At 42.3% G+C, this 72,089-nt stretch overlaps 1 long non-coding RNA gene across 1 annotated transcript; it reads right to left on the bottom strand.

The window, feature by feature from the left end:
* Nucleotides 1–21,742: 21,742 nt before the first annotated feature.
* On the bottom strand, nucleotides 21,743–65,996 carry LOC122933702. Its single transcript, XR_006388534.1, has 3 exons — nucleotides 65,945–65,996; nucleotides 24,492–24,547; nucleotides 21,743–21,794 (listed from the first exon to the last, which is right to left on the bottom strand). It is a non-coding gene; the product is annotated as an uncharacterized LOC122933702 (long non-coding RNA).
* Nucleotides 65,997–72,089: the final 6,093 nt, after the last annotated feature.

Raw genomic sequence — 72,089 nt, 5'->3', positions numbered from 1 at the left:
CTCATCACATGGTCCATCACCATGGCGATGGACCATGTGACGGACCATGTGATGAACGCAGTGATGTCACCAAAGGTCCTTTTCTCCCTGGTCCTCAAAGAAGAAGAACGAAGACAAGCCGGGCTGCGCGAACAAGTGGATGAGGTAAGTTACATTTATTTTATTTTTTTAACCGCTCCATCCCTAATTTACTAAGCTTTCTGTATTAAGAATTCTATTATTTTCTCTTATAACCATGTTATAAGGGAAAATATCAAAATCTACAGAATACCTAACCCAAACCCAAACTTCAGTGAAGAAGTCTGGGTTTGGGTCTGGGTACCACATTCAGTTTTTTCTCATGCGCGTGCAAAATGCATTGCACTCACACAAAAGAATGCAACACAATTGCATACAAAACTCACCCCACTCGCAGGCAAAATCGCACGATTTCCCCGTGATGCACCCGCATCCTATCCGGCCCTCAGACGCTACGCCCGTGTGAAAGAGGCCTAAAGGAAATGCGTCACAAAATGTTTTCCTGCTAGTTAAAACCAGAGAGCACATCTGTTCTAATCTGTTTTTATTTTCTTATTGCAGATTTGTTTATTCTGTTTCCTGAACATGATTATGGGGGTGGCCATCTTGACTGAGCTGTTACTAACAGCATTTAGAAAGCATTAAGAACATTGCTTTACAGCAGTAACATGGCCTATAAACACAATAGTTAGGAGGGGACCTCATTGACTTCTATGGGAGAATTTTCTAGGCATGCTCTGTGACCTGTGCAGATGTCATTGTACAGGGAAAGAATAGATAAACAGTGATATCACCTATTGTGAATGGTAGTTCTTGTCTTATCTATGCACAGAGCTGATATCCTTACATGCAGGATTTGAATGACAGATAGGCAGGTAACTGCAGTAAACTGATATGGACCAAGAAGTGGCATCTATTATTAGGCTTAGTGGCCAGTGTGAAAACTGCAGCTTTTTATGTTTTTTTTTTTCTTGTTTAAATATAGATAGTGACATGGGAAATAAAAAATAACGTAATCAAAAATTCTTTAAAAATATGGTAAACTTAAAAAAGTGATTTGGACAATAGGTCATTTTTTGATGACACATTTCCTTTAATGAAATAAACTCTAGTTACAAGTTATTGACTCCAAACACACCACCAAATAAATTTTTGGGGCCCATTATGGTATCAGACCCTGGGCCCACCGGAGGATCCTCAGGTACTCTGGTGGGCTAGTCCAACGCTGACTGTAACCCAAAAATCATATAAAATATCATATTAAAATATCATATTAAAAATCATATAAAAAGTGTCACATGACAACAACATGTGAACAGACCCTAAGGGTTCTTTCACACAAGTGGATGCCGTGCGGGTAATCTGCTGCGTGAAAGAGAGCCAAGCCCCGTTCCGGACAGCAGAGACACCGAGCAGTAACATTATTGATAGCGCTCCGTGCCTCTCTGTGATCTTTTTACTACAAAATTACAGTGAGATAAAATTGTCACTATGATTTTGTAGTAAAAAGGTCACAGAGAGGCACGGAGCGCTATCAGTCATGTTACTGCTCGGTGTCTCTGCTGTCCGGAACAGGGCTTGGCTCTCTTTCACGCAGCAGATTACCCGCATGGGATCCGCACGTGTGAAAGAGCCCTAAAAGTTGGTTCCTGTTTATAATCGCCGCTGACCCTGCTCCTTGGGAAGCAATGACTTTATTCCAGTCCTCTGCTTCCTATCAAACACAGACGCAGCAGCATCCTGCCGGTGCTAAGATGTAAGCAAACATGGAGTATTTTCCGTTACTGCTGAGTTTACTATACTTATAAAATTGAGGTTCCTAGAGCACATTTTCAGTAAATTGTATGAGCCCAAAACAGGATGATTTCACTTGTGGTATGTCCTCGCTTACTCCAATCAGTGATGACAGTGTCAGACTGTGTATGGGCACCAATTTGACATGATTACACCCCGTTTCCAATTCATTTATACATTTTCAGGAGGAATAACAGAAAAACAGAGCAATACTGAATTGTAAGAAACATGCTCCAACATTGATATGTTAGGAGAATACAAATTTTTACCAAAACGGAAATATTAGGAGATTTGGCTTAGTTGCCCATAGCAACCAATCAGATTCCACCTTTCCTTTTCCAGAGATGGTCTGAAAAATGAAAGATGGAATCTGATTGGTTGCTATGGAGAACTGAACCAGTTTTGATAAATCTACCCCATGGTGTTTTCTAGGTTTAGCTAAATAAAGCATTATATAATGAACACAAATGTAGCACTGTAATATACTAAGGGGGTCATTTATCAAACTGGTGTAAAGTAGAACTGGCTTAGTTGCCAATATCAACCAATCAGATGCCACCTTTCATTTTTGACAGCTTCTTTGGAAAATGAAAGGTGGAATCTGGTTGCTATTAGGGATGAGCGAATCGACTTCGGATGAAACATCCAAAGTCGATTCGCATAATACTTTGTTTGAATACTGTACGTAGCGGCGCTTCGTACAGTATTAGGCCGAATGAACACGGCCGTGAGCGGTCCGTGGTATCCCGGCCTGGCATCCTGCTGACAGCAGGACCGCACGGCATCATTGGTTGCTATGACGCCGTGCGCTTCATGCCGCCACTGCACTACAGTAATACACTGGTATGATACGAGTGTATTACTGTAGTGAAGCGGCGGCATGAAGCGCACGGCGTCATAGCAACTAATGACGCCGTGTGCGCCTGCTGTCAGCAGGATGCCAGGCCGGGATACCACGGACCGCTCACGGCCGTGTTCCACAGCCGTGTGCATTCGGCCTAATACTGTACGAAGAGCTCGTTTGCATTCGGCCTTAGAATGTATTGGCTCCTATGAGCCGAAGTTATTACTTTGCAAAGTCTCGCGAGACTTCGCATAATAACTTCATAAATTAATTTCTACTGTAAAAAACACATTTCCCGAACTCGGGTTCGGTTTCAAGGTACCACTTGGAACCGAACCCGAGTTTGGGAAATGTTTTTTTACAGTAAAAATTAATTTATGAAGTTATTATGTGTCTTCTCGCAAGACTTTGCAAAGGAATAACTTCAGCTCATAGGAGCCAATACATTCTAATACTGTACGGAGCGCTCGCTCCAGAAGGTGATTGCTATAAATGAAGTCCAGTTCTGCAGTCTTACAGCACACAATAAATGCTATAAATGCAGTCTTCCTGGTCTCTGAGAAAAATGACATTAATCTGTAAATGTCTCCAATTCATTTCAGCTGACGTAAAGCATACACTTTGTTGTATTGTCTATACAGAAAATTTTGGAAGTGTGTGTTCTCCAATATGTCTGTCCCCAGGAAGGCTTTTGGGACTATATAAGAAATATATAGTTCTAAAAGTAAAACACAAAACAAAAACAAATGCAGTATGAGAAGGTAGGAAAAAGCTTTAAGTTACTAATGTAATGAATTAATAGGAAATCATAAATTACATTAAAGGGGTTTTGCCACTTCAGCAAATAGCATTTATTATGCAGAGAAAGTTTCCATGGTTACGACCACCCTGCAGTCCGGCAGCAGTGGTCGTGCTTGCACACTATAGAAAAAAGCACCACCTGACGTGAGCTCTCACGGTCCCGGCCACCAGAGAGGCTGCCATTTTTCCTATAGTGTGCAAGCACGACCACCACTGATGGATTGCAGGGTGGTTGTAACTATGGAAACACGCAGTGTATGATGTGGAAAGGAACCAAGCCAGCAAAGAAAGCAATAAAGACAATCACAATACATTAGTAAGTGCCTTGTGTTAACTTTCTCTACATGATAAATGGATGCGGACAGCACACATATAACATTCGTGTGCTGTCCACATTTTTTGGTGGCCCCATACAAATGAATGGGTCTGCATTTGATCCGTAAAAAAAAGCAAACCGAAAATACGTTTGTGTGCATGAGACCTAAGTGTGTATACATATGTACATAGCTCTCAGTCACTGATAGTTGACCGGGGGCCGACCTTAAAGGGGTCGTCTCACTTCAGCAAATAGCATTTATCATGTAGATAAAGTGAATACAAGGCACTTACTAATGTATTGTGATTATCCATATTGCCTCCTTTGCTGGCTGGGTTCATTTTTCCATGACATCATACACACTATAAGAAAAAATCCCAGCCTCTCCGGTGGCTGGGACCGTGGGAGCTCACGTAAGCTTTCTGTGGCGTAGAAGCACAGCCATGCTGCTGGACTGCAGGGCGGTCATAACCATGGAGTCTTTCTCTGCATAATAAATGCTATTGGCTGGGGTGGCAAAATACTGTAATAAATATAGCAGTGGCCAAAAAAAACACAAAGATGCCCGCTATAAACGGGTTTGATTACAGCACGAACTGGCAATTAAAATCTATTTTCTAAATCTACATTCTCAATTGTCATAAATCTCTGGACCTTTGACCCTGTTTCCATGCACTGATAGCAGATGTACTAGCTCTGACGTGGGCTACATTTAGAAAGTAGGAATTGGAAATGACTGTACACCTGCTTTACAGGTTATGAGATGAAGTGAAGATGTCTAACGTCTATGCAGATTTTATTTTTTCTAATCTTGCCAGTATTAGGAAATTGCTGTGTTGATTTCGGCTACTTTTGCTATTTTTGCGATTCTTTTTAGAAAAAAAAAATATTATTTTTTCCCACACTACCTCTGATGATGATTCTTTCTGAAGAGGTAATTACTGTGGTGAATCTAATATTCCGCAGCTATCTATACTGAGGGTATTCACTCACAGGAGTTTGTGTCCCCAGTGGGCTTACAAAATATGTAAACTGCTGTACAAGTGCAATAGGACCCCCTAATAATGGTCTTACACAGGCCAGGGATGGTCCCAAGATCATCCAATAAAAGAAGGCCTATAGAAAAACCGGAAATGAAGTGGTGGGGTGCAGGTGAGTGTGAATTTTTCACCAGGTACAGGACCCTGTGGGGGTCTGCTAGAAAAGTCCCCAAAGCCGGACAACCCCTTTAAAGTTATGTTGTGCATATTTTGGATTACTTTTATATCATTCAACAATATAGAAATACATTTTAGGTCACATCAAGATCCATTATTATCAATTTGACAAGAGAATGTATTAGATTGAGTAGAATTGTAAATGTTATGCTTATGTTACTATCTCTGATCCTTAACATATTGACTTTGACATGTGGAACTTTCCAATAGTGACCACACCCTTCTCCACTGTTCAACTATGATCCAGTTTTAGAGCCCGAAGCTTTGAAAAGACCTATAAACAAGTGGAATATATAATGTGCACTTAAACTGGAAATGGCTTAACAAATGAGCAGTCAATAAATGGTGTGATTACCCAGATAAGGCACAAAGAAATTTCCTTCCTAGTTTTTATCTTGTTCCAAAGGCATTTTTATTGCTGCAGTGCCTGACACTTACAAAAAGTTGACTAGTCACCCTGCTGGTTTGCATCACTATAACATTAAACATGAAAAAGAGAAGGAAGAGCAGAGAGTTGTCTGAGAAGGACAAACAAAAGGTAATAGACAAGCAGGGTCAAAGTAAAGGCTATAGCCAAGGGTGTAGATAACACAGAGACAAGCCCAGGGCCGATCCTAGGGTCACAGGCGCCTGGGTGCAGAAATATTTCTGGCGCCCCCACATGGGCGTGGTTATCTTACTAACTCCTCCCCTTTACAATGTTTCTATGGCAACAACTTCAGCCCCCACCCCCTTGCAGTCTAGGGGCGGAGCCAAACCCGGAAGCACAATTGAGGGGCAGGGCCAGCCACCAGTAAGATAGGAAGGCTTCAGCCAACACACAAGCTTTGCAACAATATAGGAAGCTACAGAAAAGTCTTATAATATCCTCAGTGGATCTCAACCTCCCAATCCTCCACACCCTGTACAGGTCAGTGCCCCCGAAATTGCACTCACAGTTCTCCAGCAACTCTGGCAAATACCACCTATTCCGTACAGGGTGGGTTTACATCTGCGTTATGCCATTCCGTTATAGGTTCCGTTTCAAACGGAATATAACGGAATGGCCAGATGGAATGCAAAACGGAAACCTTTAAGGGTCCATTCACACGTCCGTTGTTTCTTTCCTGATCTGTTCCGTTTTTTGCGGAACAGATCTGGACCAGTTCTGTACCCATTCATTTTCAATGGGTCCTGAAAAAAAATCTGAAATTGAGCTGTCCGATTTTTTTCAGGACCCATTGAAAATGAATGGGTCCAGATCTGTTCCGCAAAAAACGTAACAGATCAGGAAAGAAACAACGGACGTGTGAATGGACCCTAAGAGGCATTCCGTTTTGCTCTGTCCTAATAGAAGTTTATGAGAAAGCATAACGGATCAGTCTGGGTCCCCTTATGCAAGACGGACTTTGTTTTCAGTCTTGCATAACAGGAACCAGATGGATCAGTTTTGATTCCCATAGACTTTTAAGAGGACGGAGAGCAAACGGAAAGCCTCTTGCGGAGTCTGCACTGTACGAGAGAGAGAGAGCAGTGGCTGTGAAGGGAAAAGTACCAGAGCACAATGACAGCCCCAGAGCCTCTCTGCTGCCTGACCAACCGTATGCTGCCACAGCGCCAGCCCAGCCTGCAGGACATCAGAGAGGCCTGGGGTCCACATTATAGCACCACTACATTTACTTATTATCAAAAAGCATCATACATAACCAAGCAAAAGCCAGAATATAATAAAAGACAAAAACATTAAACTACATTTATAATAAAACAATTTACTTACAAAAGAAGCGATTCAGTCGTCTGCTGTACCGTCCTCTGCTTGCTTCCACTGATTATGTGCCCTCCTTTCTGTCTCTCCTCAGTGCGCAGGCGCACTGTTATGGGGGATCTGTGGATGACAGTATGACACACTGTTATGGGGGATCTGTGGATGACAGTATGACGCACTGTTATGGGGGATCTGTGGATGACAGTATGACGCACTGTTATGGGGGATCTGTGGATGACACACTGTTATGGGGGATCTGTGGATGACAGTATGACACACTGTTATGGGGGATCTGTGGATGACAGTATGACACACTGTTATGGGGGATCTGTGGATGACACACTGTTATGGGGGATCTGTGGATGACGCACTGTTATGGGGAATCTGTGGATGACAGTATGACGCACTGTTATGGGGGATCTGTGGATGACAGTATGACGCACTGTTATGGGGGATCTGTGGATGACACACTGTTATGGGCATCAGTGGATGACGCACTGTTATGGGGGATCTGTGTATGACGCACTGTTAGGGGGCATCTGTGGATGACGCACTGTTATGGGGGATCTGTGGATGACACACTGTTATGGGCATCAGTGGATTACACACGGTTATGGGGGCATCTGTGGATGACACTGTTATGGAACTTATGGGGACATCTGTGGGTGACACACTGTTATGGGGCATCTGTGGATGACACTGTTATAGGTGGCCGGGGGGATCTGTGGATGACACACATATATGGCAGGCAGCGCAAGCATCTTGTGCTATATAAATGTGTCATCATCCACATATCACTTCTCCTCCCCCCCCCCCCCCATAACAGTGTCCCACCCTATTGTAAGACGTCCGTTCCTTTATGTAAGTGAGCTATTGAGCTTGTAAATAAACTTGTGCAAAGTATATGAGTAGTTAGTAACTACTCATATAGTTTGCAGTTTGCACAAGTTTATTTACAAGCTCAATAGCTCACTTAGGGCTCTTTCACACCTGCGTTATAGTCTTCCGGCATAGAGTTCCGTCGTCGGGGCTCTATGCCGGAAGAATACTGATCAGGATTTTCCTAATGCATTCTGAATGGACAGTCCGTCCTTCAGGATGCATCAGGATGTCTTCCGTTCCGGAACGGAACGTTTTTTGGCCGCAGCAAATAGCGCAGCATGCTGCGCTTTTTGCTCCGGCCAAAAATCCGGAACACTTGCCGCAAGGCCGGATCCGGAATGAATGCCCATTGAAAGGCATTGATCCGGATCCGGCCTTAAGCTAAACGTCGTTTCGGCGCATTGCCGGATGCGACGTTTAGCTTTTTCTCAATGGTTACCATGGCTGCCGGGACGCTAAAGTCCTGGCAGCCATGGTAAAGTGTAGTGGGGAGCGGGGAGCAGCATACTTACCGTCCGTGCGGCTCCCGGGGCGCTCCAGAGTGACGTCAGGGCGCCCCAAGCGCATGGATCACGTGATCGCATGTACACGTCATCCGTGCGCCTGGGGCGCTCTGACGTCATTCTGGAGCGCCCCGGGAGCCGCACGGATGGTAAGTATGCCGCTCCCCCGCTCCCCACTACTACTATGGCAACCAGGACTTTAATAGCGTCCTGGGTGCCATAGTAACACTGAAAGCATTTTGAAGACGGATCCGTCTTCAAATGCTTTCAGTACACTTGCGTTTTTCCGGATCCGGCGTGTAATTCCGGCAAGTGGAGTACACGCCGGATCCGGACAACGCAAGTGTGAAAGAGGCCTTACATAAGTTACTATCTTATCTAATATAATCTATCACTAATCATCACTATTCAGTATTCACTCTAACTTACTGCCTGGGACAGTCAGGAGTCAGGACTCAGTCAGGAGGACTCCAAATGTATTCTCACAGCACAACTTAGTACAAGCCAGTTGGCACTACTAGGGCGCAGGGGCGGGCACTGGCAGGCAGAAGCTGGTGGCGTGACTGGCGTGGCACTGGCAGTGCTCCAGTCCCGCTCTTCAATATTCAAAATTGGCGGCCGGCGGCAGCGTAACTGTAACGTGACGTGACGTCACTCACTAATTTACGTCGCAGTGAGCGACGTTACGCTGCCGGCCGCCGGAAGATGGGAGGCAGTCAGGCAGAGCACGGAGGCAGAGCATAGGAGGCGGACTACAGGAGGCGGACTACAGGAGGCGGTCTACAGGAGGCGGTCTACAGGAGGCGGTCTACAGGAGGCGGTCTACAGGAGGCGGTCTCAGTCACTCTCACACGTGAGTCACGTCAGTATATGTGTGTGTCTGTGTCTGTTCTTTGTGTCACAGTGGGCTGGCAGGAGGCGGAGCGGAGCAGTCACAGACAGTGACAGGGGTGTGAATTGATAGGCCATACCCGGCCGGCAGTCACGGACTCGTCACTGTCACGGCACACCCCCGGCCCCACTCGAACCCTGAGGCTGAGGCGGCCCGGCCCACCGGGCGGTCCGGAGGTGGTTAAAAAAAAAAAAAAAAAAAAAAAAAAAAAGTCCCGGCGGCTCGCTCTGCGCCTTTCGGGTGACAGCGCTGGGGTGCGGGGCACCCACTGCACCCCGTGTAGGATCGGCCCTGGACAAGCCTATCTTGATGCCTTGAGGAGAGGTTGGTCTCATCCCCATTGCTGTTGTGTAGCGAAAATGTATGCAGGACTCCTCTCTACTGAGGAACCACATTGGCCAAAATTTCAGGAAAAATGGGTGGTGGTTCTTCTATCCTTGGGTGGCATAGTGCAGTACCATAATAGGTAGCCCACTTCAGGGTCAGACTGGCTTTAGACTCTTTAGGGAAATTTCCTGGTGTGACAATGCCCAAGATCTCATTAGACAAATCTCATGTACACTTTGCTTTTTTATTTACTGTAGGTGCGGAAATTGATTAGTTGTGCAGATTTTGAAATCCCCAGAATGTCAATTGTTGTTGAGGTTTTTTTTTGTCTGGATTGCACCCTTTTCAATGGAAGAGTGAGATCTGTAAAAAATCTGCATCAAATCCTTACCAAAAGCCACCTTAAAACGCACCCAACCATGCCCATTTCTTGCAGATTTTCTGCACACAAATCCGCATCGTGTGCAGGCAGCCTAAGTATATACTGTTCAAGAGAGACCAAGTAGAGTTTGCCAAGATGCACATTGATAAACCACAGCTATAGTAACATAGTTTGTAAGGCTGGAAAAAGACACCTGTCCATCCAGTTCTGCAGTCCTGCAAGTTGATCCAGAGGAAGGCCAAAAACCCTCGTGAGATAGAAGTCAATTTTCCTCATTTTAGGGGGGGGGGGGGGGAATTCTCCTTCCCGACTCTAATCAGGCAATCAGAAAAACTCCCTGGATCAACGACCCCTCTCTAGTAGCTATAGCCTGCAATATTATTACGCTCCAGAAATACATCCAGGCCCCTCTTGAATTCCTTTATTGTACTCACCATCACCGCCTCCTCAGGCAGAGAGTTCCATAGTCTCACTGCTCTTACCGTAAAGAATCCTCTTCTATGTTTGTGTAGAAACCACTGGTCATGGGTCCTTCTAAAAACGTATTCTACAAACAATGTGTGAAAAGGAAACATTGGACCATTTTGAAGAGATCTGACTCCTGTTCAACATCTGGGGAAAGAACTAAAACTCACACATGGGTAGAAGATAAAAGATCCAGATAGTGAAGCATCGACAAACAGTAATCAAAACATCCCCTGCTGAAGCAGCAAGTGAAAGCCTGGGTTGGACGTTCATGCACTGACTTTCTATATGCTGATTTTATTCTGTGATTGTATCACTGTTTGTCAGTGCTTGTCTGAATTGGTGAAGAGGGATTCAAGGGGAGGAGACGTCAAGGTGATCTTGGTACAACGGAGTGATTTATGGTTGACGCTTTTTCCTTGGAAATGCTGATCTGCTGTGTGCCGCCCCCCCAGTGTTGATCGGGTCCTAGTGTTAGGTATGCCGAGTGATGATGTGGCCTGATAGTTTTGTGTTACTACCTGGATACTGTTGCTCCCCTGGGGTTAGGCTCCATAGCATCCAAGGAGTTGTAGTTGGTGGAATAAGTACAGTCCAGACTTAGTGAAGTTCAATGGCTTTTACTTGAATAAACTTGCAATAACCTTGTGACATCCAAACAATGCTTTTAACACTGGGGAGGGAGGGAGGGGCCACACTGGCCACCAATGCTTTTAATACTGGGGAGGGAGGGGGGTCTGGCCCCTGCTGCCTGGCAGCACTCGATCAGGGGGCTGAGATCCGCACAATTAAGGGGTTAATTGTGCGGATCACAGCCCCCTGTAAGAGATCGGGTGGTGCCAGGCAGCAGGTGGCAGTTATGTACACAGTTCTTAGTATATTCTAACATGAAGCGTCCCTATCACTATGGGAACGCCTCTGTGTTAGAATATACTGTCAGATCTGAGTTTTCACGATCTAACTCAAATCCGATGGTATATTCTAACATAGAGGCGTTCCCATGGTGGTGGGGACGCTTCAAGTTAAAATATACCATCGGATTGGAGAAAACTCCGATCCGATGGTATATCAATAGGGACTCCTGACTTTACATTGAAAGTCAATGGGGACGGATCCGTTTACAATTGCACCAATATTGTGTCAATGTAAATGGATCCGTCCCCATTGACTTACATTGTAAGTCAGGACGGATCCGTTCGGCAAGCAGCGTTTTGGTGTCCGCCTGCAGAGCGGAATGGAGGCGGAACGGAGCCAAACTGATGCATTCTGAACGGATCCGCATCCATTCAGAATGCATTAGGGCTAAACTGATCCGTTTGGGACCGCTTGTGAGAGCCTTGAAACGGATCTCACAGGCGGACCCTGAAATGCCAGTGTGAAAGTAGCCTTATAAGTGCAGGGAAAGAATAGGGAGGAATCATTTCTTGGTCATAGGGTCGTGTTTCAGTATAAAAAGAAAAATATATTTTTCGCTTTTAGGGGTGTTTTAATTTCTGTTTAATTTGTTTAGTTCCCGCTACAAGTATGTCAGGCAGAGAAGTGCCAGGCCATGCACAGAGGATTGGCAGAGGCCTAAATGTTTATGGTGGCAGTAGGGGTCACTTTGAGAGGCCTGAGCTCCCAGTGTCAGCTAGGGGTTGTGTATTGACCAGCAACCCAGCTGTTCTTGATTGGTTGACTCGATCTTCAACTTCATCGCAAGTGACAGCAGCGCCAGCATCCTGAGTCTAGAGTCTCTGATGAGCAGCTTTATTCACCTGCATAGTGAAGTAACTACTCACCAGCAGGTAGACATAGAGCAGAACCTGAACCAGCAGGTGGTGGCATACTTGGAGTGCACCCTGCCAGCCGTCATTGAAGATCCGCTGGACTACTGGGAAACCAAACTGGATTTGTGGCGCAAACTAGCAGAGCTTGCCCTGGAAAATCTGTCCTGCCCGGCCAGTAGTGTGTGGAATCAGAGCGGATGTTTAGTGCGGCGGGGGCCATAGTTACCCCAAGGAGAATTCGCCTGTCCACCCAAAATGTGGAGAGACTCACCTTGTAAAGATGAATCAGGCGTGGATCAGCCAGGATTTCCAACCACCAATTCCTGATGCATCTGACTAGATCATCCATGGTGCCACACCAACACTTTGATAAAAGAGACCGGTTTCTTCTGACTACCTGCCTCAGCTACTACACTGTTGCTGCCACCCGCCTGATGCCACACATCTGATGCCAAGTGCTCCTTCTTTCAGTCTCCTTCATCAGCAGGTACTGGTATTGCCACCCACCGCTCCACTCTGTCACCGGGTCACTTTGTGGTCTCCTGATGCAGCTGCTGCTGCCATCTCCAGATTATGTCACCTTGCCTCTCTGTGGTATCCTCCTGCTGCTGCTTCTGCCATCTCCACATTATGTCACCTTGCCACTCTGTGGTCTCCTAAGGGCTCTTTCACACTTGCGTTCTTTTGTTCCGGCATAGAGTTCCGTCGTCGGGGCTCTATGCCGGAAGAATCCTGATCAGGATTATCCCAATGCATTCTGAATGGAGTGAAATCCGTTCAGGATGCATCAGGATGTCTTCAGTTCAGGACCGGAACGTTTTTTGGCCGGAGAAAATACCGCAGCATGCTGCGCTTTTTGCTCCGGCCAAAAATCCTGAACACTTGCTGCAAGGCCGGATCCGGAATTAATGCCCAATGAAAGGCATTAATCCGGATCCGGCCTTAAGCTAAACGTTGTTTCGGCGCATTACCAGATCCGACGTTTAGCTTTTTCTGAATGGTTACCATGGCTGCCAGGAAGCTAAAGTCCTGGCAGCCATGGTAAAGTGTAGTGGGGAGCAGTATACTTACCGTCCGTGCGGCTCCCGGGGCACTTCAGAGTGACGTCAGGGCGCCCCACGCGCATGGGGCGCTCTGACGTCATTCTGGAGCGCCCCGGGAGCCGCACGGACGGTAAGTATACTGCTCCCCCGCTCCCCACTACTACTATGGCAACACGGACTTTAATAGCGTCCTGGCTGCTATAGTAACACTGAACGCATTTTGAAGACGGATCCGTCTTCAGATGCTTTCAGTTCACTTGCATTTTTCCGGATCCGGCGTGTAATTCCGGCAAATGGAGTACACGACGGATCCGGACAACGCAAGTGTGAAAGAGCCCTAAGGCAGCTTTCATCTCCACACTAGGTCACTATCCTCCTGCTGCTGCCATATCCACATTATGTCACCTTGCCACTCTGTGGTCTGATGATGCTGCAGCCATCTCCACACTATGTCACCTTGCCACTCTGTGGTATCCTGCTGTTGCTGCCATCTCCACACTATGTCACCTTGCCACTCTGTGGTATCCTCCTGATGCTGCTGCTGCCACCTCCACACTCTGTCATTGCGCCACTCTGTGGTCTCCTCATGCTGCTTCCACCTCATCAATGTGTCATAGGTCCACTCTGTGGACTTCTCATTCTGTTCCCACCTCCCCACTTCATGACTGGGCCACTATTTTGCCTTTCGGCCTGGCTGACATCATCATTTATTTGACCTTCTGATCTGTCAGAAGGAAGGAAAAATGAGACTCACAACGGATCCTGTCTGTGTAGCAGCTGTAAGGCCTCTATGGTCCCATCAGAATTGGCTTATGATTTGGAGTGGATCCAAAACACAGAAGACATGCAAATATTCCATTCACATGTCATCTCTGTCTTAGATCCACTCCTGTTTTTTTTGGGCATTAGCACTACTGATGGATTATTGAGCAAATGTTGACCGAGTGAAGGCGGATGCTCCACAGACAGGATCCGCTTTTTGCGGGTTATTGTTCTGACAGATCAGAGGAAGGGCAAATTAATCAGTGACGTCAACACAAACTTACTGCTGACACCCTCTGCACTCTGTCCGGGGGGCTCTACTTGTATAAGCATTTAATAGAATAAGTTCTGTAGACACCTATGTGGAATCAGCTGACAAGGGTGTAAGGCCTCTTTCACACTTGCGTTGTCCGGATCCGGCGTGTACTCCACTTGCCGGAATTACACGCCGGATCTGGAAAAACGCAAGTGTACTGAAAGCATTTGAAGACTGATCCGTCTTCAAAATGCTTTCAGTGTTACTATGGCAGCCAGGACGCTATTAAAGTCCGGGTTGCCATAGTAGGAGCGGGGAGCGGGGGAGCGGTATACTTACAGTCCGCGCGGCTCCCGGGGCGCTCCAGAATGACGTCAGAGCGCCCCATGCGCATGGATGACGTGCCATGCGATCACGTCATCCATGTGCGTGGGGCGCCCTGACGTCGTTCTGGAGCGCCCAGGGAGCCGCACGGACGGTAAGTATACTGCTCCCCCGCTCCCCGCTACACTTTACCATGGCTGCCAGGACTTTAGCGTCCCGGCAGCCATGGTAACCACCCTAAAAAAGCTAAACATCGGATCCGGCAATGCGCAGAAACGATGTTTAGCTTAAGGCCGGATCCGGATCAATGCCTTTCAATGGGCATTAATTCTGGATCCGGCCTTGCGTCAAGTCTTCAGGATTTTTGGCCGGAGCAAAAAGCGCAGCATGCTGCGGTATTTTCTCCGGCCAAAAAATGTTCCGTTCCGGAACTGAAGACATCCTGATGCATCCTGAACGGATTTCACTCCATTCAGAATGCATTAGGATAAAACTGATCAGGATTCTTCCGGCATAGAGCCCCGACGACGGAACTCTATGCCGGAAGACAAGAACGCAAGTGTGAAAGAGCCCTAAAAGGAGTGCGCTTCTTCTTGGCACTAACATCGACCTGTAAGGCTGAGTTGATATACTTCAGTTATTTGGTCAGTTTTGGCCCCGTGACTGCCCAAATAGGTGAAGTTTGCAGTGATTCTAAGAGCGACGCCTGTCATCTGCATGTCATACGGACTCACGGTATTATTTTACTACCACAGCAGACTCCCTATGCGTGTTACTGCAAGGCACAGTGTTCTACACCACTATAAAGGCTCTCTGCAGCCCGGAAATGGCAGTTTTCTAACGTAATTCGCAGCAAATTAATTCGGATCTAAGCTAATTTTTCCAAAAAAGTAGCCTTAGAAGTGTGTAAGTGAATCCCTTTGCCTTCTGATCTCTTGTGCATCTGGCTCTTGAGTAACTCCTCTGTTATAAAGCTGGAGGCAGATAAAGCAGGATGGCATCATTGATGGGGATGGCTCACCCCTCCCCCTCCCTGCACAGTGACTTTTGCTCATGACACCCCCATATAAGTCAGTAAGTCATTGTCTGACTGAGGTTTCTTATGTCTCCTGTAAAGAATATCTCTGGAACTTCTGTAAACAGCTCAGGCAAGATTGCTACCCCCATAATCATGTATGAAAAAAATCCACAATCAGAAAATAAAAACAAATTAGAAAAAAAGTCTGTTTCAGTATACATTTGTACTTAGTAAAAAAAAAAAAAAAAAAGGTAAAACTTTCCCTTTAATGAAATTTTTACGTTTACGGAAAATTGTAAGCAAAAGAATAATACATGGATTTGGTTAGATGATGCACTGATGTGACACCCTGATGGGTGATATCAGGCTGTGACTCGTGAGAAAAAGATCAGGCAGATGTGTTTTGTACAGCAGGATTTCCTTGAGATGCTATCTTAGATATCATAGACAGTGAGAGGCAGCTGCAGAACCGCATTACCAAACAGGATATATGATATTATCTTGTACAGTACATTATACTGGTTATAAATGCATTAGTGTCTTCTGTCCACATTGTTGTTCCATTTTACTTACTACAAAGCAAATAACCTACTCACTGTACTTGTTTGCATATTCAGTGAATTAATTGCACTCTTTTTTCTGGCATCAGACAGAGTTTAAAAGTTCCCCCCTGAAATCGACATAAAAATGCTTGAGAAATTGGGCGACATTTTCTCAAGCATTTTCTCTAATAGGATTGGCTCCGATTTTTGAAAAAGAGCTGGCTGATCTGACTTCTGTACCCTCCAACAATAATGCTGAATACTGGGGAAAGCATAAGCAGCCACAAATTTCCCTGTACCCGGTGTGCCAAAGTCTGATAGGGCATAAGTACAGGGGTTGTCATGGTGAAACAGCTTTTTAATTAGGCATTGCTGTTTGAACAAACTGCATTGCTGGGTTTAGGGTAGCCCCAACACTACGCTGGGTCCCCCGGGCACAATCAAGGCATCACCACATATTGTATGGGCACGGCATTATGTATACAATGAAGGGAACACATGATGGCATGGTTCCATTCATCATATATGTAGGTGTGTAATAATAAAGTTATTGTTTTCTTATCTGGCAAACGGAATTTTATTGGAGAAGTCATTGGCGAATGATGTCTGGGGAAAGTTGCAGGTGCCCTCCAAGAATGGTGATTTGCTCTTCTCTTCAACGGCGTTCCAGGTAGCTATAAGAGAAGGAGATAACAGTTAGTGCGCACTTACGGCGCAGGATAACAAACTGCTCGGACCAGCGCTATCCCTAACTATGGAGAACAACTCATCCTGAAAGCTGAAGCTAAAGAGGGAGTCTCCTGGCAAAAAAAATGCTTAGCTGAAGAACTTAACTCTCTGGATGAAGCTTCTGCATCCTCTCTTCAGGTCTGCTGTGTAGCCCCATGCGCAAGCCCAGAGTTAATTGATGTTACAGACGTCACTGGCACGCGCATGCACAGTGAGAGCCCTGGGTAGAACGTACCTGCAAATCGGAGTAGCCAGGAACCGAGGACCTATTCGCCTCCGCCGGACAAAATGAAGAAAAAAGAGAAGAAAAGACATTCACCTTCTAGGTCTTCTGTTAAGGTAGCTGTCAGTCCAGATCTTCTGTCCGCTTCCCTTGAGCTGTCGGCAGTTGGACCTGACAATAGGGGTGAGAATAACGTTCAAAACAATCATAGTGGCACACAGACGTTGCACACTTTTTCTACTCAAGTACCGTATTTTACTGAGGATTAATTATATTTATTTAATGAATTTTTTAAGTTTATGTCAAACACAAATAATGAGGATTCTCAATGCTTGACTGAGGTTTGGGTTGACAAGACATCTGTCAATCCTCAAAAAAGCACTGACAGATTTATAGGGCTGCCTAAGGATTCAGTCTCGGTATTTAACCCTCAAATACAGAATTTTGAGGGTGTAAAACAATCCTGCCTTAAAGAGGCTTTAGTTTGCCAAGTATCTCCACTTGGATACCATCTGTCAGTCACTGTAAAAGACAAGATATGGAATAGGGAATTTATTGATTTATGTTCCCTACTCCCATCATCTGGTAATAAACCTGTAATAAAAGATAATAAGGATGAGGACCCCCAAAAACATAAAGAATAAATCAATTTTAAATTGGGTACAGGCTTTCTCTATTTATGCGGCAGTGCTGGGAGAACGTAAAGCAGAACTCTGCTGTGGATTATTTTATCGTATGGATTCAATTCTGGAAGCCTATCGCAGTTTTGGTGGATTGGCTTGGAATACTTATGATGAGTCTTTCAGGCAGAAACTGTCGGTTTATCCGAACATGCAATGGGGAACCAAGGATGTTGGCCTCTGGCTAAATCTCATGTTGCTGCAAAAGAATGTAATTTTTCATCAGCAAGGTAACAACAAGGGAGGCCTATGTTTTGCATTTAACGAAAATTACTGCAAATGGGCCTCAAGTTGCAAATATCGGCATGAGTGTTCCTTTTGTAGCGGAAGCCACCCAGTGTTCAAGTGTCTCAAAAAGCTTGGTTCAGCTGAAGCCTCGGCTACAAAAGACACTCAAGGAAAAAGCAACAACTCTAGTGAGGCTAGTAAAGTTAATCCCATGGTTAGAATGTTATCCAGACCAAGTGATGGCTAGATTGATATTGTCTGGCTTTTCATTTGGTTTCTACGTCCCTCAATTTAAAGGGACTGGTTGCTTTTGGGTCGAGAACCTCAAATCCGTTAAGTTAAATTCTTCTATTGTTAAAGACATTTTTTTTAAAGAAATTGATCTAGGCCGTGTTGCTGAACCATTCTCTGCCCCACCATCTAAAAATTTTTGTTTGTCCCCTTTAGGCCTAGCCCCTAAAAAAGAATCTTACTCTTTCCGTTTAATTCATAACCTTTCTTTTCCTCCTGATCATTCATTAAACGACAAAATAGACAAAAGTGTTGCTTCCATTTCTTATTCTTCTTTTGATTTAGCTATTGTTAAGTTAAAGGAAATAGGTAGGAATGCTCTGTTAGCCAAAACTGATATTAAATCAGCATTCAGACTCCTTCCTATTCACCATAAAGGTTTCAACTCTCTTGGATTTCAATTTGAGGGTCAATATTTCTTTGACGGCGCTCTACCGATGGGTTTTACCCTTTTGTGTTTTTACTTTGAAGCCTTCTCATCTTTTCTGCAATGGGTTATAGAACAATTTCACATTGATGGTCACATAATGCATTATATAGACGATTTCCTTTTCATGGGAAGAGGGGATACTAACAACTGTCAATTATTACAATTTTTTCCAAATAACCAGTGACTTTAATATTCCGTTAGCGGAAGACAAAACGGTGTTCCCAACTAACAGGTTAACTTTTTTGTGAATCACGATTGATACTTTCAAAATGGAATTCAGTATTTCTGGTTAAAAAATCGATAATATAAACATTTCCATCAATGTATTGTTGGCTAGAATTAAATGTACGTTAGAAAAACTACAATCATTTATTGGGTACTTTAAATTTTATTTCCCGGGTTATTCCCATGGGTAGAGTTTTCTCTAAAAGGTTATATAATGCTACAGAAGGTCTTTCTTCTCCATTCTCGCATATTAGAATAACTTCCTTTTAGTCTGTGGAGATTTGGCCTCAAAAATGGAAGGATTCTGGTTTAGTAAAGAATGCAGTCTTTATTGAATTGTTTCCTGTCTTGGTTGCCCTACATATTTGGAGACCAAATTTTTCTAACAAAATAATTTTGTAATTGTCCGACAACAAGGGTGTCATTTTCGCTATTAATTGTCATGCGTCAAAATCGATCCTGGTTACTATCTTACTTCGTGAGCTAGTTTGTTCCTGGAAAGTGTAATTTAATAGCAGATGCTTTATCCTGCCAGAATTTCACTCTCTTCAAAGAACTAGTTCCAGAAGTGGCAACCTTCAACTTGCCCGAATCATCTATGGGGGTTATTTTAGGAGTTCTGCGAGATTTAATATGGAAATCACTAGCCCCAAACACGTGGTCCGCTTACTCCGCTGCTTGGAAGTTATGGACTTCTTTTTGTGACTGCAAAAACTTAGATACGTTTTCCAATTATTATTTTATTTTAATAGAAATTTTTAATCATTTACTGGAAAATAAAAACTCGTACATTTCTATAAACAAAATTTTTATTGGCATTTCTTTATTTTTCAAGATTTTAGGTCTCCAACCAGTTAAGAATAATTTTCTTTTGAATCAGGCCTTAAAAGGTCTGAACAAAAGTACAGTCGAGAAGGAAAGAACTAGACCAATATCTAGGAAGATTTTATTCCAATGATATGATTTTTTACCCTCTCTATGTTCTTCGGATCTGGAAACACACCTTTTCTGATCTGTTTTTATTGTGGCCTTCTTCTCTGCTCTCCGGATCAGCGAATTCATGGCTGTTAATAGACATAGTACATCACCTATTTTTATTCCTGACTTGGTTTTCAATATGAAAGTTTTGAGACTTTGTATACGAAAGTCAAAAACTGATCAAGTCCAAAAAGGTCATTGGATTACTTTACACTCTCTCAGTAACTCTCGATTATGCCCTGTTATGGCTATGCTAAATTGGTTGAATAGAAGGCCTAAGGTAAATGGTCCATTATTCTCACATCTGGACCATTCTCCTCTTACAAATTTTTAATTTAATGCCGTTTTAAAGAAATGTCTCAGTCTATTAGGTTATCACAATTGTAATATTTCTGCCCATTCATTCAGAATAGGAGCAGCCACCTTGGCTGCTCAACAAGGTTTGAGTATGTCTTTAATAAAAAATTTGGGTAGATGGAAATCTGATTATATATATCAGGGATCAGCAACCTTTGGCACTCCAGCTGCGTTGAAACTACAACTCCCAGCATGCACACCTCCATGGCTGTTCTCAGAACTCCCAGAGAAGTGAATGAAGCATGCTGGGAGTCGTAGTTTGACCACAGCTGGAGTGCCGGAGGTTGCTGATCCCTGATATATATCTATATTAGACCTGAATTGTTAGAGTAGTATTATTTTATCTTGCAGATTTTTGCAATATTTGGATTGTTGGAAACCATATCGTTACTGGAGCATTAAATCATGTTTCTGAAAGAAAATGTTTACATGACCTTGGTCTCAATTTGAATATATACATTAATTGGTCTGCATAATCAGATTTAAAGTTGAGAGATGTTTGGTCTTTGTGTAATTCTCTAGCCTTTTATTTGCCTCTGGAATTGATTAATAAATACAAGTATACTTTTAGGAATATTCGTTTATTGTTACCTAATTCTGTTCTTACCTTCTCTGAAATGATTCAAAAGTTCAACTGGTCTCACAGAGATCTTCGTTTCCTGGATAAAATCAGGAAAAAAGTAAATCGTCAGATGGTAAAATGTTTGCCTATTTTGAATGTTTTTTCATATAGACATGTTGAATTAGAAGGATTTATTGGAGGCCTTTACACATCTGACTATTGGCACTTGTCCAATATCGGTAACAATATTCTTAACGCGGGATTCCAAAATATGATCGAAGAACGTCTACGATGTTTGGGGGGTGCCATGTGATACATGGCTTGTGTATGAAGTTGCTAATGATTTGAGTGGACATGTTTGTTTATTATTAACTCAAGTTTAGTCTGTTAAGTAATTGTATTTAACTAATTAACATAACGGCCTTCAACATCCATATAAATATCATTAATTTCCTTAATAAATATTAATTATTTGATTTAGCTGGTGTGGGGTTTCGCTCTGGTAGATAGGGTAAGCGGGCGCAGTACAGATGTAAAATTCAAGTTCTTAACTGTTTATTCACACTTGAGGCAATTGCACAAAACAACACGTAACTTGCAGTCTTGTTGTTAATTCACACACAATGAAAAGTTCATATAACACAAGTCACCTTGCTGGCATTTCTGCCTCCAGTAGTCCACAGCAGGATTTAAGGAGCCTGTTTCCCCAGCGTGCAGATCTCAGCCCTCCAGCAAGGCACAAAACCTCAGATCCCAAAAACGGAGACATCTCTGCTGAGCCCAGCTTCCTATTTAAGGACAGCCAGGTGCTGCTAAAACCCGGAACAGCACTTAAAGTCCGGTCCGGTATATGACCTCACCTGGCTGGAAACCAGCCCAGCCGCACATGCTGGGAGGAAAATACCTACTTTGAGAGACATAACCCCTCACTGTGTCACACTGTACTTTGTCTTATTTATCTGGAACCTTTGCCCATCATGTATGGGCCTGGCATTGTGTATACAATGAAGGGAACACATGATGACATGGTTCCGTTCATTGTATATGTAGGTGTGTAATAATAAAGTTATTGTTTTCTTACCTGGCAACAGAATTTAATTGGAGAAGTCATTGGCGAATGATGTCTGGGGAAAGTTGCAGGGGCCCTCCAAGGATGGTGATTGGCTCTTCTCATTAACGGCGTTCCAGGTACCTATAACAGAAGGAGATAACAGTTAGTGCGCATTCACGGTGCAGGGTAACAAACTGCTCGGACTTGCGCTATCCCTAACTATGGAGGACCTTCTAAAACAACTCATCCTGAAAGCTGAAGCTAAAGGGGGATTCTCCTGGCAAAAAAAAAATGCTTAGCTAAAGAACTTACCTGAGAAGGATGGTAACTTGGTCAAAGGCTGGGGGCCCATGGTCTTTAACTCAATAGTCTGCGCAGGCTCTTTGGTCACAGAGCTGATGACCCATGGTCTGTGGCTCAGCATCCCCATCTCAGCGTCTTCTTCTAGTCACTCATGCAGGCTGGCATGAGTCTCCCCTCCAAGCACTGTTCCCTATCTTCTGAACATTAGGGGCTCTGACTGCTCTTCTTTTATACTATTTCTAGCTAGACTGGACCTTATAGTGGGAGGAGGGAGTGGAGAAACTCAGCACAAACAATTGCAAAGTTACCACTCCCGTCTGGCATAGAATTACATTAGAGCTTCAGTGATACTCAATGGCAATGACACAGCAGTTTTCCAGACAAAAACAAGTTTCCAAACACAACAACATGGCTAAAACCAGACATTCAAAAGCTCAGTCTGTCTGGTTTTGGTGGTTTGGCTTTTCCCCTACAAAACATGCTCTTCTTTAAAACCTATGGCAGCAGTGGAAAATTACCAGCTTCTTATTCAAAGTCCCAAAAGTCCCACAGAGCCTTGCAAATACAATGCAAATGAACAGGATATACAGCATATCACAGCATTAATATTAAATGCAGTTAAACAGTATTAAACAGTGCAAGTTAACCCTTCCAAGTGAAAGGAAGTAAGAAGTTTATAACTTTGCATAGGGGAAATAGGCAAATGTCCACAAATGTTCAGACTTCATAGTACCCATGCTCCAGGGCGCTACAAAACTTTGCATAATCAATGGTACAAATGAAAAAAACAACAACATTGTAATATATAATAGGAAAAATCCTCCACTTATTGGTCTCTTCTTCATTTCCCACCTGCCTTTTGCACTGATCATTCACTCATAATTTAGTGGGAAAATCCATCCTGATAGAGGTAAAGGCACAATGGATGATCGGCTTCACTGAGGGATCAGGCTACAGTTGCTTCCTGTAGAACCCTATGAAAAGTTGTGTGGTAGGAGATGGTGAAGGAAGATACTGCAATAAGAGAGTGAACAGATGCTCCTGGTTCCAGTATGTGTTTTAATGTGTTACCACAGTGCTGAGTTCAGAGCTACACTGCTTGGTACTGCTGCATAATGCCCTCCATGTCACTTCTGGTTCTGAGCGTGTACTACAGAGAGATAGGGGAGCAAGATCTCCTTTTCTCTCAGTGTGCAGTGTATGGGAGACATCATAGCAGCAAGTCTCCGCCACTAGCTCATTGTCATGGTCTTACCTTCTTACTGTTCTCCTTCGTTTGACATGTGCTGGCGGCCATCTTGGTTTCTGGGTTTCTTGTAGCCTCCCACCCTGCGGCTTCTCCTTCCCACTGGGAGGAGCTGGATGCCTAGCTCATATATATAGGAGGTCTGTGGCTTCAGTTCCTTGCTTGGTCCTCCTGTGTTCACATGCTTCTAAGACTGCTGCTGCGTCTGGTTCCTGATCCTGGCCTCGTCTGACTACCCCGTTGGTTCCTGATCCTGGCTTCGTCTGACTACCCTGCTGGTTCCTGATCCAGGCTTCGTCTGACTACCCTTCTGGTTCCTGACCTCTGTCTACGCAAGACCCTGCTTCGGTTTAGCCATCCGTTTGGACTTTTGCTTACAGCTTGATTTTCAATAAAGCCTTCTTATTTCCACTTATCTCTTGTTGTACGTCTGGTTCATGGTTCCATGACACTCATGGAAACCTGTATACGATTCCAGTATAGGAAAGAGATCTGTGCTGCTGTTGACTAGGTTGCAGAAGATAAGCCCACCCTACAGAACTACACTATGACAAACTATTGCTTATTCTCAGGAGTGGAAAGATGGAAATGCTTGACTTGAATAGGACTGAGCTTCGCTTAGACTTCATGAATGATGAGTGTGAAATCACTGGCCTAGGGTAAGCCACAAGGTAAGCCTCCTAAAGCAGCTGATCAGAACTGGTCCCAGTTGTTGGACCCCACCTATCAGATACTGATTACCTATTCCGAGGATAGGTTATCAGTATGAAACCTAAAAAAAAACTTTAAGAACTAATGATATACATTAGATGTCTTGAATGTCCTCAATATCTGTCTCCTTGAGAGTATGTTTGTACATGGATGACCACTAGGTGGAATGTAGTCAACCAAAGATATTTTGTAACCATGTTTTCTCATCAAGTTTGTGGTTTCTCTGTTTATTTCTGACCACCAATGCTTATATATTGTGTGTGTGGTCTTGGACAAACCACTATATTCTTTCAAGCTTCAATTTACTGTAATGTAGTAATCATGATGAAAATATTGCTCAGTTACCAGTAGAAAAAATTGAGGTTGCCAAAATTCCATAGTATGGCCACACAGAACGGTTGTGTAGTTATACATTGGATTATGTTAATGTGCCTATGTCAATGATCTGAGCCAAACATTTGCTATAAGAAATTCACTATTTTGCAAATATGGGCACAGCTGTGTTACAGCAGTACTCCAGGAAGCAGTGTAATATAGTAAAAATGTCACACAAAAAACGTCTACTGTAGTTTACTTACCTTTTTAATACTGTGCCTTTCCTGCACTGTTGATTCCAATGCTTCTGGTTGACAATCTGTTTGTAACGATTAGAGATAACAACATTTTTCAAAAATTCGATTTGCCGATTCGCCAAATTTTTTGGGAAAAATTTGGTTTAATCCAAATTAAATCGTGTTAAAAAATGGCTATTTCCTGGTTGGGGAGAGCCTTTATAGTGGTGTAGAACACTGTGCCTTGCAGTAACACGCATAGGGAGTCTAATTTAGTAGTAAAATAATACTATGAGTCCGTATGACATGCAGATAACAGGCGCCACTCTTAGAATCACTGCACACTTCACTTACTTGGGCAGTCACGGGGCCAAAACTGACCAAATAACTCAAGTATGAACTCAGCCTTACAGGTTGATGTTAGTGCCAGGTATAAAGAACCGTGCAGAGGCCCAAGATCCTACTGTAGCGTGAAAGAGCGCACTCCTTTTATACCATCAGCTGATTCCATATAGATGTCTACAGAACTTGTTCTATTAAACGCTTAAACAAGTAGAGACCCTGACAGAGTCTGTGATCAATGTCTTCCCGATGTTTCCCCTTATCACCTTCACTTCCTATTATGTTTCTATGTGTGGTGTTGGTATAGGTTGGTGTTTGATGTCTAGTCGTTGTTACATGTCTGGTGGTGTTTGTTGTCCAGCATGTTTGCTAGACATCCCCCCTGTCTGTTTGTTGTTGACTCCGGAAGGGGGTGTCAGGGTTCCCAGACAGGGAATGACCCAGTGGAAAGGAGGAGCCACCTTCAACCTGCAACAACTACATGTTGCCGCAGGCAACAGCATGCACGGCAACCGTGTCGCGGCGCACACAACAGAGGTCGTGACACTGACATACTGTTAGATCAAATAACTAAATGTTAGATAAAAAAAAAAAAATCGCCACTAATACACAGCAAACAGGGCTTTAGAATATATCACTGTACCGCTAAGGGTACTTTCACACAAGTGTTTTTCTTTTCCGGCATAGAGTTCCGTCACAGGGGCTCTGTACTGGAAAAGAACTGATCAGGCATATCCCCATGCATTCTGAATGGAGAGTAATCCGTTCAAGATGCATCAGGATGTCTTCAGTTCAGTCGTTTTGACTGATCAGGCAAAAGATAAAACCGTAGCATGCTACAGTTTTATCTCCAGCGGAAAAAAAGGAAGACTTGCCTGAATGCCGGATCCGGCATTTTTCCCCATACGAATGTATTAGTGTCGGATCCGGCATTCAAAATACTGGAATGCCAGATCTGTCCTTCCGGCCTGCGCATGCGCAGACCGGTAAAAATGTGAAAAAAAATACAAGACGGATCCGTCTGTCCACATGACAAGCGGAGAGACGGATCCGTTCTTGTAATGCATTTGTGAGACGGATCCGCATTCGTCTCCGTCTCACAAATGCTTGCAGTCACACCCAGATCGGCGGATCCGGCGGTCAGTTCCGAAGACGGAACTGCCCGCCGGATCACACTGCCACAAGTGTGAAAGTAGCCTAAATGGTAAATAGTTTTTTTCTAAATTCTTTTCAACAAATAAGTGCAACAATGAAAGGCGTATATATTTGTATTTAGCCAGTAATATATGGCAAACTGGGCTGTAAAATATCTCACTCGACCACTGAACGGCAATTAGGCCCTATTTTTTTTATATTTTTACACAAAAGACTTTTCAACAGATAAGTACAACTATGAACGGCGAATATATTTGTATTTCGCCAGTAATACATAGAAAAATGGGCTGTAAAATATATTTGCACCTCTGAGCGGCAAAAATATTTTTCCTTTTTCCAATAATGCACGCAAAAAAGTGCTTTAAAACAGATAACTGCACCGCTAGGCGGCAAGGATATTTTTCCTTTTTCCACTAATAGAAGCAAAAAAGGGCTTTAAAACAGATAACTGCACCGCTATGTGGCAAATATATTTTTCCTTTTTCCACTAATACACACAAAAAAGGGCTTTAAAACAGATAAATACACCGCTAAGCGGCAAATATATTTTACTTTTGCCACTAATACGCAACAAAAAGGGCTGCAATTTTCGCACTTCACCACACAATGGTTAATAAGCCCTTTTTTTCCGACTAATAAAAGCCAGAAAATGCTTTAGAACATATAACTGCACTGCACTAGGGCAAATAAAACATAGAGATATTTCCTTGTAATGAACCCTGTTAATGCCTGTATCAAACAGCACTTGCACCCCAATAACAAGAACGGTTTGCTGGAATTACAGAGCTGTATAATGGCAATTTGGATCCCCAGTCAGTGCAGCAAAGTGTAATCTGATTGTTTCTATTAACCAGGCTGTCACCTCCCCGACTGAACCCTGTTCAACATAAATGCTGTGGAGTGATTCCTCCCTATCCTTTCCCTACACCTTGAATAATCTTTCCCTGCACTTGTAAATAGTTTTTTTTAGCACAATGACGATTTTTCTATCACTGTCCCTTACGCCTGCAGACACGTCTCTCCCTGCACTAAGTACACTAGTGAATGGCAGAATCTGAGATGGCTGCCGTATTTATGTGACATCACAGGGCTGGCTGTCTGCTGATTGGCTGCATGCATGGCGGTATGGGTGATCCCGCCTTCCCAGACTTCCTTTCTCCATGTCTTCACACGTTGTCATGGTCCCTCAGGTGACTGATGTCAGGAGAATCAGGAGACTGGCTGAGCGTGGAGTAATCTATCAGTCTCCTTGATTTCTCTTGATTCAGTATTGATAGGGTTAATGACCACTTCCCTTTTCTCAGCTGTTGCTCAGTGGTCATCACTTCTACCATTTATAGTCTGACCCCACCCTTCTGACTATGCGATAGATAGCTTTCATTTGGGTTTGGCTGAGCTGGTGTGAGGTCTTCTCTGGTGTTCCTGCTCGCCCATCTCTACTTAAGTTAAGTGTCACGTTTGTTTGTGTTTGTTTGTTATATTCCCTGTTGCTTGTATCTGGGTCTGAGACAGAGACTTCTTTTTGTCCATGTGGGGAGGAATGGGTTGTGTCTGGTCATAACCTTATTCGAGGGACTTATAGGGAATAAAGGGCCTAGGTATCCTGCATATGAATATTCCTACCTTCAAGGTCTATTCATATTGATAGGTAGTTAGGGCCCGGATCAGGGTTGTTTAGGAGGTGTCCTGTTCCTTCCCTAGTTTCCAGGACCAGTGACTGTTCCCTTCCCTCCTGTGTTCAGTGTTGAAGTTTTCCCCCACACTGATCATGACACACGTGCAGCTACCATTTTAGGAAAAATGAGATTCGTTACTACGAAGCGCAAGGAAATTCGCATTCGGTGTCAGCTTCAAATCGCTCATCTCTAGTAACGATGTGAAATCCATAATGTTGTGTGACCCCATTACCAATTCAACTTTCCTGTGGCTACTGTAATGTACTTACCATTCCATGCTCAATGCTATGTGCTGTTCCTCTGAGATGGCATTGACATTGCCCTGCGAGGCTGGGGGTGATATCACTGCGCAGTCACATGCTCACCGGACCAATAGAAGGTGGTGCTGGTGGCCTGTGCGTGTTGACATCACTTTCGGGTCTCATGGGACGCCGGACCAATCAGCATCGGCATCCCATACTGAGGTAGGCGGCATATTTATACAGGCTACTGCCAGCAGCAGTTGCCTGTGATTGGTGTTACTTTGCCTCACTAACATCCTTATTTACTGTGGACCCCTGACTTCTGCCCATGGCTACCTCTTGTTTTTGGATTCTGATTTGGCTCTGTGGACTGTGTTCACCTTGACTTGGTATTGTATCTGGTTTTTGGCATTTGTTCCAATTTAGTGAACTATAGTGAACGATATTGATATTGGTGTGGTATTGTATCTGATTTTTGTTTTCTGATTTGGTTCTGTTTTGACTCTCCTGGTCTTTATTTGTTCCAGCGGGTTACGTCTTCGCTCATCAGTGTTTGTTCCGGTACCCATTGTGCCTGTCTGTCACTACATTTATTATTTTCCCCCCTGTTCTTTATTCCTTCTTAGCGTGCATTCACATACACCATTTAGCTTTCCGTTCTTCTGATCTGTCAGAAGAAAAGAGAGAGAAAAAAGAAAAACGGATCCTGTTGCATCGGTTGTCATCCATTTGAGCCATTTACTTCTGACATCCAGTTTTTCAGATAAAAAAAAAGTACTGCATGCACAACTTTTTCCCCCCATAAAAAAACGGATCTCAGACGGAAATGGCTCAAACGGATGACAACCGATGCAACCGTTTTTTTTCTCTCTCTCTCTTCTCCTGATGGATCAGAAGAACGGAAAGCAAAACGGCTATGTGAACTCAGTCTAAGGTCCCTGTACCTAGTTAGGAAGGGACGGTCGTCCAGTTGTGGACCATTGATTAGGGCGGATCATGCAAATAAGTAGGGACAATGGTTTAGGTAGAAATATTAGCTATTTTATGTTTCGTTTATGTTAGATGCAATGACTATTGGATGACATGGTCAGGTGTTACTTCACATTTTTATATACAGTTTGAAAGAAAGCATTGAACACAGAATTTAAGAGGAAGGATGAGAATCTTCAGGTGTCATTAAAGGGGTTGGCCACTTCCTGGCTACTGTTGACCAGTGTGTAGGTAAGATGACTATATGGCATATACCACATTCTATAGTTCCTAAGCCACGTCCTTATTTTGGGACATGGCATATGATCCTGTCCATAATATGGCTGCTGATGGAGGCTCATGTGACCAGACCCATAACACAACCTCCTCCATTCAAACCCACTGCACCTGCACTGAACTCTCAACAGCATAAGGGATTCATGTGCTGACACTGTTCTTGTCACGGATGGTGTTGCAGAAAACAAGAAGTAACAAATAAAGATCCGACTGACTTGATCCCAAACTAAGGAACAAATGGGCAAGCCCTATAAAAGCCCAAGAGCTGTCCCTGACTGCTCAGCCCATGCAAAGATCTCTATGATAGAAAGTTGCATGTCCACGTACTTTGACCTGCAAACCCTATAATAGTGAGGGGACACGACCACCGGCTCCCTGCACATAATACGGAGGGAGTCAGGGTCACCTAGAATCAAGCCAACAGGAAAACACAAATACAGAAAATAGACTTATCTGAGGAACCAGCAGTAGCAACTTCAAGCAGTGAACACAATCCAGGAAGTAGTATAAACCGCAAAGTGAGGCAGTATGGGAGGGGATATAAAGGGAGGCAATCACTGCTAATAGATGACAGCTGGGAGAGGGAGAAGAGATGTCAAAGCAAAACCAAAACAAAAGAACATCATGCAGGAGGTACTGAAGAATGTCTATCAGAACTTCTCAGAGATCTGGTGGTGACAGTTCTGGACATTCAATAAGGCTTTTACACCACTATTGTCGCGTAAAACAGTTGCAAATTATGTAAACAGTTGCCAAATTTTCAGATTCTTGACACTTTTCCTAAGTGGTGAGCATAGATGGGTGGGGCAAGCTTCCAGCTGAATTTACTATAACTTGCACCACAAATTGATATAAGTTATAGCTCAGGTCTACGCCAGCTCCTGGCTGGCTAGAGTTACTGGCACACTGAGTGCTAGAGATGTGCATTTGCCTCTTAGTAAATTAGGTGCAGCTCACTCCAGTGCAGGGAGGTCAAGACTATGGCCCCTTTCACACGGGCGAGTTTTCCGCACGGGTGCAATGCGTGAGTTGAACGCATTGCACCGGCACTGAATCCGGACCCATTCATTTCTATGGGGCTGTGCACATGAGCGGTGATTTTCACGCATCACTTGTGCGTTGTGTGAAAATCGCAGCATGCTCTATTTTGTGCGTTTTTCACACAACGCAGGCCCCATAGAAGTGAATGGGGCTGCCTGAAAATCTTGAAAATTTTCACGCACGGTTGCTAGGAGACAATCGGCATGGGGACCCGATATTTATTATTTTCCCTTATAACATGGTTATAAGGGAAAATAATAGCATTCTGAATACAGAATGCATAGTACAATAGGGCTGGAGGGGTTAAAAAAAATAATAAAAAATTTAACTCACCTTAATCCACTTGTTCGCGCAGCCGGCATCTCTTCTGTCTTGTTATGTGAGGAATAGGACCTTTGATGACGTCACTACGTTCATCACATGGTCTGTCACATGATCCATCACCATGGTAAAAGATCATGTGATGGACCGTGTGATGAGCGCAGTGACGTCACCAAAGGTCCTATTCCTCACACAACAAGACAGAAGAGATGCCGGCTGTGCGAACAAGTGGATTAAGGTGAGTTAAAAAAAAAAAAAAAAAATTGTTTAACCCCTCCAGCCCTATTGTACTATGAGGAAGGAAGGAAGGAAGGGAGGGAGGAAGGAAGGAAGAAAGGAATTGCCATTTCTGCTCTGTGACAAGATAAGTTGGTTTTGGTTTTCTTTTGTGTGTTCTGTCTGGGCTGTTAGGGAGATGCCTGCCTCCTCCAGGTCCTGAGGAAGAAGGCTGTCTCTTTTCTACTGTCACCATTTTAGGGACGCAATCGCAGTCAAAACTGACTGCAATTGCGTACCTACTCGCGCGGGTTTGCCGCAATGCACCAGGACGCATCTGGACCTAATCCGGACAAGCTCATGTGAAAGAGGCCTATAGGAACACCAGTCAGGAAAAATGCCCCCCCGTGTGCACTTTGTGTTTCAAAGTCTCTATTTGGGGAGTAGGCAATTAACAGACCAGTCCAGCCCCTTGGTAATAATTGTTAGGTGGCCTGAGGATAGGTCATCATTATCCATTTACAGGATAACCCCTTTAAGTGCTGCCGCATATGCAGATATTTTAATTCAGTTTTTGAAGCAAAAATCAGGTGTAGATCCTAAGTGTTTGGTCTCATGCACATGGCCATATATATTTTGCAGCCCGCATACCATGGATCCACAAAATAAGAATACAATCTGTGTGCTAGGGTGGAAGTTTTTTTGGTACTAGTTTAGGGTACATATGATTTTTGGTTGCTCTATATTACACTTTTTGTGAGGCAAGGTAACAAGAAATAGCTGTTTTGGCACTGTTTTTTTTTTTGCTATTTACAACATTCATCTGACAAGTTAGATCATGTGGTATTTTTTAGAGCAGGTTGTCACTGACGTGGCGATACCTAATATGTATACAATTTTTTTTATTTATGTAAGTTTTACACAATGATTTCATTTTTGAAACAAAAAAAAAACATGTTTTAGTGTCTCTATAGTCTGAGAGCCATATTTTTTTCAGTTTTTGGGCGATTATCTTAGTTGGGGTCTCATTTTTTGTGGGATGAGATGACGGTTTGATTGGCACTATTTTGAGGTGCTCCCGCCACCTCCTCATACAGCCGCCACCTCCTCATGCTGCTGCTAACTCCAGACTTGGTCAATATGCCACTCGGTGGCCTCCTCATAGTGCTGCCAACTCCAGACTTGGTCATTGTGCCACTGGGTGGCCTCCTCATTCTGCTGCCAACTCCAGACTCGGTCATTGTGCCACTCGGTGGCCCCCTCATACTTCTGCCAACTCCAGACTCTGTCATTGTGCCACTCAGTGGCCTCCTTCTGATACTGCTGCTCCCGCCACCTCCATACTCTGTCATTGAGCCACTTTGTGGTCTCCTCATGCTGCTGCCAACTCTGGACTCTGTTATTGTGCCACTCTGTGGCCTCCTCCTGATGCTGCCAACTCCAGACTTGGTCATTGTGCACTTAGTAGCCTCCTCATACTGCTGAACCTCTAGACTGCTGTGCCAGAGTCTCCTCCTGAAGCTGCTGCTGCCACCGCCACCTCCACACTCTGTCATTGGGCCACTCTGTGGTCTCCTCATGCTGCTGCCAACTCCAGACTCTCATTGTGCCACTCGGTGGCCTCCTCATACTGTTGCCAACTCCAGACTTGGTCATTGTGCCACTCGGTGGTCTCCTCATGCTGCTGACACCTCCACAATCTCTCGTCGCCGTGCTACTCTGTCCTCCTCATGCTGCTGCACTATTTTGAGGTGCATATGACTTTTTGATCGCTTGCTATTACACTTTTTGCTTTTTTTACACCGTTTTTACTCTTATTTGTTTACGGTGTTCACCTGAGGGGTTAGGTCATGTGATATTTTTATAGAGTAACTTATTACGGACGCAACGATACCTAATATGTATACTTTTTTTTTATTATTTATGTAAGTTTTACACAATATTTTCATTTTTTTAACAAAAAAAATCATGTTTTAATGTTTCCATAGTCTGAGATCCATAGTGTTTATTTTTTTATTTTTGGACGATTATCTTGGGTAGGGTATGATTTTTTCAGGATGACATGACGGTTTGATTGGCACTATTTTGGGGTGCATATGACTTTTTGATCGCTTGCTATTACACTTTTTGTGATGTAAGGTATTTTTTAAACCAAAAAAAAATCATGTTTTAGTGTTTCCATATTCTGAGAGCCATAGTTTTTCAGTTTTTGGGTGATTATCTTAGGTAGGGTCTCATTTTCTGCGGGATGAGATGGCGGTTTTATTGGCACTATTTTGGGCTGCATATGACTTTTTGATCACTTGCTATTACACTTTTTGTGATGTAAGGTGACAAAAAATGGTTTATTTAGCACAGTTTTTTTATTTTTTATTTTTTACGGTGTTCATCTGAGGAGTTATGTCATGTAATATTTTTATAGAGCCGGTCGATACGGATGTTGCGATACCTAATTTGTATACTTTTTTTATTTATGTAAGTTTTACACAATAACAGCTTTTTTAAAACAAAAAAAATGATGTATTAGTGTCTCCATATCCTGAGCCATAGTTATTTATTTTTTGGGCGATTGTCCCAGGTAGGGGCTTATTATTTGCGGGATGAGGTGACGGTTAGATTGGTACTATTTTGGTGGGCGTACGCCTTTTTGATTACTTGCTGTTGTACTTTTTGTGATGTAAGGTGACAAAAAAATGGTTTATTTAGCACAGTTTTTATTTTTTATTTATTACGGTGTTCATCTGACGGGTTAAATAATGTGATATGTTTGTAGAGCCGGTCGATACGCACGCGGCGATACTTAATATGTCTATTTTTTCCCCCCACCCTATTTTTTACCTTTTTTTTTTTTACTTTATTTGGGGAAAATTACGTTTTTGTTTATTTTTGCTTGAAACTTTTAATTTTTTTGGGGGGGGGGGACTTTATCTTTGAAACTTTTTTTTGTCCCACTTTGGGACTTTTGGGGGTCTAATCCTTTACAATGCATTCCAATACTTCTGTATTGAAATGCATTGGCTGTATGAGTAATACTGTGTGTATTACTCATAAAGCTTCCGGCCTGCGAGATCCAGGGGGCTGGATCTCACAGGCACGTCACAGGTAGGCAGCAGCAATGCCTCAGGAAGGCATTGCGCTGCCTTCCATGTCATCGGATCCCCCCTACAGCCCCATGGGGACCTGATGGCGCCGCCGCCGCCCGCACAATAAAAAGCCGCAAACCGCAGGTCTGAATTGACATGGGGGGGGGGGGGGGGGTGTCACGGGACCCCCCAGGCATTTAGCCGAGGTGCCTGCTCAATGATTTGAGCAGGCACCGGCTTCCAATCACCGCCCGCTGAGCGGCGGTGATCAGAAATACACAGGGCGTACAGGTACGCCATGTGTCCTTAAGTACCTGAAGAGGTAAAACAGACCAATTATCTAGGATGAGCATTTGTAGAAACACTAATTTCCAATAATTAGCCTGTGTAAGGCTGCTTCCATACGTTTCAATTTTTTTATGCAGTTTTTGAAACTAAAACCATAGATGGATAAAAAAAAAAAGAGGATAAGTCATATCTGTCCTTAATGTTTTTGCTCCCTTTATAATCCACACCTGATCTTGGTTTCAAAAACTGCTTCAAAAACCTGAACATGTGGTAACACCCTAAAGGTGGCAACAATCACCCGATGTATGAGCAAAGGCTTGTTCATCAGGTGATTGTGTCTTTTGGTCAGCACTAAAAATCGTTTCTTGGCATCAAGATAGGCAAAACCCTGGAATCCATCTACACGCTAAACTATTCATCTCCTCAAAATGATGTCAATGTCTAAACTTTTATACCCCCTACAAACTATCCCTATTCTTTTGAAGCATGCAGACAAAAATAGGTTAAATAAAGCTCTCACAACATTTCTTTGGCATGGCAGCGCCCAAGAATTAGTTTGCGCAAGCTAACGCCCCCTAAAGAGTTGTGTGGTATAGCTTTTCCTGATGTGAGAGGTTACAATTTAGCATGTATGGCAAGACACATTGCTGATTGGATAAATGGCACTGGTTTTTATTCAGCCCTGCCTTTCGAAACTGGTTTCTGTGCTCCCGGGTCCCTGGTGGCTCTATTACACGCGAGGTTGATTAGCATTCCCGCTTGGATTAAAAACTCTGTCCTCATTAAGGATACCATTGCAACTTGGAGAATTCTGAGGAGAAAGTTCTGGTTATCGTACAGGCTATCTAAACATCTCCCATTATGGAATAACCCAGAGTTTTCACAAGGTCATATGAATAGTCTATTCAAAGAATGGAAATTAAAGGGAATCTCACAGGTCAAACATTTGCTACATCCCATGGAGCCCAGATGGTTTCGGGAGTTGGAAGTGATAGATAAATTCTCTCTGACTCTATTTCAAACTATACAATTTGCTCAAGTAAAGGCAGCCATACATTCAAATTTACTACTAGTCCATAAGGAAATTAAGCAAAACATATTGGATAAAATATTGGAGCTGGGGGGAGGGAGGACCTCAGTCTCCCATATATACTACAGATTGCGAGCTGAAGAACTATTAAATGACAGAGGAGGAGGTTTTCAGAAGTGGGAAGAGCAGTTGGGATTAGTTAATATTTCCCAAATTAAGGGGTAGTTACGAGTTAGGAAGCATATTGTAAACGAGGTATGGAGGGGCACTCAGTTGAGAATTATACATAGGGCAATTTTTGGTTTTAATATACCTCTTCACCAGCTCAGACCCTACCGTTAACACATTGTCCTATATGTCATATGGGCCATACGGATCTTTTACATGGACTTTGGACATGTCCCAGCAGTAGACAGCTCTGGTCTGAGGTGGGTGATATGGTAGAGGAACTATGGGGGAGAAAGTTGAAATTGACCCCAATATTGTTCCTATTTCATTTCGAAGGGGAAGAAATTGATGGAAGGAGTCTCCCTGATCTTTTCCACTCAATCTGCATGGTTGTCAAATGCTGTATCTTACAGCAATGGCTGCAATCTGAAACTCCCACATTATATACTATTAAAACTCAACTAAAGCAGTTGTTTCACTTAGAACGATTGGCGATCTTTCAGTCAAAAAAACGATTCACTCACAAACTGTTCAAAAAATTGATACATTTTATTCTCAAATACATGTCGGACACTGAGATCCAATTCATAATGAAACCATTTTCCTTAACAGAATAGTATTTATCAGAACAACTGAAAAAAAGATTGGGCAGGTTACAGGTTCGGGACACGGACACGGTGGGCTAGTTGGGATGCTGAACACGAACCCCCTTGGTTTTTAGTTTGCCACTACCCATAAAAAAAACTTCAAAAACTGGGCAGACAGACTGTCAACTGTACTACTGCGATTTCACACATGACGTATGATATTTTTCTCACTTGTTGATCCTTTGCTATTGCGAGTGATGTTCTAAGGATGTTGTTTTTTATTTTTACATTGTGATTTTGTTGAGATTTTTTGGATCTCTCTGTTCACTATATACTGTATTACTGGGTTTTCACACCCATATTGTATTTGCTATACAATTCAATGTCTCTATTTGCCTGCTATTGCATCCATAGTGTGACACGCCCTATTTGTTTGTATTGAAAATGCTGAAAATAAAAGTTTTTCCTCCCAAAAAAATATTGCTTCTGTGTGATACGTCTATAAACCTGTGTGAACAGGGATCTGCTGCCTAGAAATAATTATTCTTTAAGGGGGCGAGCGATCGCAGTAACATCCCACGGTAAAAAAAACTTGGACTGAAATGGCCCTAAGGCTTCTTTCACACTTGCCTTTTCCAGCAGGCTATTCTGGGGGGGGGGGAACAGCCTGCTGGATCCGTGCTACCACTAGTCAACTGTGCCGCAGAAAGTCTGCTCCAGCCCTATTCACTATAATGGGGGCGGGCCGTAGGTCCAGCCGCAGCACGGCAAACAAGCCAAGAGGTGGCCGAACAAAAAACGCAGCATGTTGTAGTTTTTGTCCTGCCTCCTCTCAGTGGCCGGAGCGGACTTCCGGCCGTACGGTGGACTTGCGGTTGCACGTTTCCGGCAGGCTGTTCCCACGCCTGAACAACTTGCCGGAAAAGGCTACCACAAGTGTGAAAGTAGCCTTAGCAGCGCTCTCTCAAATGAGCATTGCTAAGGGACATCCATCTTCCATCAGCATAGTACTGTGCTGACTAGAGAGACGGGCTGTCCTGGGAACTGCAGGCCTCTGCCTGCCCTGCTCCCTCACAGCCTGGTGGGGACAGTAGCCTAATATGTTTAAATTAAATATAAATTTACACACTTTACACAGCGCTGTCAGTGAGCTTTCCCCCTGCACTCCCGGCGTGCTGAGTTATGAACCAGCTCTATAAAAATATCACATTCATATCTACTGCCTGAGGTGAATGCCATAAAAAACAGCCAAAAAAGCCTTTTTCTGTCAAGCGATCAAAAAGTTCAATCTAGATCAAAATATCTGTGAAGGTTCTCATTTATCCAGGTCATGGTATATCTGTAAAGAATAAATCAAGGCAACTGGATGTACTGTAGATTTCTTGAAAACGTTTCACTCGTTCTTCCAACGAGCTTTCTCAATTCTGAGTGACTGTACAAAAATTCTGGGAATAAATATGTAACTGAATCAACATCTGGTAATTATACCCAGCATTGGGTCAAAGGTGTTGATTCCATTATCCTAATTGGAGTCAGTAGGTGATAAAGACTTCCCAGAAAAAGGTGTCAAGACAGCATTGTATGTGGCAGACAATAGATGTCTAACCCCCCGCCTCTTTTCAAGCTTGGCTTCTCCATTTTTATGTAGATGGCCTCCTTCACTCCTCGTTTGTACCAATCGACTTCCTTATCCAAAACACGTACTTGACTGTCTTCAAAGGTGTGACCTGTTCCTTTTAGATGTAAGTCCTCATGTTCAGATGACCGCCCCATGCACAGATGACACCCTCATGCTTGAATGACCCTCTCACCCCCATTCTGAGATCATGTGTGTGTGGGTGATTTGACATAGCGGAGATGTGAGCATGGGGTGTGTGATTTTAGGTGTCTTATGTGGGCACTGGGTTGGGGGGGTTATTTTGTGGGTCTGATGCAACAGAGACTAAGACTAAGCCTAAGCCTGAAACTAGATAGATAAGTTAGGGTTGTGTGATTGCCAGGTTGTACAGAACTGTTCTGCGGCGCAGTATTGACTTTGCAGGCTCTGCTGTGTCCTCCATCGGCTAGGTTTGTCCTGTTCTGCGGCACAGTATTGACTTTGCAGGCTCTGCTGTGTCTGCCATCGGCTAGGCCTGTCCAGTGGGCAGGGACAGTGACTGTGGGTCCGGGATATAGCTGCATATGTTAACTCAGGGCCGTAGTGCCAACATTGGCACCCTGGCCACGCTTCACCTTCTGCCCACATATTCTACATATGGCCACGTTCACCTCCTTCGAATGCTTAACAAAAAACTGCCACACCGCCGAGTAGGTGATTTTCCCCCCAACAGTCTGCACTGATTTACTGCTACTGCCGCTGCCTGCGTGAACCCCTGCACCACTACTTCCCAGGCAGGTAGGATGCTGCTAAGCAGGTTTTCTACCAAGGGCACATTTGGCTCATGACCTCCCACAGCTGCCACCCTGCTGACTCCAGGCCACCCTATCAACTTGCTGGCTCAGCCGCTGGCTCACGGGCAAGCTGCCACCCTCTTCTCCTGATGATGATGAAGCCCCTTCTGCACCTGGTTCCCAAGTGCGATCGGCTTCATCATCATCGAGTAGTGTCTACACGTCACTGATGTCCTCCTCAACGGTCTCTGGGTCAGGAGCCTGACCGCTCGCAACACCACCTCCCACACCACTCTCCTCATCACTACTTGCCTGCCTAGCGGAGAGAAGCGGCGGATGTCTCCTCCAGATCTTGTTAACCAAAAGGAATATATGGATACCCACTGAATCGTATGAAATAATATGGCAACTTAAAATATAAAGAAACCATACACAATTTTATTATAATCACAAAAATACTTACGATTGGCAAAACACAATGTTAAAAACACAATAAAAAAAAGCACTAGGGCTGGTGGTACATGAAATCTTAATGATATTTTCGTGCGTAGCCATTATGTTCCACCAAAGGACCGTTTTTTTTTATCCCAGACACGTGGTTCTAAATGGGGCTCAGTGCCATGTGGTCACTGTATCGCATGCAGGGCCATTGTTAGAACATATACTTTCAGTGACTCTTCTGGTCAACAAACATATAACATTGTGCATTTTGTCAATTGTAACACATCTGGAGTCATTTATTATGCCAACTGCCCTTGTAACCTCATATACAGTTGCAAGAAAAAGTATGTGAACCCTTTGGAATGATATGGATTTCTGCACAAATTGGTCATAAAATGTGATCTGATCTTCATCTAAGTCACAACAATAGACAATCACAGTCTGCTTAAACTAATAACACACAAATAATTAAATGTTACCATGTTTTTATTGAACACACCATGTAAACATTCACAGTGCAGGTGGGAAAAGTATGTGAACCCCTAGACTAATGACATCTCTAAGAGCTAATTGGAGTGAGGTGTCAGCCAACTGGAGTCCAATCAATGAGATGAGATTGGAAGTGTTAGGTTACAGCTGCCCTGCCCTATAAAAAACACACACCAGTTCTGGGTTTGCTTTTCACAAGAAGCATTGCCTGATGTGAATGATGCCTCGGACAAAAGAGCTCTCAGATGACCTACGATTAGGAATTGTTGACTTGCATAAAGCTGGAAAGGGTTATAAAAGTATCTCCAAAAGCTTTGCTGTTCATCAGTCCACAGTAAGACAAATTGTCTATAAATGGAGAAAGTTCAGTACTGCTGCTACTCCCCCTAGGAGTGGCAGTCCTGTAAAGATTACTGCAAGAGCACAGCGCAGACTGCTCAATGAGGTGAAGAAGAATCCTAGAGTGTCAGCTAAAGACTTACAAAAGTCTCTGGCATATGTGAATATATTTTTGTTTCTGTACTGAAATAGGCCACTAAACGCTTTTACCAGAAATAAATGCATCAATGAAGTGCATATATATTTTTCTTTCTGTACTGAAATAGGCCACTAAACGCTTTCAACACATATAACTGCAGAATTTAACTGAGAATATATTTTTCTTTTTGTACTGAAATAGGCCAGTAAACACTTTTACCAGAAATAACTGCACCAGTGAAGTGTGTATATATTTTTGTTTCTGTACTGAAATAGGCCACTAAACGCTTTCAACACATATAACTGCAGAAGTGAACTAAGAATATATTTTTCTTTTTGCACTGAAATATTTAGATATCTTTATTCAAGGCTAAAAAATTCAGTTAATTTAATCTTTGCTCATAAATAAGATCTTCTAGTCTATTTATGAGTTTAGTTGCTCTCCTCTGTAGTTTTTCTAACTCCAGGGCATCCTTTTTATGGACTAGTGCCCAGAACTGAAGTGGGTATTCCAGTCGAGGCCACACCAACACTTTGTATAGTGGCAATATTACATCCCTGTCCCGCGATTGCATGCCTCTTTTAATACAAGACAAAATTCTGTTGGCCTTAGAGGCAGCTGACTGGCATTGCATGCTGTTATTTAGTCTATGATCTACTAATACATCCAGATCCTTCTCAACCAGTGATTTTTCCAGTTTTACTCCCCCTAGGACATATGCTGCATGCAAACTATTAGCCACCAAGTGCATAACTTTACATCTATATATATAAAGAAGGACGTATACATGTATATATATATATATGTATGTATGTATGTTCTGCGATCACTCAAAAACGCAACCATTGATTTCAACGAAACTTGGTATACACATCCCTTGCTACATGGAAAAAAATCTTGTGGGGGTCACAGCTCTCTAGGACGGACCGTTCCTGAGATATTTCCCAAAAAATGCAAATATGGCACATCACATGGCCTACATTAGCCAATATCCCAACTGCCCTACACACGGTCACATGTCCTTTATCAGCCAATAGAAGCTCACAGCTCCTTAGTCTCCTCATACAGTTTTACACCAGGTTTCCATAACAACCCAGCCATTTTTCTTCACTGCTGTAGGCCAGCTTTAAAGGGGCGGGGTACTGTAGATGTCACTGTTATAGTGAATACTGTCGATATCTTTTAATGACATACACAAACATTAAATAAAATGGATGAAATATACCTGTGCAAAGCCTGGTCTTTCTGCTAGTTTATCTATATTGAACCTCATTTGCCAAGTGGAGGCCCAAACAGTAAGTTTGTCCAAGTCAACTTGTAACTTATTAACATCTTCCATGGAATGGACTGTATTACAAAGTTTGGTGTCATCTGCATTGTTGATGAAGTCTTAAACTAGTTTATTAATGGTGCGTTCCCTTATGGCAACTTGGACTTTGAGGAATTTGTCTAGGGTGACTACACTTATGTGCCCTACCACTCACATGTTTCTGGAATTTATTCACATTGGCAGTCTAACCTATCAAAACAATTTATAGTAAATTCTCAAATGTCTTGCCATTACTATACTCCTAGACAAAAATACAAGAAATGAGGATCTATGACTTGAGCCAGTCTCCATGGTGAGTTGTCTGAAGTGGCTGCATGCATTTTGCCAGGCGAAATGATTATCCATTACCAAGTGTTTAACAACTGTCCTTCTCTACCAACATCAATCAGCAGGCAATTGTGGTCGCAGGGATATACTTTATATTTTATTTTTGCAATTACCCAAACGCTGATTTTAAACCTAGAAAAAAATAATGAGCAATAATTATTGTATGATGCTTAAACCAATATTTGATTTGGGCTTAGATCTTCTTGAAAGTAAGCAAAACGGACCTAATGCAGACAAAGCTTTGACAACTGCTCATTTGTGGACACAGATTTAGTATTCCCAAACTAGATATGGAAGACATCAAGAAAGGAACATCCAGAAGATGCACCATTAGATCCAGGGTTCCCATATTAACTGGGAGTGAAAGTTGTGACCCCCTCATTTTTTCAGTTTTTTTTATTTCCCGGTGGTATGCACAGGGAAGAGAAGATTTGGGATGGACATTCATTAATATAAATAGGCATGGTACTTTCAACAAACTTTGCTTAAAGGGGTTTTGCCATCTCAGACAATGGGGGCATATCGCTAGGGACCCGTACCTACAATGAGAACAGAGCGGAGAAATGAATGGAGGGTGCACTGCGTATGGCTATTTCTGTCTGCCCTATAGAAATGAATAGGAGCAGGAGCCGCGCGTGCGCAGTGCGCTCCCATTCACTTCTATGGGAGCAGCGGGGAGCAGCTCTCAGAGGTGGGACCCACACTTATCACACAATGGGGGCATATCCTACCGATATGCCCCATTGTATGTGATGGGAATACACCTTTAAATCAATAGTACAAGAGAAGTAACTTTATTATGAATCTTATTAGAGAAAAATGCCTCTTTTTCCAGTTCTCAGTCACTTCTGATCATTCACCCTCAATTCAAAACTAAAATTTGTCTTGAGATAAGACAAGCTGTCTGCCCATTAAAGTTTATACAGAGTGAACTGGAGGAGGAGAAGACAGAGGCACAAGAACAGGGTAACTGTTGTATCTCACTCCAGTGTTGGATTCAGAGCTACTATGCTGCTTTTGAGGGGTAATACATAGAGGTAGGGTAACAGGACCTCTTCTCCTCCCTGTGTGCTATATATGGAAGACATGTAGTAGCTAGTAGTAGCTAGTCTCTCTTAGCCCAGAGTAGTAGCTAGTCTCTCTTAGCCCAGAGAGAACATATTACATAACATATGTATCTTTGGGACTACATGTCAGGAACATATTTCTATGCAGGGGAGAAAAGGGTTAACAAGAGCTAATTGCAATGCATCCTGAAAGATATGGGTGCTTGATTTTTGGTATGATGAGCTGCTGCCCACTCACAGAAAGGTAATAAAGTCCTCCATATATGTGAGCAAAAAATGAGTTTTACATTCATGGGATACCGTCTTTAACCGCTTAATGCAAAACGCTGTGCATGTACGGTGGGGGATGTATTGCCAGAATGCATTCCGGCTTACATGCACAGTGGTTTGATAGGGCGGGCACCGGAGTTGTGCGCGCCCAATCACTGCAGGGGTCCGGCAGTCCCTGATAGCCGGGCCCCTGCTGTATCCGTAAACAGCGATGCCGGCGGATTAACCCCTTCTATGCCGAGGTCCACGCTGACCGCGACATAGAAGTTGTTTCTGGCCGGTGAGGGAGCTCATCGAGTCTCCGCGCTGCTGTGGTGGGGACTCGATGTGTCAGAAGGCAGCCTGATGCCGTGTAGAGGCTGCCCAATGTCATGCACAGCATCGGGACCTGCCTTCTACGGGTGTCGAGGAGATCCAGCCTCAGGCTGGGTCTCCTAGGCAACCTATTAGTGTATGACAGAAATAAAGTTTTAAAAAAAAGTAAAAAAATAAAGTTTCAAGTTAAAAAAAGAAAAAAACGCCTCTTTCACCTGATTTTATAATAAAAAAAATGAAAAAACGCACATATTAGGTATCGCCGTATCCGTAACGACTGGCTCTATAAATATATCACATGATCCACCCCGTCTGATAGACACCATAAAAAATTTAAAATAAAAACTGTAAAAAAAAGCCATTTTTGTGACCTTACATCACTAAAAGTGCAACACCAAGCGAAAAAAGTGCAGTCCTGCAAAAAATTAGCCCCTACATAGGACAATCACCCAAAAAATAAAAAACTATGGCTCTGACTATGAGACACCAAAACATGATTTTTTGTTTTTATTGTGTTGAATGTAAAAAAAATAAAAAAAAATATACATATTAGGTATCACCTCGTCCGTAACAGCCTGCCATAGTTTTTTGGGTGATTATCTTAGGTAGGGTATCATTTATGCGGGATGAGATTACGGTTTGATCGGTACAATTTTAGGGTGCATATGACTTTTTGATCGCTATTACACTTTTTGCGATGTAAGGTGTCACAAAAAATGGCTTTTTTGACACCGTTTTTTTATTTTTCTATGGTGTTGATCTGAGGGGTTAGTTCATGTGGTATTACATGCTCCCCAAAATTGTACCAATCAAACCTTCATCTCATACTGAAAAAAATTTGCCTCTACATAAGACAGTAGCTCAAAAAAATAAACTATGGCTTTCAGAATATGGTGACACCCAAAAATTTCTTTTTTTCAAAAATGCTTTATTATGTAAAACTGAAACAAACAACCAAAAATACCATATTTGGTATTGTCGTGTCCGTAATAACCTGCTCTATAAAAATAGCTCATGATCTAACCTGTCAGATGAACGTTATAAATAACAAAACAGAGAAACTGTGCAAAAACAGCAATTTTTTTGTTACCTTGCCTCACAAAAAGTGTAATATAGAGCAACCAAAAATCATCTGTACCCTAAAATAGTACCAACAAAACTGGCACCTTATCCCATAGTTTCCAAAATGGGGTAACTTTTTGTAGTTTCTACTCTAAGGGGGCATCAGGGGGTCTTCAAATGTGACATGGCAAGTTAAAATTATCCCAGTGAAATCTGCCCTTCAAAAACTATATGGCGTTCCTTTCCTTCTGCGCCCTTCCCTCTGCCCGTACAGCAGTTTACGACCACATATGGGGTGTTTCTGTAAACTACAGAATCAGGGCAATAAATATTCAGTTTAGTTTGGCTGTTAATCCTGGCTTTCTTTGCGAAAAAAAATGGTTAAAATGGAAAATCTGCCCAAAAAAGTGAAATTCTGAAATTTTTATATCCTTTTTCAATTAATTCTTGTGGAACACCTAAAGGGTTAACAACATTTTTAAAATCTGTTTTGAATGCCTTGAGGGGTATCGTTTCTAAAATGGGGTCACTTTTTTGAAATTTTTACTCTAGGGGTGCACCAGGGTGGCTTCAATAGGACATGGTGTCAAAAAAACAGTCCAGCAAAATCTGCCTTCTAAAAACCATATGGCGTTTCTTTCCTTCCGCGCCCTGCCGTTTGGCCATACAGTAGTTTACGACCACATATGGGGTGTTTCTGTACGCTACAGAATCAGGGCAATACATATTTAGTTTAGTTTGCCTGTTAATCCTTGCTTTGTTAACGGAAAAAAATTATTAAAATGGAAAATCTGCCCAAAAAAGTGAAATTATGAAATTTCATCTCCATTTTCCATTAATTCTTGTGGAACACCTAAAGGTTAACAGAGTTTGTAAAATCAGTTTTAAATACCTTGTGACATGCTGTCAAAAAAAACAGTCCATTAAAATCTGCCTTCCAAAAACCATATGGCATTACTTTCCTTCTGCGCCCTGCCGTGTGGCCATACAGCAGTTTACGACCACATGTGGGGTGTTTCTGTAAACTACAGAATCAGGGCAAAAAATATTGAGTTTTGTTTGGCTGTTAACCTTTGCTTTGTTAACAGAAAAAAAATGATTAAAATGGAAAATCTGTCAAAAAAGTGAAATTCTTAAATTTCATCTCCATTTTACATTAATTCTTGTGGAACACCTAAAGGGTTAACAACATTTATAAAATCTGTTTTTAATACCTTGAGGGGTGTAGTTTCTAAAATGGGGTAATTTTGGGGTGGTTTCCATTATGTAGGCCTCACAAAGTGACTCCAGACCTGAACAGGTCCTTAAAAAGTGAGTTTTTGAAAGATTTGCTTCTAAACTTATAAGCCTTCTAACGTCCCTAAAAAATAAAATGGCATTCACAAAATGATTTAAACATGAAGTAGACATATGGGAAATGTAAAGTAATAACTATTATATGAGGTATCACTATCTGTTTTAAAAGCAGAGAAACTGAAATTTGGAAAGTTGCGGATTTTTCTAAATTTTTGGTAAATTTAGTATTTTTTTTATAAATAAAAATGAAATATTCTTATTCGGATTTACCACTGTCATGAAGTACAATATGTGACGAGAAAACATTCTCAGAATGGCTTGGATAAGTAAAAGCATTTGAAAGTTATCACCACATAAATTGACAGATGTTAGATTTGCAAAAATCTATCTGGTCCTTAAGGTGAAAAATGGCCCGTTCCTTAAGGGGTTAAAGAGTCACTGTACTTTCACACAATTCCATTTCATTTAGTAGAAAATGGTGTAACTAACAGATTTCTGAAGAATCGACGCCTTCGAACTGTGGTGCTGGATAAGACTTCTGAGAGTTCCGTTGACTGCAAGAAGATCCAATCAATCAATCCTTGAAGAAATTAACCCTAATTGTTCATTGGAAGGAGCAATACCGAAGCTGAAATACTTTGGACACAATGAGAAGGCAGGAGTCATTGGAGAAGACCCTGATGCTGGGAAAGATAGAAGGCAAAAGGAGAAGGGGACGGCAGAGAATGAGATGGCTGGACAGTATCATGGAAGCAACAAACATGAGCTTAGGCAAGCTTCGAGAGATAGTGGAAAATAGAGGGCCTGGCGTGCTGTGGTCCATGGGGTTGCAAAGAGTTGAGCACGACTGAATTGCGACTGAACAACAGATTTCTAGATCATTTTATTTAAATAATATGCCCGCATCCACCTGAGAAAAAAAGCTGTAAAATCAGGCCACTAAGAGTCTGACTACCACCTAATTTGCAGTCCACTGTTGTCAGACAAGATTTGTCCCTAGTAACAAACACAGAAGATCAAAGTAAGGCTCAAAGTAAATGGGGTCATGTCAGACCTAGCTGAGATCCTGAGCCTGATAAAAGAACTGCTACTACACTGCTTCTGAAAATCACAGCATCCTGTGTGTCTGCAAGTATGATTCCCTTCCCCCTTATCTGTTTTGTGAGCTCTGGAGCTGAAACCAAACGTAGTGGTAGGTAAGGGAAAGGACATCACACCAGAACAGTGCTGGCATAATTCACAGGCAGTAGATGCCCCCTGCTTCTGAGTGAAATGCATCTAGCTGTGCAGCTGAAACAAGGAATAATATTGCTAAAAGAAACATTAGGGAATCCCAAAAAAGACCTGCTCCTTTACAGTTATGATTGTACAAATAAGCACAGCCATTATGCAAACCTTTTTTGAAAACTCAGGTACGCTTTAAATTATTTTTACCTGCTTTATGGTGTACAAAATTTACAGATTCGGCACATGCCATATTTGTGCTAAATTTTGTGACTTTTGAAGCCTCTCTCTACTTTTGAAAAAAGGTAAGAAAGTTGGGCGGGTCTATCTGGGAGGGGCAGGGTCATCATCTATATAACAGATTTATAAAAGATTATGACAGAAATTGCACAAATCGTACTGCAATTTGTGAGCAGGCACAGTTTTGAATTTCTGATGTGGCAAATTCATTGAGATATGTTGTCAATGGCAGAATTTGCCCAGCTTGTTTCAGATTAAAACATAGAGGCACATTTATGAAGACCAGTGTTTTAGACGCCGGTCTTAAAAAAGCCCTGTGCTGGTGGTGGATCCGCCAAAGTTATGTAGAGGAGTTGGCTTCTAAATGTCCCCTTCCCTACCCATGCCACACCTACTTTTTTAGATCTGGCATGAGTGGGGAAATACCACAGATTGCGGTGCAAAGGCCTAACATAGTCGTATTTCTGTTTAATAAATTACTCCTATCGCTCTTTGTAATGAGGGATCATGTCAGTGGTTTGGGCAGCATAAAATAATTCCTTGAAGGTGTAGTTTGGGGTACATATTGCAGTATGGAACAGTACAAAACCACACCACCCTCTGCCACCTGACCTGACCTGACCTGTGCCTCTTCACCATACTGTCCCTAGGCCATCTGCCCTGAACTATGAACTGTTTCACATATTTATATGTACTCTGCCTGCCCTTAATTCTGCCTGTTTTCTGACTACGTGTATTGACTTATCCCTCAGTGCTTTGCATCGGTGTCTCTGACCCCAGTAGATCAGTAGTTAACCACACTGGTACTATTCCAAAAAGTAGTGGCCGTAGTGGCTACCCTGCAGCAAAGCCCAGATCCCTGTATAGAGGTTAAAAGGTTTAAACCAGGTGACCACCAGGATAATGCCCTCAGGACTAGTCGAAAGCCAAACTGGTTGTTCAGCATTGATCCCACTATGGCTTTATGAGGTTATGTAACCTTTCATTCTGTATCACTTTGGTAAGTTGATCAATGGTAAGTTGTTTTTGATAATGTTGCTGCAGTTGTTTATCACCCATGCGTCAGGTCACATGACACATGAATTAAATATCGTTGCGGCCAGACATTGGCTGCAGCAGTCACATGACCCATATCAAAATTAATGTTGACATGGGGAGACCTGGGACCTTCAAAGTTGGCTTGGCAGCAATGGACCCGGAACCAAATGGCGGTCACGGTCCCTCAGGTGACTGATGTCAGGAAATCAAGGAGATAGGCTGAGTGTGGAGGAATCTAACAGCCTCCTTGATTTCTCTTGATTCAGTGTTGATAGGGTTAATGACCATTTCCCTTTTCTCAGCTTTTGCTCAGTGGTCATCACTTCTACCCTTTATAGTTTGACCCCATCCTTCTGACTATGCGGTGGATAGCATCATTTGGGTTTGGATGAGCTGGTGTGAGTTTGTCTCTGGTGCTCCTGCTCGTCCATCTCTACAGAAGTTAAGTGTCGCGTTTGTTTGTGTTTGTTATATTCCCTGTTGTTTGTATCTGGGCCTGAGTCAGAGACTTCCATTCGTCCATCTGGGGTGGAATGGGTTGTCTCTGGTCCTAACCTTTTTCCAGGGCCTTATAGTGATATAAAGGCCTAGGTATACTGCATATGAATATTCCTACCTTCAAGGTCTATTCATATTGATAGATCGTTAGGACCCGGATTAGGGTTGGTTAGGAGGTGACCTCTTTCTTCCCTAGTTTTCAGGCCCAGTTACTGTTCCCCTTCCCTCCTGTGCGGAGTTTTCCCCCACACTGATCGTGGCGGGGATTAGGTGAGTAGGATTACCACTGCAGGTGGACAGGTCTGTAGAAAACATCCACAGGGGTGATCAACCCCTTTAAGGAGAATTTAAACTGACGGAAGGGCCATGGGTGCTTGCGTACTCTTCAGTGCCTATATAACCCTCCATCAATTCACACTTCTGCCTGCAATTCTCGAATAGCTGATTTTGATAGTGGGTGGGATTGCTATGGGGCTATTCACACTTATTTTCTTGAAGGCAACTATAACTATTTTTTGTTACAGGACTTACTCCTTCAGACTCATTTCAATTGAGCATTATAAATGCAGCATCCAATATCGGATAAAGTGATGACATCAGGATGAAGAGACGCCAGCAAAACAGTTAAGTGCCTGGCACTGAACAGATTTCATCTCTCCCTGGCAAAACTCTTGTACAAATAACATTTCCCAATATATGTGATTAGGATTTTGGTACAAAATAATATATGAATCAGATGAATGAATCATCGCAGAGTTCTCCTCATAAACCTCAATACCACCCAAGCAATTAGATTTATAAGTGTCATTGTGCCTGCTTACTGATAGAAGACAAATAATGTAACAAAAAAAAAATATAATCTTAATCCAAGGCGTTGCATGTGAACGAGTCACTACTGTCTTTTGGAAAATCAGGTACAAAAATACGCCTGATCGTGTTATCTGACTCACTGTGCTTGAATGTTTTTCTAGTTAAAAATAGATTTAAGTATAACTTAAGAGTATAAGTGTAGTGGGAAAGTGGAGTCAAGGATTAAAAATCAAAAACAAATGTGATATGTCTGAAAATGCTGGTTCATAGACTAGTATTTTTTTTAAATGAAAATTACAGTACATTGAACACTATTCCACTATTGTAATAGTATTGTTTCAAGAACTGTAAAACTGATGCTAAAAGTGTAACTGCCATTCTATTTTTATTTGTGTAATGTATAGGGGCAGTGATACTGACCATTTTTGTAATATACTTTAATTAGTGAAATTGTACATTTCTATTAGAAAAATAGCTTTAAAGTGGCCTATTTTGAGCCTTAGCAACGCTCCTCTGTCTTCTGTTTACATAACATAGTCAGTGTGGAGCGTGTCTGCACTGTCATATAAACAAAAGACAGATGAGCGTTGCTAAGGCTCAAAATAGGCCACTTTAAAGCTATTTTTCTAATAGAAATGTATGATTTCAGTAATTAAAGTATATTACAAAACGGTCAGTATCACTGCCCCTGTACATTACACAAATAAAAACAGAATGGCAGTTACACTTTAAAATAGTTCTCTACGACTTACTTGCTTATGATAGGTCATTCATAAGTAGCTGTTTTCACAAGCCGCAATGCTGAAACTAGGCACTGGAACTACAAAGCTCCGCAAGCTGTGTAGTGGACATGCCTGGTTACTGCACTGCTGCCCCCATTCACTTGTATGGGTGAATGCCACACCATTGCTCTTGTTGCACCCAAGCTCCACTCCTTTCTGTGGTCAACCCATACTTCATTGCTCTGCCACTGCCTAGGCTTGTCAATCAAAGCAATGGGGACGCCTTTATTTAACCAAAGGCCTAACCTGGATGACCTGTTGCATGTGGGCTTGGCAGCTGAAGGCATCTGTGTTGGTCCCATGTTCATATGTACCTGGAGGTTCTTCTTTCTCTGCAACTGCCCTGCTCTCTGCACCTTGATTGACAGGGCCAGGCGTGATGGCATTTTCACTGCTTTGCCCTGAAGTGGAGAGGACGTGGCAAATGCTGACAGAGCGAAGCCTTTAGGTGTAATGGCAATGCCCCCGTTGCTCCTAGAGGCTCGCTTGCATATCATAAAACTTCATTTTTCTCAGCAATGCAGGCACATATGAACATGGGCCCAACACAGATGCCTTCAGCTACTAAGCGCACATACAACAGGTCAGACAGTTTCATAGGTACAAATCTGCTGACAGATGCTTTTAAGGCCTCGTTCACACCAGCGTTCAGCCTTTCCGTTCTCCTGCTCCGTTATAGGAGCAGGAGAACGGAAAGGACGGATTGGGCACATAACTGAGACGAGCGGAGCCTACGGACCCCATAGACTATAATGGGGTCCGTTAGGTTTACGCTCAGAAAATGCTGCATGCAGTACTTTTGTCTCCGCTCCAAAATCATTTTCTGAGCGTAAACCTAACGGACCCCATTATAGTCTATGGGGTCCGTAGGCTCCGCTCGTCTCAGTTATGTGCCCAATCCGTCCTTTCCGTTCTCCTGCTCCTATAACGGAGCAGGAGAACGGAAAGGCTGAACGCTGGTGTGAACTCAGCCTTAATCAGGTGAACCACAGCTACAGTATGTGTCTATGCAGATAGGGAAGTCGCTGGTGACAGATTCCCTTTAAAGGTCTACCAGATTTGTTGGTAGCTGTGACATAATCAATGATATAAGTATTATACACTGAACAAAAATATAAACCCAACACTTTCGGTTTTGCTCCCATTTTGCATGAGCTGAACTCAAAGATCTGAAACATTTTCTACATACAAAAAAGACCCAATCTGTCTAAATCTGTGTTAGTGAGCACTTCTCCTTTGCCAAGATAATCCATCCCACCTCACAGGTGTGGCATATCAAGGTGCTGATTGCACAGCACGAATATTGCACAGGTGTGCCTTAGACATCCCACAATAAAAGACAACTCTGAAATGTGCAGTTTGATCACACAGCTCAATTCCACAAATGTCGCAATGTTTGAGGGGGCGTGCAATTGGCATGCTGACTGCAGGAATGTCTACCAGAGCTGTTGCCAGTGCAATGAATGTTCATTTCTCTACCATAAGCCGTCTCCAAAGACGTTTCAGAGAATTTGGCAGTACATCCAACTGGCCTCACAACCGCAGACCATGTGTAACCACACCAGCCCAGGACCTCCATATCCAGCCACCCGGACAGCTGCAGCAACAATCCAAAGAATTTCTGCACAAACTGTCAGAAACCATCTCAGGGAAGCTAATCTGCATGCTTGTCGTCCTCATCTGGGTCTGGACCTGACTGGAGTTCATCGTTGTAACCCACTTGAGTGGGCAAATGCTCACATTCGATGGCGTCTGGCACATTGGAGAGGCTTTCTGTTCACGGATGAGTCACGGTTTTCACTGTTCAGGGCAGATGGCAGACAGTGTGTGTGGCGTCGTGTGGGTGAGCGGTTTACTGATGTCAATGTTGTGGATAGAGTGGCCCATGGTGGCTGTGGGGTTATGGTATGGGCAGGTGAATGTTATGGACAACAAACACAGGTGCATTTTATTGATGGCATTTTGAATGCACAGAGATACCGTGACAAGATCCTGAGGCCCATTGTTGTGCCATTCATCCACGACCATCACCTCATGTTGCAGCATGATAATGTACGGCCCCATATTGCAAGGATCTGTACACAATTCCTGGAAGCTGAAAACATCCCAGTTCTTGCATGGCCAGCATACTCACCGGACATTTCACCCATTGAGCTTGTTTGGGATGCTTTGGATCAGCGTATACGACAGCGTGTTCCAGTTCCTGCCAATATTCTGCAACTTCGCTCAGCTATTAAAGAGTGGACCAACATTCCACAGGCCACAATCAACAACTTGATCCACTCTATGCAACGGAGATGTGTTGCACTGCATGAGGCAAATGGTGGCCACACCAGATACACCCCCCCCCCCCCAGTATAGCAAAACTGTGCACATTTCAGAGTGTCCTTTTATTGTGGGCAGTCTAAGGCACACCTGTGCAATATTCATGCTGTCTAATCAGCACCTTGATATGCCACACCTATGAGGTGGGGTGGATTATCTTGGCAAAGGAGAAGTGCTCACTAACACAGATTTAGACAGATTTGTGAACAATATTTGAGAGTAATGGGTCTTTTGTGTATGTAGAAAATGTTTCAGATCTTTAAGTTCAGCTCATGCAAAATGGGAGCAAAACCAAAAGTGTTGCATTTATATTTTTGTTCTGTGTAGAAATAATTCATTCTGAAAAAGCTGGATGCCAGAAATCCAGCATATTGAGATCATATGGAGGGAGGTATATCATTTTTTTAAATGACTTCAGTTTTATCCCATGTGAAGCCAACTGGGGAGACTTATGACTCAACACACATGAACTTGTGCACACATTCCAGACAGTCTAATTGCTTGTGCACTCTAATATCTCCGCATGGTTGTAAAAATAGCAGTACATTACATTTTTATATTTCTTTTACCAAAAAAAAGCATTGCAAGGAAAGCATATTTTCTTCTTTAATACGATACAAAAATAGAAAACATGTCCAGATAGTGAAAAGGCTGTAATGAACAACAAATGAGCAGACAGAGAGTGAGTAAAAAAAAAAAGTTAAATGGAGATAGTCATGTCAAAAGAAATTATGTCACTTCCCATCGATGTGCAAAGACAGAAGCACCGGGAGACTTAAAGGGGTTGTCCAGGTACAGAGCTGAACCCAGACATGTCCCCATTTTCACCCAGGCAGAATCCCTGATATGAGCATCGGAGCATAACTGTCACAGCCAGATCTTTGAGAAGTTCTGATAGACGTTCTTCAGTACCTCCTGCATGATCTTCTTTTGTTTTGCTTTCGCTTTGACATCTCTCCTCCCTCTCCCAGCTGTCATCTATTAGCAGTGATTGCCTCCTTATATATCTCCTCCCATACTTACTCACTTTGCGGTTTATACAACTTCCTGGATTGTGCTCATGCTAGAAGCTGATACTGCTGCATCCACAGATAAGTCTGTTCCTTTGTTTGTATATTCCTGTTGGCATGTTCCTAGGTGACCCTGACTCCCTCCGTATTAAGTGTAGGGAGCCGGTGGTCGTGTCGCCTCACTATTATAGGGTGTTCATGTGTCATACAGTCGAGGCACGAGGACATGCAATTATCTATCATAGATATTTTTGCAAGGGCTGAGCAGTAAGGGAGAGTGCTAGGGCTGTTACAGGGCTCACCCTTATGTTCCTTAGTTTTGGTTCAAGTCAGTCGGATCTTCATTTGTGTCTTCTAGTTTTCTGCAACACCATCCGTGACAATAACCTATAAAACGGCTAGAACAGCTCTAAAATCCTGCCCATTAGAGCCAGTGATATCACCGCAACACTGCTAGGTGGAGGCCTCCACTTAGAAGTGTAAAAAATATAAGCAAACAGCCCTTAAAATACTCCGATGCTCATACCAGGGGGGCCGGAGGTGAAAATGCGGGTATGTCTGGGATCAGCTCTGAACCCGGACAACCCCTTTAATATTGATGTGGTCTCAGCTGGTCATGTAACATAAGTGATTGCAGATGATCAGCTTGTTAATAATATGCTTATGATCCTTTATATCTTCCTGCAATTGTGAAGTGAAACTGTAACAGTCCTCTGGTGGATTTGCCTTCGTCTTCACACACTGATCTATAAATAAAGTCTGAGATGAGGAGGATAGCCTCAAAGGGTACCTCGCTAATTTGTAATTTCACTATCAAGTTTACTAAAATGTTTTATACGTTCCTCTGCTAGGGTAGGGCCAGATGTAGCAAGTCTCTTGCAGACTCTCCGCTTTCAACTGTTGTATTGCCAAGGTTCAAAGCCGCAGGTGAGACCTGCAGCATAAACTTATGTGTTGTGGATTTCAAACCTGCATCGCAAATCAGTTTACGTTACAGATCTGCTCTGCAACATTTGGATGAGATTTCTGAAATCTCATCCACTTTGTTAGTACTGTAAATGCTGCAAATTTTCTGCACATGATTCTGCTGTGGATAGTCTGTAGCATTTACACCACGTGTGGTCACATTCTAAAACGGGTTTTCCAAAAGATGTTAACATGTCTTAAATCTGATGTTCCTTCAAATACCACCAGTCTTTGTTTACACTGCTAAAGCAATGACGTATCTACCCAACACATGACTCGAGAAGACAAACACATTGTCGCTGCACCAATGTAAATTAACTGGGTTTTCCCAAGAACAATACAAAAGTGTCTGATCAGTGCGGGTGTGACCTTTCTTCTCCTGATTGATTAGAGCAGCGGTAGTGCAGTGATCCAGTGGATCACTGCAAAAGCTTACTTTAATGCAAAAGAGTTAAATGTTGTGATTTATTATTAACATACTCTTTTCTGTTGTGTGTCAGCAGCTGCCTGACACTGGTTTTTGCAGCTTAGTTTGCTGTTTATTAAAATTCCTAGATCCTTTTCCATGTCAGTGTTACCGAGTGTTTTACCATTTAATAAGTACGGGTGACTTGCATTATTCCTTCCCATGTGCATAACTTTACATTTGTCAGTGTTAAACCTCATCTGCCACTTATCTGCCCAAGCCTCCAGTCTATCCAGATCGCTCTGTAGTAGTATACTGTCCTCTTCAGTGTTAATTACTTTACACAGTTTAGTGTCATCTGCAAAAATTGATATTTTACTATGCAAGCCTTCTACAAGATCATTAATAAATATATTGAAGAGAATAGGGCCCAATACTGACCCCTGAGGTACCCCACTAGTGACAGTGACCCAATCTGAGTATGTACCATTAATAACCACCCTCTGTTTTCTATCATTGAGCCAGTTACTTACCCACTTACAGACGTTTTCTCCCAGTCCGAGCATTCTCATTTTATATACTAACCTTTTATGTGGTACAGTGTCAAATGCTTTGGAGAAGTCCAGATATACAACATCCATTGATTCACCACTGTCAAGTCTAGAACTTACCTCCTCATAGAAACTGATTAAATTAGTCTGACATGACCGATCCCTCACGAAGCCATGCTGATATGGCGTTATTTGCTTATTTCCGTTAAGATGCTCTAACATAGCATCTCTCAGAAAACCTTCAAACAGTTTATCCACAACAGATGTTAAACTTACCGGCCTATAGTTTCCAGGCTCTGTTTTTGGACCCTTTTTTTAAATATTGGCACCACATTTGCCATGCGCCAATCCTGTGGGACATTCCCTGTCAGTATAGAATCTGCAAATATCAGAAATAAGGGTCTGGCTATGACATTACTTAATTCCCTTAAAAATTACGACCAAACAGACCTAGTCATTGACTTCCCATCCATCTGCCAGTCCCTACATTTGCTCTCCTGCCTTGCGCCCATCTAACATCAAGGGCACCCCACCTAATACTAGTCAGTAACCCCAAAGGGTCTCCCCAAGTTAAGAATGTGCATGCCCTCAATTCACTGCACATCCCCATGGACCGTTGGGGTCAGGACAGCTACCATGAAACACCACTACTCCTATCTGTTGCAGCTACATGTGATGTGGATAGGGCATAAGTATTTAACACCACTGGGGGAAAGGAAACTGTTGCTGCTAGGGGTCTTGAAAGATGGAAGATTAAATTTTATAATATATCTAGACCAAAAGATTAGATTAGAGCTGATTAGAGCTGTGGCAGCGATAAATAGCCAGAGGCCGGAAATATAGTATTTCATGACAGCCATTCATGTAAAATACATGGACAGCTCAAGCCTGCCATAGCAGGAGCCAGTCTTACAGAGCAGCTCTCCATTCTGGATGCCCAAAAGGACGCCCCCTAGTGAACCTCTAAAACATTCGGATAAACATTTTGCTTTGTAGATAAAGTGTATGGTGGCTCACTCCGTTTATAGCTGTGGATAGGTGCTACCAAGCCTTATGACTCACCCAGTGATAGGAAAAGTGGAAGTATGAAAAACAGAAAGGCTGAGCACTCTCCACCTGGACCAAACAGAGATACAGACACAGTGGGTAATGGTGACACCTGGTGTAGATTTAACAATTAAAATATAAAATACTAAAACAATAACATCTAACAAATGATAAAACGGTGGATAGCAATCTAATTAAGAACAAATCCGAATAAAGGCAGCATCAAAAAATGTCTAAACATGTAATAAAATTACATAAAATATGTGCAATGCAATAATGAAGGGTGCTGTGAGAGTCTCCAATGGCATGTAAAACCCTTAAAAGTGAATATTATCGATTGAATTCGATGTTCTGAAGAATCGATAGATATTCGCCAAAAAAGTGCTCAGTATTTATTCAAATAGATGTCTGGACAGAGTTCGGTAAATTCTATTCGATTATTTTGGCATATTCGACATGTATCCACTGAATGGAGTAATTACACCTCTCAGTAACTTTCGATTGCCGTCTGACTAGAGCACACAGTGGCGTCCCACGTGGCTGACAATGTCAGATCCGGTGGTACCTGGTTATGGTGGGTCAGCTGGAGCGGTTCAAGCAGTTTTGCAGTCCCCAATGTAGGTAGTCTCCAGTGATCTTCCCAATCTTTTCAGATATAGCGAATGTATGGGTAAAGTTTCGCATTTATCAGGACCCAGTTAGTTTTAGGTTGGAATGTTCACCATATGCCAGAGAGTCGAAAGTTCAACAAGGTGAGGATCCAATTCCAGGATGTGGGGATCAAGGCGTATTCATCAGCTGATGTGCGGGTCTTAAGATAACCAGACGCGTTTCGGGTCTTTTCCTAGCCCCTTCCTCAGTGGTGACCCGCAAAGGGAATCTGCCCCTTTTTATACCCAGCATCCTTTGGAATCCAATGAAGTAAAAGTATGGAATGGATCTGGTCGAATATAAAATCAGGTATGGAGTAATCGAAATAGCAACACATATGAGAGAAAGAGCACATTCAAAATATATCTTTGTATAGCAATTTTCAGCGATAGTCTTATTTTAATGTTTGCCATTGAATTCTATCATTATCCTATGTCAATTTTCAAATGCGGTTTTCATGCGATTTATAAGTCGCAGATGCGTTTTTTTTCAGGAAAGGTGCGTTTTGTTATCCCTCGCTGCTGTATATATAACTTATATAAATTAATGTTCTATAACTCTTAAGATATATAATCTAGAACATTTAAAACACATATCATAAAAAAAATATTTTATAAAACAATATTTTATAAAACCTGATATGAAATAAAAAAGGTGTTAAATATTATTATCCAGTTATAACTTCATTGCAATTCTCAGCGATAATCTTATTTTAATATTTGCCATTGGGTTCTATCATTATCCTATATAAATTTTCCAATGCGGTTTTGATGCGTTTTTTTCAGAAAAGGTGTATTTTGTTGTCCCTCATTGCTATATGCATAAATTGTGTAAATAAATATTATATGACTCTTAAAATATAATATAAAACATTCAAAGCACACATAATGAAAAAATGTTTTTAAAAACTAATATACAATAAAATAAGTATTACATATTCTTATCCAGTACAAACTTCATAAACTTCTGAAGTTTGTACTGGATAAAAATATGTACCGGTAATACTTATTTTATTGTATATCAGTTTTTAAAAACATTTTTTCATTATGTGTGCTTTGAATGTTTTATATTATATTTTAAGAGTCATATAATATTTATTTACACAATTTATGCATATAGCAATGAGGGACAACAAAATACACCTTTTCTGAAAAAAACGCACCTGCGGTTTTATAAACCGCATTAAAAAATTTACATAGGATAATGATAGAACCCAATGGCAAATATTAAAAAAAGATTATCGCGTCTCAATCAGTGTTTCATCCTGTCTTAACAACTGACTCACCTGTTGAAAAGAACGGACCGGAACCCAGACTACCGATGCTGTAACACGTGGGACGCCACGCCAAGCACGGGGGATCGGACATTGTACTACATCAAAACAGTGAGTAGTGTGTTCACACACAGTACGGTTTAGTAGCAGTTTAAGCGACATTTGCTGTGAAGAAAAACTACAATAAAAGACTGTTCGTGCAATTACATTTATCGGCCACATTGGTGCGGTAACAGTTGATATAACAGCGGCTACATAGTGCGGTTTAACAGCAGACCAAGTCATACATGCTGTGAAGATACCTATAGTCAAGACTGTCTATTCAATTATTGACTACGGCCAGAACCTTCAGATTCCAATAGAGGCAGCGCGCATCCATCCCTGCGTATCTGAAGCATTATAGTTTACTCAATAGACAAACTGGATATTATATAGTCCATTTTATTAGTACATAGTCATTTATATATCCTATGTATCTTAAATATATGTGTATGTATTTATGTGAGAATTGAGGATCCTCATCTTATCGTATTTTATTGTTATTATATAGTGTGGCATTAATAAAATAATTGTTACACATACATATTGGCTGGTTGTCCATGTGATTTCCATTTGTAGGTGTGCCCCTCATACTTTATTACGTTTTATTTATCCATTTTGAAAGATTAGGGATATCTTTTTTAGGGGGAGCACCCATTCCTTGTGATTGATAGGGTGAGCCAATCCATCCATCTCAGTTTTATAAAATATTGTTTTATAAAATAATTTTTTATGATATGTGTTTTGAATGTTCTAGATTATATATCTTAAGAGTTATAAAACATTAATTTATATAAGTTATATATACAGCAGCGAGGGATAGCAAAACGCACCTTTCCTGAAAAAAAAAAAAAAAAAAACGCATCTGGGACTTATAAATCGCATGAAAAACGCTTTTGAAAATTGACATAGGATAATGATAGAATTCAATGGCAAACATTAAAATAAGACTATCGCTGAAAATTGCTATACAAAGATATATTTTGAATGTGCTCTTTCTCTCATATGTGTTGCTATTTCAATTACTCCATACCTGATTTTATATTCGACCAGATCCATTCCATACTTTTACTTCATTGGATTCCAAAGGATGCTGGGTATAAAAAGGGGCAGATTCCCTTTGCGAGTCACCACTGAGGAAAGGGCTAGGAAAAGACCCCGAAACGCGTCTGGTTATCTTAACCACTTCAACCCCCCTAGCTGAAACACCCTTAATGACCAGGCCACTTTTTACAATTCTGCACTACACTACTTTCACCGTTTATTGCTCGGTCATGCAACTTACCACCCAAATGAATTTTACCTCCTTTTCTTCTCACTAATAGAGCTTTCATTTGGTGGTATACTTGTAGGGTAGTTATACTGCCCTGGCATTTTAGGGGCCCAGATGCGTGAGAAGTAGTTTGAAATCAAAATCTGTAAAAAATGACCGGTGAAATCCGAAAGGTGCTCTTTGGAATGTGTGCCCCTTTGCCCACCTAGGCTGCAAAAAAGTGTCACACATCTGGTATCGCCGTACTCAGGAGAAGTTGGGGAATGTGTTTTGGGGTGTCATTTTACATATACCCATGCTGGGTGAGAGAAATATCTTGGCAAAAGACAACTTTTCCCATTTTTTTATACAAAGTTGGCATTTGACCAAGATATTTATCTCACCCAGCATGGGTATATGTAAAATGACACCCCAAAACACATTGCCCAACTTCTCCTGAGTACGGCAATACCAGATGTGTGACACTTTTTTGCAGCCTAGGTGGGCAAAGGGGTCCACATTCCAAAGAGCACCTTTAGGATTCATTTGGTGGTATACTTCCAAAGAGCTTTCATTTGGTGGTATACTTGTAGGGTAGTTATACTGCCCTGGCATTTTAGGGGCCCAGATGCGTGAGAAGTAGTTTGAAATCAAAATCTGTAAAAAATGACCGGTGAAATCCGAAAGGTGCTCTTTGGAATGTGTGTCCCTTTGCCCACCTAGGCTGCAAAAAAGTGTCACACATCTGGTATCGCCGTACTCAGGAGAAGTTGGGGAATGTGTTTTGGGGTGTCATTTTACATATACCCATGCTGGGTGAGAGAAATATCTTGGCAAAAGACAACTTTTCCCATTTTTTTTATACAAAGTTGGCATTTGACCAAGATATTTATCTCACCCAGCATGGGTATATGTAAAATGACACCCCAAAACACATTGCCCAACTTCTCCTGAGTACGGCAATACCAGATGTGTGACACTTTTTTGCAGCCTAGGTGGGCAAAGGGGTCCACATTCCAAAGAGCACCTTTAGGATTTCACCGGCCATTTTTTACAGATTTTGATTTCAAACTACTTTGCACACATTAGGGCCCCTAAATTGCCTGGGCAGTATAACTACCCAACAAGTGACCCCATTTTGGAAAGAAGACACCCCAAGGTATTCCGTGAGGGGCATGGCGAGTTTCTAGAATTTTTTATTTTTTGTCTCAAGTTAGTGGAATATGAGACTTTGTAAGAAAAAATAAAATAAAATCATTTTCTGCTAACTTGTGACAAAAAATAAAAAATTCTAGGAACTCGCCATACCCCTCACAGAATACCTTGGGGTGTCTTCTTTCCAAAATGGGGTCACTTGTGGGGTAGTTATACTGCCCTGGCATTCTAGGGGCCCTAATGTGTGGTAAGTAGTTTGAAATCAAAATGTGTGAAAAATAACCTGTGAAATCCTAAAGGTGCTCTTTGGAATGTGTGCCCCTTTGCCCACCTAGGTGGCAAAAAAGTGTCACACATGTGGTATCGCCGTACTCAGGAGAAGTTGGGGAATGTGTTTTGGTGTGTCATTTTACATATACCCATGCTGGGTGAGAGAAATATCTTGGCAAAAGACAACTTTTCAAATTTTTTTATACAAAGTTGGCATTTGACCAATAGTGATGAGCGGCAGGGGTCATATTCGAATTCGCGATATTTCGCGAATATTTTTTTAGAATATTCGTCGAATATTCGAAAGTTCGCGATTTTTTTTCTTGAAAAAAATCGGCAAGGTAATGATTGTGTAATATGCGAATTTCCGTAATCGAATTTTCGGATTCTAATTTTTATTGCGAATTTTTCAACTTACAACTATTAGACAAAGAAGATTATAGCACTATATTAGCTAAATTGCTCTATATTCGATTTTTTTTATATTCGCTATATTGCTATAACTGTTTTTTCGAATATTCGTAATATATAGCAATATAGCGAATATTCGAAAAAAACAAATATAGAGCAATTTAGCTAATATAGTGCTATAATCTTTTTTTATAGTTGTCATTTTTTTCCAATCTGAACTTCAGATGAGAAAAAAATTACAACTATTAGACAAAGAAGATTATAGCACTATATTAGCTAAATTGCTCTATATTCGTTTTTTTTCGAATATTCGCTATATTGCTATAACTTAGTTTTTTCGAATATTTGTAATATTCTAAAATAAGAATATATAGCAATATAGCGAATATTCGAAAAAACGAATATAGAGCAATTTAGCTAATATAGTGCTATAATCTTTGTCTAAAAGTTGAAAAATTCGCAATAAAAATTAGAATTATGAAAATTCGCATATTACACAATCATTACCTTGCCGATTTTTTCAAGAAAAAAAAAATCGTGCATTTTCGATTATGACCCCTGCCGCTCATCACTACTCCTAAAGTCAAGTATATTGCAGCCTTCTTATTGGCCCACAAGCTAGAACCAGGAAGGAAACATGTGCACTGATTAAAAAAAAATAAAAAAATCGGAAAAAAAATTGGAAAAATCGAATATTTGAAATTACGAATATATATATATAACTATATTCGAAATATTCGCAAATTTTCGAAGTACCTATATTCGCGATAAAAATTCTAAGTTCTAATATTCGTGATCAACACTATTGACCAAGATATTTATCTCACCCAGCATGGGTATATGTAAAATGACACCCCAAAACACATTCCCCAACTTCTCCTGAGTACGGCGATACCACATGTGTGACACTTTTTTGCAGCCTAGATGCGCAAAGCGGCCCAAATTCCTTTTAGGGGGGCATTTTTAGACATTTGGATCCCAGACTTCTTCTCACGCTTTCGGGTCCCTAAAATGACAGGGCAGTATAAATACCCCACATGTGATCCCATTTTGGAAAGAAGACACCCCAAGGTATTTAATAAGGGGCATGGCGAGTTCATCGAATTTATTTTTTTGGCACAAGTTAGCGGAAATTGTTTTTTTTTTGTATTTTCTCACAAAGTCTCCCTTTCCGCTAACTTGGGACAAAAATTTCAATCTTTCATGGACTCAATATGCCCCTCACGGAATACCTTGGGGTGTCTTCTTTCCGAAATGGGGTCACATGTGGGGTATTTATACTGCCCTTGCATTTTAGGGGCCCTAAAGCGTGAGAAGAAGTCTGGAATATAAATGTCTAAAAAATTTTACGCATTTGGATTCCGTGAGGGGTATGGTGAGTTCATGTGAGATTTTATTTTTTGACACAAGTTAGTGGAATATGAGACTTTGTAAGAAAAATAAAATGTCTATTTCCGCTAACTTGTGCCTAAAAAAATGTCTAAATGGAGCCTTACAGGGGGTGATCAATGACAGGGGGGTGATCAGGGAGTCTGTATGGGGTGATCACCCCCCTGTCATTGATCACCCCCCTGTAAGGCTCCATTCAGACGTCCGTATGTGTTTTGCGGATCCGATCCATGTATCCGTAGATCCGTAAAAATCATACGGACGTCTGAATGGAGCCTTACAGGGGGGTGATCAATGACAGGGGGGTGATCAGGGAATCTACATGGGTGATCACCCCCCTGTCATTGATCACCCCCCTGTAAGGCTCCATTCAGACGTCCGTATGTGTTTTGCGGATCCGATCCATGTATCCGTGGATCCGTAAAAATCATACGGACGTCTGAATGGAGCCTTACAGGGGGGTGATCAATGACAGGGGGGTGATCAGGGAATCTATATGGGTGATCACCCCCCTGTCATTGATCACCCCCCCGTAAGGCTCCATTCAGACGTCCGTATGTGTTTTGCGGATCCAATCCATGTATCCGTGGATCCGTAAAAATCATACGGACGTCTGAATGGAGCCTTACAGGGGGGTGATCAATGACAGGGGGGTGATCAGGGAATCTATATGGGTGATCACCCCCCTGTCATTGATCACCCCCCTGTAAGGCTCCATTCAGCCGTCCGTATGTGTTTTGCGGATCCGATCCATGTATCCGTGGATCCGTAAAAATCATATGGACGTCTGAATGGTGCCTTACAGGGGGGTGATCAATGACAGGGGGGTGATCAATGACAGGGGGGTGATCAATGACAGGGGGGTGATCAGGGAATCTATATGGGTGATCACCCCCCTGTCATTGATCACCCCTCTGTAAGGCTCCATTCAGACGTCCGTATGTGTTTTGCGGATCCGATCCATGTATCCGTGGATCCGTAGAAATAATATGGACGTCTGAATGGAGCCTTACAGGGGGGTGATCAATGACAGGGGGGTGATCAGGGAGTCTATATGGGGTGATCAGGGGTTAATAAGGGGTTAATAAGTGACAGGGGGGGTGTAGTGTAGTGTAGTGGTGTTTGGTGCTACTTTACTGAGCTACCTGTGTCCTCTGGTGGTCGATCCAAGCAAAAGGGACCACCAGAGGACCAGGTAGCAGGTATATTAGACGCTGTTATCAAAACAGCGTCTAATATACCTGTTAGGGTTTAAAAAAATCGCATCTCCAGCCTGCCAGCGAACGATCGCCGCTGGCAGGCTGGAGGTCCTGTCTCTTACCTTCCGATCCTGTGAACGCGCGCGCCTGTGTGCACGCGTTCACAGGAAGTCTCGGCTCACGCGAGATGACGCATATATGCGTCACTCTGCGCAGAGCTGCCGCCTCCGGACCACGATCCTGCGTTAGACGGACCCGAACGGACCCGAACATCAATTGATAAATACGCCTTGATCCCCACATCCTGGAATTGGATCCTCACCTTGTTGAACTTTCGACTCTCTGGCATATGGTGAACATTCCGACCTAAAACTAACTGGGTCCTGATAAATGCGAAACTTTACCCATACATTCGCTATATCTGAAAAGATTGGGAAGATCACTGGAGACTACCTACATTGGGGACTGCAAAACTGCTTGAACCGCTCCAGCTGACCCACCATAACCAGGTACCACTGGATCTGACATTGTCAGCCACGTGGGACGCCACTGTGTGCTCTAGTCAGACGGCAATCGAAAGTTACTGAGAGGTGTAATTACTCCATTCGGTGGGTACATGTCGAATATGCCAAAATAATCGAATAGAATTTACCGAACTCTGTCCAGACATCTATTCGAATAAATACTGAGCACTTTTTTGGCGAATATCTATCGATTCTTCAGAACATCAAATTCAATCGATTATATTCACTTTTAAGGTTTTTACCTGCCATTGGAGACTCTCACAGCACCCTTCATTATTGCATTGCACATATTTTATGCAATTTTATTACATGTTTAGACATTTATGATGCTGCCTTTATTCGGATTTGTTCTTAATTAGATTGCTATCCACCGTTTTATCATTTGTTAGGTGTTATTGTTTTAGTATTTTATATTTTAATTGTTAAATCTACACCAGGTGTAATAAATATTGTCACCATTACCCACTGTGTCTGTATCTCTGTTTGGTCCAGGTGGAGAGTGCTCAGCCTTTCTATTTTTCAAACATTTTGCTTTGTCAATGGTTAAAATCACAAATTAATGGAACATTCATTTTGAGGCTATCCTCTTTGTGCAGTTTATAGATAATGGAGAAAAGTAGACGAAACTCACAAGTTGGCGCTGCCAGCAGTATAGAGCCCTGGTTCTGCTATTTCCGTCAGTCCCATAAAAGTGAATGGAGCAATGGTTACGCTTGTTCGGTGCACTTCCTATTAATTTCTATGGGACTTCCGAAAATAGCCAAGTGCGCTGCTCAGCTTTTTTCAGCATTCCAATAGAAATGAATGGAGGGCGAGGAGAATGCGTGGTCTTCTCTCAGAATTCGCACCTCAGACATTGGAGGTATAGCCTAGTGTTATGCCACTAGTGTTTGACATAGGCAACCCCTTTAAGGGCAACTGGGGAGATTTATTAAGGATTATATGCCACAACAGTGGCATTTAAAAGTTGCAAATTGTGACGCACCCCATATTTGCACCATAATTTGTAGCTTTTTGTGTTTCTTACCACTTTTCTAAAGTAGCAACAAAAGGGATGAGGCTTAGCAGGAGAGAGTGCAACAGGATTGCCAACAGTAAAGAAATTTCTGGACAGTTTGTAAAAATAGTCCGTTTATAATTTTTATAGTGGCTCACCCATCACCCATTTGACTATGGTAGGGGTGCTTAGTTTAAAAGTGACTTACCCAGTCAATAAACAAGCACTCACCATCCACATCACATATTTAAACCAATTAGATAAAAATACTATTTATTTAACACATATAAAGACGCAAAACTATAACTCATATATTAAATCCAATATATGTATTATGCCAATAATGTCACTCTTTCATCGTCTGCAGTAAAGAATGCAGTAATAAAAAATGGGTCCATTTATACTATTGGCATATTTAAAAGGATCCTCTTTTGATTGTTAGTACCTTTCATTTTCTTGCAAATATAGATAATGTCTCACTTAAGATTTGTTTCAACAACTACACCAGAAGCGTCCCTCGTGGTATAGATACACTCACCCACCCTTGTATTGTTGTCAGGCATATGTGTGCCTGCTTTCTGTGCAGCGTCCGTACTCCTTCGGTCCCGCGGTGAAGCTGGCGTCCCACGTGAGTCGTGTATCGGAGCTTGTAATACTCTGTTTGTCACGTGATGCCTGGATGGGTGTTACACAGAACGTGAGGAGAAAAACATATTTGTCCTGAAGTGCTTTTTTGTTGTTCTTGATATCGCAGATAAATGGACAATGTAAATGGGTTATGGTGGGTAGTTGCGGTCTCTATTTGGGCCAGACGCGTTTCGAGGTGTTCCCACCTCTTCCTCAGTGGCCATATTATATTATTATTCCTCAGTACCATCTACCCATCTACCCTCCATTTATACCCTTTTCTTAGGGAACCCACCAAAAACCTGATATTGATCTCTTAACCCCTTAAGGACCGGGCCATTTTTGTGTGGTAATAACTTTAAAACGCTTTTACTTTTCTCGTCACATATTGTACTTCATGACAGTGGTAAATTTGAATCAAAATATTTCATTTTTATTTTTTTTAAATACCAAATTTACCCAAAATTTAGAAAAATGTGCAACTTTCCAAATTTCAATTACTCTGCTTTTAAAACAGATAGTAATACCTCCTACATTTTTTATTACTTTACATTCCCCATATGTCTACTTCATGTTTGGATCATTTTGTGAATGCCATTTTATTTTTTGGGGACGTTAGAAGGCTTATAAGTTTAGAAGCAAATCTTGAAATTTTTCAGAAAATTTCCAAAACCCACTTTTTAAGGACCAGTTCAGGTCTGAAGTCACTTTGTGAGGCTTACACAACAGAAACCACCCAAAAATGACCCCATTTTAGAAACTACACCCCTAAAGGTATACAAAACTGATTTTACAAACGTTGTTAACCCTTTAAGTTTTCCACAAGAATTATTGGAAAATGGAGATGAAATTTCAGAATTTCACTTTTTTAGCAGATTTTCCATTTTAGTCAATTTTTTACAGTAACAAAGCAAGGGTTAACAGCCAAACCAAACTCAATATTTATTGCCCTGATTCTGTAGTTTACAGAAACACCCCATATGTGGCTGTAAACCGCTGTATGGGCACACTGCAGGGTTCAAAAGGCCAGCACCGCCATATGGCTTTTGAAGGGCAGATTTTGCTGGAATAATTTTCAGGTGCCATGTCACATTTGAAGACACCCTGAGGTACACCTACAGTGGAAAACCCCAAGAAGTGAGGGAAACTACACCCACTAAGGATTTTTTCAAGGCATGAAGCGAGCACTTTGACCCAACAAGCGATTCATATAATTTAGAAATATTTGGCTGTTTAAACTAAAAATTTTATTTTTTACAAGAAAATGTCTCTTTAGGCCCGCATTATTTATTTTCACAAGGAGTAACAGAGTAAATTACACCCACAATTTGTTACCCATTCTCTCCTGAATATGGCAACACTTCATATGTGGCCGTAAACTGCTGTATGGGCACACTGCAGGGTTCAAAAGGCAAGGACCGCCATATGGCTTTTAGAGGGCAGATTTTGCTGGAATAATTTTCAGGTGCCATGTCACATTTGAAGACACCCTGAGGTACCCCTACAGTGGAAAACCCCAAGAAGTGACCCAATTTTGGAAACTACACCCCCCAAGGAATTTTTCAAGACATGTAGCGAGCACTTTGACCCAACAAGTGATTCATAGAATTAAAAAAAAATGTCTCTTTATGCCTACCTTATTTATTTTCACAAGGGGTAACAGAGTAAATTACACCCACAATTTGTTACCCATTCTCTCCTGAATAAGGCAACACTTCATATGTGGCCGTAAACTGCTGTATGGGCACACTGTAAAGTTCAGTGTACTGATAAGCAACAGCTTATGTATTCGGTATCCTACAAATTTTATATACATATATATATATATATATATATAAAACATAAAACAAAAAACAGGAGGCAGCACCGATGTAATATGAAACAGCCGGGTGCACGCTCTGAGGGAATACATCTTTTGGACTTTGTTTTATCCTATGCTGGAGTGCTGCTCTCTTTTTTACATGTATATATATATATATATATATATATAATATAAAAAGCTTTATATGGTAGGACATAGTCGCCAAATATAGCAGCTAAAAGAAACAAGGGTCTCAAATTATATCAAAGAAATATGTTGTATAATATACACTCACCTAAAGAATTATTAGGAACACCTGTTCTATTTATCATTAATGCGATTATCTAGTCAACCAATCATATGGCAGTTGCTTCAATGCATGTAGGGTTGTGGTCCTGGTCAAGACAATCTCCTGAACTCCAAACTGAATGTCAGAATGGGAAAGAAAGGTGATTTAAGCAATTTTGAGCGTGGCATGGTTGTTGGTGCCAGACGGGCCGGTCTGAGTATTTCACAATCTGCTCAGTTACTGGGATTTTCACGCACAACCATTTCTAGGGTTTACAAAGAATGGTGTGAAAAGGGAAAAACATACAGTATGCGGCAGTCCTGTGGGCGAAAATGCCTCGTTGATGCTAGAGGTCAGAGGAGAATGGGCCGACTGATTCAAGCTGATAGAAGAGCAACGTTGACTGAAATAACCACTCGTTACAACCGAGGTATGCAGCAAAGCATTTGTGAAGCCACAACACGCACAACCTTGAGGCGGATGGGCTACAACAGCAAAATACCCCACCGGGTACCACTCATCTCCACTACAAATAGGAAAAAGAGGCTACAATTTGCACGAGCTCACCAAAATTGGACTGTTGAAGACTGGAAAAATGTTCCCTGGTCTGATGAGTCTCGATTTCTGTTGAGACATTCAAATGGTAGAGTCCGAATTTGGCCATCCCTCATGACCATCATGTACCCATCCTCTGATGGCTACTTCCAGCAGGATAATGCACCATGTCACAAAGCTAATCATTTCAAATTGGTTTCTTGAACATGACAATAAGTTCACTGTACTAAAATGGCCCCCACAGTCACCAGATCTCAACCCAATAGAGCATCTTTGGGATGTGGTGGAACGGGAGCTTTGTGCCCTGGATGTGCATCCCTCAAATCTCCAGGTGAGAGTGTATGTCATCTCATTGCAGAGGCACTGAGCTACCAGAACATACAAAGTTCTAGTCCCCTTTTATAAAACAACACCCGTCAAGGTATTCATCTAGGAGTGTAATGAGAATTTTTAGCTTTGTTATGGGTTTTATTAGAATGCCAATTGAAATGTGAAGAAAAGGGAAATTATAATTTTTACCAGCATACAGTTTCAAGGGGGTGTTTCATAAAATGATTAAAGGGGTTTAGTTAAAAGTCAACAGAGGTGTGGTAGATTCTAAAACAATCTTTTATGCAAAGACCCGGCTTTGAGGGGCACGTCTCAGAATGATGAATTGTGTCTTTCCTGATTCCATTTCTGGAGCATACCCGACACCTTTTTTGTGGCCTTCTCCATGTCTCTGTGGGGAGAACTACCCCATGGAAATGCTGTCCTCATATTATTCTGCTCTCACTTCCTGTGGCCCTGCTCCCTTCCCCTTCCTGTTCCCCAAATAAAAAGTTTGTTATGATTTTTTCTTGAAAGTGCAGGAATTCTCCTCTGTTTCCTGCTCTTCTGTCGATTACAAAAGCATTACAGAGGGCAATTAGCGTCAGGTGCAATGCCAATTTTTTTATACCATGCCCGAGTTTTGCGGAGGGCAGTGTATGGTTGCAGTACCTGGTCTGACAGATCCACCCCTCCCATAAACTTATTTTTGTCCTGGATGCACAGGGGACTGATTCTGTGGATCCACGAACTGGAACAGGGGTGGATCTGTCAGAATGTATGGTAGTAAGTACAAAGACGTCACGCTTGTCTTTGTACTTAACAAGCATCATGGTATCACTGCAAACTGCCCTGCTTCCCCTCACTCTTATTCTTTGGTCTTTAAAATTTGTAGGCAGATGTTTTTGGTTTCGTCTGATAGTTGCGCATGCAACAGTGTCTCTGGAAATCAGTAATTTCAGTAGTGGGACACTTGTGTAGAAGTTGTCAAGGTACAAGTTGTACCCTTGACCTAGCAGGGGGTGAATCAAGTCCCATACAATTTTTCCTGCTATTCCAAGGAGAGGGGGCACTCTGGGGGTTTAATTTTTGAATCTTTTCCCTCGTAAACTCAAAGTTTATGTGTATAGCCACTTTGGCTTTCACATAGTTTGTAGATCTTGATGCCATATCTGGCCTGTTTGTTGGGCAGGTATTGGCGAAAATGCAGTCTGCCCTTGAAGTGCACAAGGGATTCATCAATGGAAAGATGCTTTTGGGGGGTGTATACCTGGCCAAACTTGAGATTATAATAAGGAGACTTTCGAATCGAATATGACCGTAGTGATGGTTTTTTAATTATCCCCATATTAAGTATTAGACCCCAACATTTTTTCATTTCCAAAGTGGTTGTGGGAATCCACTAAAGGGGTCTTGCATAGTATGAGTTGGGGTGGGCAGCTAAAAATGGTATGATTTTCCTAGTCTAGGACGTAAAGTCATGATTTTATGAAAGACACGGAGGCAAATATTGCTTTAAATCTCTCTTTACTGACTACCACAGCAGCAAAGAAAATCAACAGAATTTAGCATATAACCATGGCAACTGGCCCTCCCCTCCAGAGTCCCTATAAAGAGTCCATGGGCCAGTAGCACCTCCTCTTTCTTGGCGGATGCCACCAAAACCAGCAACAATAAACCGATGGAACTGTAGGAAACAGGAACCGAACAAGAACCGAAGAACAAACAATCGTCCGGATGCATCCTGGATACAGCAGACTAAGGAACCGTATGGACCTAACTCAAGTACAGCAGCTCAGATGATCATCCTGTGAAAATATAAAGTGCATGAAGAGTGTGTTAATACCCCAAGAAGTAGAGAAATGTATGCAGGAAATGCAGAATACCAATACAAAATCTTAAATGCATAACATTTTTCTATGATGAAGGATACAATAAAACGTATCCGATAACCTATAGGAGGAAAAAACACTCTAGAAAAATAAATTAAGGGAGGGACAGAAGAGAGGTGGGCAATGCTCGCCTTCGTGTCTTTCATAAAATCATGACTTTGTGTCCTAGACTAGGCAAATCATACAATTTTATTTCAAGACATGCATGCTCCTATTGCAGGTTCAAAGCTGAGAAACAATAGAGGAAAAAACGTGCGGCTGAGGTCGGAAGTAAAACTCCCTCAAAGTAGAAACTCTGGACCTATCAGCAATCCTCATGACGTCCTCCAAACGAGCACCGGTAACAAGCATAGAAGTAGAGGAAGCGCTACGCGACAAGTGGGCAGTAAAGATGGAAGTGTCCACTCCCACCAGCGACATGATCCACTTGACCCAGCGCGCCAAAGTAGTGGAACTGACCGGAGCAAAAGGATTACAGAAGGAAAGAAATAATTGTGGAGAATCGGTAGAGCGATGCTGATAAGTCCTTGCTTCATACTCACGGAGAAAAGCCACCAGGCAAAGGGCCGGAACAGATGGAAAACTGGGATACAACAAAGAACGGATCTGCGTCTTAGTCCGACGAGTGATATTGAAAATAACGCCTTCAGGAGAGAAGGATCTGGCATCATAATCCAGAGCACGAACGTCTGACACTCTCTTACATGATATGAGACAGACTAGAATGACGAGTTTAGCAGATAACTGACGAAGGGAAAGAATTGGACGGCCAAAAGGAGAAGAAGGATAAGACCAGAGAGACGTCCCATGAAGACGAAAAACGCGGCCTGGGAGGACGAGATAGCCTAGCACCATTGAGAAAACGGCAAACCAATTGATGTTGGCCCGCTGGGCGACCCTCAAAACCCTGATGAAGTGAAGAGATAGCTGACCTGAAGAGGTTGATGGTCCGATATGCTTCACCCTCCTCAAACAAGGTCGTGAGGAACTGGAGAATATCTGTTACAGCGGCTGAAACGGGATCCACACGTCGTGCCAAGCTATAGCTAGCCCAAGATCTCCAGGCTGCTCTATAGGCCCGTCTCGTGACGGGGGCCCACGAATTCTCCAGAAGTCTCTGAGTTGCCTCCGAAAACTCAAAGCTGGCTCTGGCAAACCCGATATTCTGCAGGCCAGAAGCCGCAAGGAGGCGTCTGCGAGGAGTGGGTGCTGAA

Source organism: Bufo gargarizans, chromosome 4, assembly GCF_014858855.1.
Source record: "Bufo gargarizans isolate SCDJY-AF-19 chromosome 4, ASM1485885v1, whole genome shotgun sequence".
NCBI classification, from domain to species: Eukaryota; Metazoa; Chordata; class Amphibia; order Anura; family Bufonidae; genus Bufo; species Bufo gargarizans.
Note: the sequence above shows the minus strand (reverse complement) of the source record. Positions and strands in the feature narration are given on the sequence as shown.